The sequence below is a fragment of the Gracilinanus agilis genome, chromosome 1 (assembly GCF_016433145.1).
Source record: "Gracilinanus agilis isolate LMUSP501 chromosome 1, AgileGrace, whole genome shotgun sequence".
In the NCBI taxonomy this organism is placed as follows: domain Eukaryota; kingdom Metazoa; phylum Chordata; class Mammalia; order Didelphimorphia; family Didelphidae; genus Gracilinanus; species Gracilinanus agilis.
Window position 1 is genome coordinate 252,985,213 of NC_058130.1, and position 72,089 is coordinate 253,057,301.

General features: G+C 38.2%; 2 protein-coding genes across 2 annotated transcripts; one reads left to right on the plus strand and one right to left on the minus strand.

Annotated features, from left to right (window-relative positions):
* The first annotated feature begins 4,066 nt into the window (after positions 1–4,066).
* On the plus strand, positions 4,067–6,504 carry ZBTB5 (zinc finger and BTB domain containing 5). The gene has a single exon (XM_044657528.1). It carries the CDS (start codon positions 4,067–4,069, stop codon positions 6,095–6,097), a length of 2,031 nt encoding a protein of 676 aa, XP_044513463.1. The 3' UTR covers positions 6,098–6,504.
* A 9,896-nt stretch (positions 6,505–16,400) lies between these two features.
* Positions 16,401–43,890, minus strand: GRHPR (glyoxylate and hydroxypyruvate reductase). Its single transcript, XM_044660967.1, has 9 exons — positions 43,734–43,890; positions 37,788–37,918; positions 36,480–36,552; positions 36,167–36,283; positions 33,931–34,019; positions 30,160–30,264; positions 22,892–23,027; positions 19,004–19,134; positions 16,401–16,827 (listed from the first exon to the last, which is right to left on the minus strand). The coding sequence occupies exons 1-9, from the start codon at positions 43,817–43,819 to the stop codon at positions 16,706–16,708; spliced, it is 990 nt and encodes a 329-aa protein (XP_044516902.1). The 5' UTR covers positions 43,820–43,890; the 3' UTR covers positions 16,401–16,705.
* Positions 43,891–72,089: the final 28,199 nt, after the last annotated feature.

A 72,089-nucleotide genomic window follows, 5' to 3' on the forward strand; every position in this document is an offset into this window, starting at 1 on the left:
ATATAAAATATTTCATTGTAGAAGTTATAAAATGGTTAAAGTTATATTTCTAAGTATTGGTTATCTTAGCTGGGTATTTAGAGAGCTCTCAATTATTAAGAAACTTTATGGGGACTATGTAAATAGAACAAAACCAGAAACTGTATTTTAATTATAAGTGATGTTGTAGTATTGTACTTTAGTTGAAATATAAATGTAGGGCCTGCTAATCTTTTGCATTGTTATAAATTCAGCTCTTAGTAATGACTTCCTTTTGTTTCTGTAAATGATATTGAACTTTTTGATGACACAATCATGTATGTCTGAGTCTTAAAAGTAATCTTACAAATTTTACAATAGCCTTAGAGCATTGTTGTTAGAATTCTACTTTTATACAAATAAACAAAACACAAAATGATTAAAGAGGCACACACTGCTGTGGGAGTTCCAGGGAAGACTTTATGAAGGAAGTGGCATTTGAACTGGACTTTTAAGGTTAGGATTGAGAGTCAAAGCAGTATAAGAATTGATAGAATTAGGAAACTCTGGGTTTCAATTCTGACTCAGACAGTAGTTCACTTAACCTTACAGGTCTTTAATTTCCTCATGTCTAAAATGAGGAGTTGGTCTTTAAATAAAGCCCTTTTATAGTGTTTCTATAACTTCTACAAATAAAAGATTGTCCATGAAGGGAGGAACAGATACAATGCCTAAGCAAAGATGCATTGGTATGAGATGGTGAGTAGTCCATTTTGGCTATAGTACAGAAGGCGTGATGGAAAGTAATGGATTCTGGTGGCTAAGGACCCTGGGACACTGACCGCAGCTTTTCTGCAGACATACAGCTCAGTTTACTTGTTATCTGTTTCATAGAACTTTTCTGAAAGAGTTCTGCCCATTTCACAGATGGGAAGATTCTGGAGTTACAGACATGATAGAACCCTTCTGAGAGCTTGAGCATCCCTGTATACCCACAAGAAAGAGGGCATAGATATTAGAATCTTTGTCTTCTGCTAGCAAACCAAAGCTTTATAGCCTACAGAGGAGACCAGATAGTTAAAGAAAATAATTGGAAATTGGAATGGAATGAAGAAAGGGCACCAAAAAGTGGTACCTTTGGGCCTAAGACAATTTGATTCTCACAGGTATCCCTGCAGTGATGGGAAAACTTTTTAAAGAGGGGGCCAAAGGAAAGGAAATGCTTATCTGTCAGTCTGTTTCTAAGGCAACTCTTTCGAAGTTTCATTGTATTGTATCCTACTCATTGTATTTGTCATTTGTCAGATTAGGAATTAGGAATAATGTCTCTCAGCAGGATAGAACGTTTCAGGGGGCCACATCTGGCCCGCAGGCTTTAGTTTGCCCATCACTGCCCTAGAGGACACAAAGTTGCTTTAGGTGTGTGTAATTCCTTCTCTGTTCTCCACAAATTGAAATAGGCATTTGGCCCATTGGAATGAAAGTTAATTAGCAACATTTGAGGCAAATAGGAGAGTCCCTCTCTTTGAGGAGATTATAAATAATGGTTGATAGTATGTTTATCATTTCTGCTTATGACACAAACCTTGGGCTGAATTTATTAACAAAATTTAATAGAGGTAAATGCAGATTTTTACAGTTGTGTTGTAAAAGCCCATAATTGTACAAGTATAGAATAGAGAAGGCATGATTTAGGTCTTTTTGCAGATTATTTTGCAGACTGTATGAGCCAGCAGTGCTACATGATAGTTAATGGGATGTTAGGTCGCATTTCAGATTTAATTCAGTTGACATTATTTGCTGCTATATTTAAGGCATTGTCTAGAACTAGGAAATATATACCCCATACTTGATAAGAACACATCCAGATTTTTGTATCTAGGTCAGAATACTGTTATCTTAAAAAAATGCAGTGACAAGCTAGGAAATCATGAGAAGACTGGAAAACATTTCATCAGGATTTGGTTTAAGGGACCAATTAAAGCAAAAGTTTAAGAATCTTCAGGCTTCTTTTTAGGCGTATTGAAGAGGGATGTAGCTTTCTTTCATGGATTATAATGTGGAAGGATTTGCTCTGTTTGGCCAGGAGGTATAACTAGGACCAATGAGTGGAAGTTGTAAAGAAGCCAGATTTAGCTTGACATAAGGAAAAACTATAATAAATAGAAAATGAAATGGATTACTTCAATAAAATAGTAAGTTCCCCATGATTAGTCTTCAAGCAGAGACTGATGGCCAGTTTGGGGGAATATTTTAGAGGGGATTTCTTTTCTTAGATTTTGTGGATATCAATGCATGTAGCTCTGGGCCGTTTATCTCTTATTGTTTGCTTTGACCACATGAGTATCTCACCTTTTTTGAACATGTATTTCCTTTGCAATTTTCCATATGCCTACTTTCTCATTTTTATTTCTCATACATATAGCAAGGACATTCCTTGTTGAATATATGAAAAAGGAACAAATAGGCAGTCTTTCACACATGATTTTCTACATTAGGCCATACACCTTTACTATTTCATAATTGAAAGGTGCCAAGAATCCCACTGTTTGTTGTTTGATTAAAAAAAAAAAAACAACAAACCAAATTGACTTGATAGCACAGAATTCAGCTATAAGGCTATTTTCCAATAAGGCCTTTCTTAGATTACTCAAGTGTCCTTGATGAATGCAGCTATAAAGATAACTGTTCAACAATTCTCTGATTATTAATGTCAAATGAAGCATAAAACAGGGAGATGTATACTTGCCCTAGGTATTCACTACTGTCATGGATTTGTCCTGTGCAAGGGTCCAAATGGAAGAGGGATTCCCTCGAGTTTAATTAAAAAATAGTCTGACTACTGTCTCAGCTGTGTAGTGTCATTATTTTCCATAAGCAATGAGACAGAGTCAAGCTTGTGCCTCTATTTCTCTATTCCCTTGCCTTCACTCAGAAAAACTACAACAATGAGAAAACTATAGAGGGTTAGAAACCTGCCAGATGTGTTTTTGTTCCATGATATTTTTGTCCTTTGTAGCACCTCCCTGCTCTGGGGAGTCCCCACAGCTCCAAGAGCATTAGGGCAGAGAGTGTTGATGAAAAAGTCCCTCTTCGGGGCTAGTGGCCCCCTTTCCTAACTGTTTACCTCAGGAAGGTTCTGTCACTGAGCTGTATCCAAGGACACAAAGACTTTGAATCAGCCAATCACAAAGTTCCCAAGAAAGGGAGAGGTTTCTGAGAAGAGTATGCTTCAGTAGTTTTCTGCTGAATTAAAGAGGTGAGAATCTACAGTTCTCTGGGCCTAAACGTGGCATCATGAAATAATGTTTTATTAAACAGCCATATATGATTTAGTGCCACAGTTTTTAGGAGCTTGTTCAAAACTTTAATGGTGAAAAGAATTGGAGAATTTGAACATAAGGGAATTTTAATCTAGCTCTTGGTCTTTATTTTCAAATTCTGATTTCTCTTATTTTTATCTTTTATTCAATTCCAGGTTAATAGAGGGAATATTTTGAATTTCTTAATCACTAACTCAGAGACTAGTTCTTGACTTCAAAATATGCATTCCTTTAAGAAAGTCCTTTGGGCTTATTTATGTACTAAGCATCATCCTTTTTTTTATTTGTTGGTTACATTAAAATATCCACCACCACCCCAGCACTAAAGAATGTATCACTTTCTAAAAAAAATGTTCTTAATATAAACTGTCTTTTGTATTTATGTTTATCTTTTTCTGGAGGTAGACATTCATAAGTTATTCTTCAAGCATCAATTGTGTACTAAGCATTATCCTAATAGAAAATTTCCAACCTATAACTTATTTTAAAAACATAACATGGAAAGTGGGTAGCAGTATTTGGATAGCCTGTGGGTTTATTCACTGACATTTGCACACTTGACTAGACTGACAGCTACATTTGTGTTTGTTCCTGATTCGGTAGACTTTTGTTTATGTGCTTTTTCATATTGTTGACATCTTCAGCTGCACCCAACAGACTAAAATAGGACATTGACCAATAAGTTTGCTTTTCTTTCAACTCTCATTTGCAACTTTTATGCTTTGTTCTCTCAATCATTCAAAATCTTAATGTCATTTTTTTTCTTTTAAATTATATATAGGATCATGGATTTTCCTGGACACTTTGAACAAATCTTTCAGCAACTAAACTACCAACGACTTCATGGTCAACTTTGTGATTGTGTCATTGTGGTGGGGAATAGACATTTTAAAGCACATCGTTCTGTGTTGGCAGCATGCAGCACCCATTTCCGAGCCCTTTTTACTGTAGCTGAGGGAGATCAAACCATGAACATGATCCAGTTGGATAGTGAAGTGGTGACAGCAGAGGCCTTTGCTGCTTTGATTGATATGATGTATACCTCTACACTTATGCTTGGGGAAAGTAATGTCATGGATGTTTTATTGGCAGCTTCCCATCTTCATTTGAACTCTGTTGTTAAGGCCTGTAAACATTATTTAACTACAAGGACGCTGCCTATGTCTCCCCCAAGTGACAGAGTTCAGGAACAAAATGCACGAATGCAGCGGTCTTTTATGCTTCAGCAATTGGGACTGAGTATAGTGAGCTCTGCATTAAATTCTAGCCAGAGTACAGAAGAGCAACAAACTACCATGAACTTATCAATGAGGAGTAACATAGAACAGCGTACTACTTTTCCAATAAGGCGCTTCCACAAGAGGAAACAGTCTTCAGAGGATCGGGCCAGACAGCGCATGAGACCCACTTTAGATGAGTCCATGATTTCAGATGTGACACCAGAGAATGGACAGGCAGTGGTTCATTCTCGTGAGGAGTTTTTTTCACCAGATTCTTTGAAAATTGTGGATAATTCTAAGTCAGATTCAGTAACTGATAACCAAGAAGACAATGCTATCATGTTTGATCAGTCATTCAGTGGACAAGAAGATGCCCAAATGCCTAGTCAATCTGACAACAGTGCTGGGAACATTTCTCAGATGTCTATGGCATCTCAGACAACTCAAGTGGAAACCAGTTTTGGCCAGGAAGCTACTTCTGAAAAAAATGGTTTTCAGTGTGAAAATACAGAAGTTGGCCTCAGTGAGAAAGACCACATGAGAGTGGTGGTTAAATCTGAACCTTTGAGCTCTCCTGAGCCTCAGGATGAAGTGAGTGATGTGACCTCTCAAGCAGAAGGCAGTGAATCTGTGGAAGTGGAAGGTGGAGTGGTCAGTGCTGAAAAAATAGAGCTGAGTCCAGAAAGCAGTGATCGTAGTTTTTCAGATCCACAATCCAGCACTGACAGAGTAGGGGACATTCATATTTTGGAGGTTTCCAATAATCTGGAACACAAATCTACTTTTAGTATTTCAAGTTTTCTAAGCAAGAGCAGAAGTAGCACCTTTAGTGCCAATCAGAACAATGATGACAACATTCCAAACACTACCAGTGACTGCAGAATGGATAATGACACATCTTATTTAATGAGTCCAGAGTCGGGTCCTACAAGTGGTCATTCCTCTGCTGCCGTCTCTCATGTGGAGAATCCTTTCAGTGAACCTGCAGACTCACATTTTGTTAGACCTATGCAGGAAATAATGGGCCTTCCCTGTGTGCAGACTTCTGGTTATCGAGCAGCAGAACAATTTGGGATGGATTTTCCTAGATCTGGTTTGGGAATACATTCTCTCTCCAGGGCAATGATGGGTTCCTCTCGAGGGGGAGCCAGTAATTTTCCTGGCTACCGTCGTATAGCTCCAAAAATGCCAGTTGTGACCTCTGTTAGGAGCTCTCAAATACAAGATAACTCAGCTAATTCCCAGTTGTTAATGAATGGGCCTACTTCCTCCTTTGAAAATGGGCATCCTTCCCAGCCTGGTCCCCCTCAGTTGACCAGAGCATCTGCTGATGTTCTGTCAAAGTGTAAGAAGGCCTTATCAGAGCACAATGTCTTAGTTGTAGAGGGGGCTCGAAAATATGCCTGCAAAATCTGCTGTAAGACATTTTTGACCTTAACAGACTGTAAGAAGCACATTCGTGTACACACAGGTGAGAAGCCCTATGCCTGCTTAAAGTGTGGTAAGAGGTTCAGCCAGTCAAGCCACCTGTATAAACATTCCAAAACTACTTGCCTCAGGTGGCAGAGCAGCAATCTACCTAGCACTTTGCTCTAATCCTGTTTTTCCCTCTGATCAAAATGAAGTCAATACCAATTTCAAAATAATTTTTAACAATTATTGGCAGATACTTAACACTATTTTGTTTTAGGTTTCTGGCTGAACAGTGGCTCTTATACGTTGTGTAATTAGACACAGGCACTTGTGCTAATAGGTCTTTGAGAAAAATGCAGAACTTGGGAGGAAAAGGGATGTAATCCCTAAAACCAAGTTATTCCTTTAGGATTGAGTTAACAAGGAGAGAATATTTTGTTCCTAAAAGTGGCACGTTTTAAGAATAAAAAACTAAAGTGCAAATTTTTTTAAAAGCAATTTTTGTAAAAGTGTGTGAAGCATTTAAATAAAATACCTGTACATTTAAGTTTGGTATATTATGTGTCTGAACAATGATGCAAAGAGCTCTTAACTGTTACTAATGGCAACTGTGTACCTGTATAGGGGAAAACCCTTGGGGATACCTCTGTCTGCCACAAAATGCTTTAAAGTATATTATGAAAATAGTTCTAGGGGTTCAGAATGTACTGTATTTTTTATTTTAGGTTGTCGCAGTCATGGACACTGCGCTATGATGGTGCTGAAATTGAGTCCATAGCAAGCATTCTTTTGGACTATTTAGATGTATATACTTATACAGCAAGATTATTTGGATGTTTGAGCAATTTTTCTTGTTTTACAACAAAATTGTATATATAGTATGTACTTGTATTGAGTGATAAGTGAAGTACTGTTTCTGTATGTGCTGTTAGCAGTATTTTAACCAACTTGTATTTCAGATGTTAAAATTCCATACACACACATGCATACACATATGCACGTGTGCGCATGTATGTGTGAATTTAAAAAGAATTCGTCTTTGTCTTTTATTCTAATAACTTGTAATTATGTTTTGTGGAACTTTCTTTTTTATCAGAAGATGACTTTTTCCAGATGTTAACAGTCACTCAATCCCAACTATTGTGTAAGAAAACTCTCCCTTTCTGTTTTTTTTTCTTCCAGGCTTTGAGTTTCCATCTGTGAATCTTTACAAATTTGATATTATTTCTTAGTTATGCTCAAAAGTCAGTTTATTTTTTGTGGGAAGGGATATATTAATTTGAGAAAAGAGCCAAAACTTTTGTTTCATTTTCTTTCAAAACCTCCCCACCTCCAAAGGGCCAAGAAAATGTTTAAGAAACATGTTTCAAATGTAGGTACAACCTTGTTTTATAATTCATTATTTCTTAAAACTTTGTTTTATGATTGATATTCTCCAAACTCTAAAGAAAGGTTAGGCATCTTATGGCATAGCAACCATTGAGTGGTATACTTGACAGTTGCATTCTGTCATTCTCACCACATGCACTGATTACTTTTCTCCTTTGTCCTCACTTGCCTGCCTTCCTTTCTCTCATTTTCCTTTGCTGTGTGCCTGTGCCTCAAGGCTATCAATGGTAGTCATGGATATTGCTCAGCCCTAGATAACATTCAGAGCCAAAAAACACCACCTCTAGAGGATCATCTCTATGATCTTACCTTAGGGTTTCTATATTTTGCTCCCTAGAGGTATGTATTGCTTTAGTACTTTATCAGGCAATGCATAGACAGGCAAGGTTCAGCACACCAGGTGTTTTGGATATGTTAAATTGTGTGTAATTTGGGCAAACACTCCAGAATCGTGTTTAGAATAGAGTAAATTGACTTAGGGGAACCCTGAAACTAAAATAAGTTTAAATATGATGTATATAGAAAACTTCTGGGCAGTTTAATACACCTGAACATATTGACCCCTCCTAAATAAGAGTTTTGATTTTCCTGAAGGCAAAAATAATACCAGTGTCATTGCATTAAGCTTCCAACAGTTGTTAGGCTTTGAGGGATAAGCTATACCATACTAGAAGAATGCACATTGCTATTAAGAAATGCAGCTGATTAGGTCCTCACTTACTTTTTGACTTGAATTTCCACTGTAAGTAGGATTAAAAACATTTCCAAAGATGGTAGACACACTATGCCATATCATCAGGATAATTATTCTCAGTTTTATCTTTCGAGGATGTGAATTGTATTAGAGATGCGCTTTTTTTTTTTTAAAACAAATCCCAAACAGTTAAGGTTTCATATAAGTATCTCTTCTTTAACACACATGCTATAATAAGGAATAAAAGTCTGTTATTTATCTTAATGAGAATTTTTAGAAATATTAGAGGGTTTTCCATTTGAATTTTTAAGTGGCATAAAGGAATTATTCTGATTGGTTGGCCTTAATTTATAGCATGGTACAATGAATAGAGTGCTGATGTCAAGAAGTCTTGGGTTTAAATCCCATCTCTGATTTAGTTGTGTGATTTATGGGCATCACTTTTCTTGACAACTCTCTTAAGATTTATCTGAGAGAGAAATGTGATCTGGTTTGGTGGAAGGGGTTCCTAATTCAAAAAAATATAACTAGATAAATTGTAGCATTTTTGTTTGCTAAAGAGTTTTGAATTTTGTAAAACCCAAACACTAGAGGGTAAATTAACTTAGTAATTATTAACTAAGTTAGCCTCAAATGATTACAAACCATTTTTTAGTCGTTTTGCTCAGTAATTTCCCTGTTTTAGGTTCTGACTCCTTGGAGATATGCCCAGATTTTTTAACTTTATTTTTAGAGGCCCTGCCTGCTGAGACACATGCTTTATTCTATTGTTTTTTTATTGATCAGTATACCTGGTTTTAGGTTTGAAAAATCCATTTGCCACTTTGACTTTGTGATGGGAGAGTTAAGTGTGGGCCCAGGTGCTTTCATAAGATTCTTAAAAACCTATGGTTTTCTGCTGATTGGCCAATTCAGATATACATAAATTAGAAGTATAGAGTTCTCTAATTATTGAACAGTGTTTATGCCACTGGAAAGGCTATAAAATGGAATTGGATTCTTGGGAAGAGAAAAAACCCCAGTGGGAAATTTGAATAATGGGAGAAGAGATTGGACAGAAAGAACCAAGACACTGTGTTTAAGCTTTGGTGCTGGTACTAATTTTAAAATAAAATTTTCAAACAATTTATGTCTCTTTGGTTTCCTCTTTTTTTTTTCTGAAAAAATATTTTGAATGAGTATAAAGTTTTTTTTCTCTTTGTTGTTTTCTATTCCTCCATACTTCCAAGAATTAAATGAGGTTCTTCTCTCTCTTTCCTTCCTATGTTATAGTTTCCTTGTTGATTTCATGTCCACTATATTGAATCTATCTTCAGTTAAGTATCAAGAAAAAAAACATTTAAAAAATTTTGCAAGATGAGATTTAGAATTGACTTAAGTAGGTTTTTAGATTTTTCTACTTTGAGCTAGGATGTGAAGGAATGGGTGGAAATGGGAAGGTGTGAAGAAATCACTTTGAGTATCTCTTCAATCTTAATTTTCTCTTTTTTAAAAAAGTTTGGTTCTGGATAGACATTGTTTCATTTAGAGAATAATTCAATTTAGTAAACATTAGGCACTTGTACTTCCATAAAGCACTATGTTAGCCAGTGACAAGATTCAAAAGTCTCTGTCCTCAAGTTTACATTCTAGAAGGGGTAGTGGAGATAAAACACTTAAGAAGAAAAAACACATGCTATATATATATATATATATATATATATATATATACATATATATATTTATGTATAGTTTCAGGGAGTACTAACAACTAGGGACATACAGAAGGGCTTTCTGTTGAGGTAGTACCTGAGCTGAACTTTAAAAACCTAAGGATTCTAAGAGACAAAGGTAAGTAGACAACACATTCTGAGAGCAATTTCCACATATAGGCGGGGAAAAAAACTTTTGTGTCTTGGAATCAATTAGTAGATCAGTTTGGCTGGTGTGTGAAATGTGTGAAGGGGGAGTAATATGGAATCATTCTAGAAACAAAAGCTTTAATCAAACTGTAGGTCCTTAAATGCTAAACTTAGGAGTTTGTATTTTACCTTGGAGGCAATAGTGAGTTCCTGAAGATTTTAGAACTGGGCAGGATCTCATAACTGTTTTAGTAAGACTATTTCAGCAGTTACATATGGAGTGTAGATTATAGAGGAGAGAGAGAGGAATAAGGGAGACTAAGGTAATTATGTGAACTCAAACTATTTGTTGAATTTGTATATATGTTTGAAGAAATGGACTTGCACAAGATAGATACATTTAGGGATCTCTTAGAACTATTCCTAACATGAGAGTCATGTACCAATGGGGACATGGTCAGTATGCTCCAAAGTGCCCTAATTTAACTTGATGGGACAAAAATAGAGTGAGTTGGCAGCTGCAGAGTAGTCCAACTAAGAGGTGGTGTGGGCCTGAACTATGGTGAGGAGAAATGAGATGATTAGGAGAGGTAGAGGTAAAATTGATAAAATTGGATTGGATAATGGGATGGGGTAAGATAAGGATGACCTTGAGGTTGCAAATATGGGTGACAAGGCTCTTAATAGAAATGGGTAAGCTTATTAAGTTATATGGGGCAATTGCATTTTAGTTATGTTGAGTTTGGAATACTGATAATTATATGATTTAATATACTACTTTTAGGTGGAGATGTCCATTGGGTAGTTAACTATCTGGAATAGGAGTTTAAAAAAGATTACGGATCTTGGCATACCCACATTAATGGATCAGGTATATAATGTATGATCCAGTTATGTAGACTGAGGAGTTAGTGTGATAGAAGAACCAATAAAGCAGTGTCTCAAAAGTCAAGGGAAGATAGTGTATTCAAGAGAAGAGAAAAGCAGGATCTTTAAGCAAAAATTGGATAATTTGTTGAGGATGTTGAGATTCTTATTCAAGTATAGATTGGACTAGGTGGCTTCTGACTGCCTTTAGTTTTAGGTTTCTGTTGACAATCTCAACTGAAGATGAGTTAAGTAGAACAAGGATTGAGGTAGCACAGTGGACAGAGTGCAGGCATAGAATCTGGAGGACCTGGGTTCAAATTTGGCCTCAAACACAGCCTTTCTGGCTGTGACCATGGGCAAGTCTCTTAACCCCAGTTGCCTAGCCCTTGCTGCTCTTCAGTTTTAAAATTGGTACAAGACAAGGTAAGGGTTTAAAACAATGATGACTGAGAGAAACCCATTGAATTTAAACTGAGGGATTGCCAATAATAGAGCAGGCAATTTTAGTAGAGGGGTGGGGTCAAAAACAAAATTGCAAAGGGTTGGTTGAGAAGTGGGAGTGGGGGTGGGGTGAGGAAATAGAGGCAAAAAATGAGAGCTTGCTTCTGAAGGGAGTATGGAAGAAAACTGGAAGGAATGGCAAAGTCATGTGTTAGTTTTTTTTTTTTGAGAATGGAAAGAAGAAAACAGAGAAAAGTGAGCACAAATCAAAGTTGGTGGACTAAAGGGGCTAGAGGTCACAGTGAGGATAAAGAGTAATTTGAAGAGGTACATGGCAGAGGGAAAGGAAGTAAGCAGAAGATTGTGAAGGCAGCATAGTTATGAGCAATGTGGAATTCACATATATTTATTTTTAAACTATATATTGCCTGAGCTACTCCTATAGTAATCCTGCCAAAGAAATAAATGAGGTTAGTCTGCCATGATTTGTTCTTAGTGGAACTTAGGATAATTTATATTGACCAAAGCTTCTCTTTCAAAGTTCTCATAAATCATCTAATTCCTTCTAGAATTTTGCCAGCAATCAGTGTCAGCTAGGCTCAAGAATCTACTTTCTGACACTGAAAATCAAGAAATATGCCCATTTCTAACCTTGATGTAGCTTTTCTCCTGTTATTTATGATCCTCAGAGATGACTGTTAGCAGTAACAAGAATTTTTAGTTCTCAGATGATTTGAATTCATTCAAATAAGATAACGTATGTAAAATACTTTGTAAATCTTAAGGTTTATGTATAAATGTCAGCTTTTCTTGTTCTTAGCATTTTTCACAAATTTCAGAGCATTATTAGCTTTAGTCATCCTGACATCTTTACTGGTCCATGCCATGCTTTATATTCATCCCCACTCCAATCCATTTTGACATGTTGCTACTTGTTTCTTTTATTTCTAGTCAATCAGCCGGTATTTAAGTACCTATTTCATGTGAAGCACTCTTCTAGGTGCTGGTGTTAACACTGATAAAATGAAATAGTTCCTGCCCTCAAACAGCTTACACGTACAGTTTTAAGTACAGTACTTACAAGGTAATTTTGGGGAGGGAGTGGCATCTGAGCCAAGATAAAGAAAAGATGTCTAGAACAGCATTGGCAGACCTTTAACGAGTTTGAGTATCTATAGGTCAAGTTAGAGCTGTGAGCCCACACTTTACTGGAGAGTGCTTGCTTTGGGTGTTTGGACAGAGATGTAGGGCATGCAAAAAATGTCCTTGAGCACTGGGAAATGGAATGAAGTAGCTCTGGGAGTGCTAGCTCTGCACATGTGCCAATGCAGGTCTAGAAGGTGGCATTTGAACTAACTTTGGAAGGAAATGAAGGATTGATTTTAAGATAGTGTGCATTTCACAGATAGTACATTTAGTAGCAGCTAGATGGCTCATTGAATAGAGAGCTAGGTTGGGAAATGGCAAGTTCTGGGTTCAAATGTGACCTTGGACACTTCCTAGCTGTATGACCCTGGGCAAATCACTTAACCTCCATTGCCTACCCCTTAATGCTCTTCTGCCTTGGAAACCATACTTAGTATCTATTCTAAAACAGAAAGTAAGGGTTTGTTTTTTTTTGGTTTGGTTTTTAAGTTGGGAGTTGGATTCCTGCTTCTGGTACATATTATCTATATCACTTCATAAATAATTTAGCCTTCTTGAGCCTCAGTTTTCCTATATATGAAGTGTTGGAATAGAGAGCCTCTGAGGACCTTTCCAGATCTAATGATGAATTTATTTTATTTTATTTATTTTTATTTTATTAATTATCAAAAATTTTCCATGGTTACATGATTCATGTTTTTTCCCTCCCCTCCTCCCACCTTCTCCCATAGCTGACATGCAATTCCACTGGGTTTTTCAAGACCTATTTCCACATTATTTATATTTGCACCAGGATGACTAATGATGAATTTATTAAGCAGGGAAGTGACACACATCTGTTTTATATCATGTTAGTAGCTGTGGATGGATTGGAGTGGAGAAACTTGAGACATGGAACTTATATTCATCCAGGTGAGAGATGATGAGGACCTGAACTATGATAATTAAACATGAAAATAGAGAGAAGCAAATAGACCCAAGAGATGTAGAAGTTGAAATGACAAGATTCAGCAATTAATTGTATAGGTGGGATGAAGGAGAGTGAGGAGTCAAGGTTATCCCTGAAGTTGCAAAACTGGAAGGATAGTGTTACCTTGATGGAAGCAGGGAAGTTCAGAAAAGGGCTTTAGTTCATTGGAGAGCTCCTTGGGCAGCCCTATTCTCTTCAAATCCTTCCTTTTCTTTCCTTTTGGAATTATTTGTGTATATTTCTTTATCTAAGTCTTTTCCACTCACCTTGAGCTGACTTCCTTTTTAATTTATCATAATGGCTTCACACCTTTCAAAAGACCAAACCACCAAGCCCCCGCCCCCCCAAAAAAGTGATAAAAGGATGCCTTCCCTTCCAGTGTCACCAGGATAAGGAACAGAATTTTAAGTTTTATGTCAGCATACATTTTTGTAATTAAAAGTGCCCTCAAAAAAGTAAAGTCGTTTTAAATTTGGGGGTACTATATATAGAATTGATATGTACCAAGTAGCCCTTGTGCTGTTCCTGTGAAAGATAAAAGTGATGATGATTCATGTTTCTTGCCTTCAGGGATATTACAATCAATAATAATTTTAAAAACCATTTATTAAGCATCACACTTCAAGAGTTAACAGAAGATAGCATTACTAGAGGAGACATGGTTATCTGGGATTAAGTACCAAATGAGTACAAGGCTCTTGCTTCACAATGGGTCCTAAGTTTATTTTCATTGTCACCGCCAGTTAAGACCTCACACCTGAAGCATAGTAATACTTCTAACCAATCTATCATATACACTCCCACTTGTCTAGTTTTCCTATAACACGTCTCTAATGCTACTTTTCAAAACCTTACATTGGCTCTCAGTTGCATACAGGATAAAATCCCATACGCATTTTAACTCAGAGGTATGGCATGCATTGCCTTAGGGTTAGTTTTCAAAAAACACAGCTTAAAACAAATTGCTTTCTCATTCCAAACTTTTTAAGTGTTCTCAGTTGATACTTTTTAGCTTGATATTCAAGATCATCCACAATCCAACTTTCATTTCTATACTTCTTTTCCAATATTTCCTCAACCATCTGCTCTAGAATTTTCTGAAATATCCTAGTTTCATTTATACCATTTCCTTGCCCAGAATATCTTCACTTCTGTTTCTGTTCAAATCCTACCATTTCTTAAGTGCAAATCCAAGTTTTATATTCTCCATGCAGTCTCTGGCCACCCCGGTTTGGAGTGATATTTTTGCATTAAATTGATTACATGTCATCTATCATTTGTCCATGATATTATATACCCCTTCATCTATTGATATTCTTGTCTTCACCTAGAATGGAAGATCCTGGATGCTTCGCAAATAATAAACACACAAGTTGTATTAAATCAGTGAATGAATTGAAAAGTAGTAGAGAATTTTAAAACAGAAAATTGGCTAGGCTGAAGAGATAAAGGTCAATGTAGGAGGTGGAATAGAATAATTCCTGAGAGAGCTATGGTCATCTAATAGTTTCTTCATTTTGCAGTTAATGAACCTTGGGTATAATGAGATTAAATGAACATTGTGTCCCCATAGTTTTTTGTCTAGGATCCCTAATCTAGCCCAAATACAGTTTTCACTATACCATATTATCAGATATCTGATATCTGAATAGTTGGAGAATATTGTCAACAGATATAAAAAAGAGAATTAGAGAAGCAGGAAACCCAAGATGGCACACTTTCATGACTGCCAAGTCTAAAGAATGTCAAATGGGGAGTACCTTGAACTGCCAAATACTATATTGAGGTTAATGTGAATGTTGAGGAAAGACTGAATAAATGCAGATATTGGTAACTACAAATTGATGACTGATAATAGTTGGAAGGGACCGAAGAGATGAGTCCAATCTCCCATTTTATAGATCTGGGAATCTGAGAACCAAAGGAGTTTGGTGACTTGTCCAAGATGATACAGATCCAGCAGTTAGGAGCCAAATCCAGACTTCTGACTCAAAAATCTAATGCTCCTCATTTTTGGTATACCACAATTTTGGTAAAATAGTTTGGTGTGGGAAACCAGATTGCAAATGGGATGGGAGGTAGAAATAGAAACCACACATGGATCACTAGTTCATGCAATACAAGTAAAAGTTTATTTTTATGTTAGGATACTGTTGCTACTATAAACCACAGAGTTGGTTTCCTTTTTTGGTCAGACTTTTCCAGAAATCTGTGGATCATGAAGGTGGTCTATACTGCTTTGTCCTTAGAAGTGAGGATTTGGGATTGGCTAGAGAAATCAATGACTACAAAAGCTTAGTGACTGACATAAATTTATATCTAAAATTCAGTGATGTGTGATTATTGTGTTTTCTACTTTTTGTGTCCAGAAAAAAAATATAACCCAGATTGTGAAAGCTCTCAGCTTCATTGGATGTTAAGACTAGTTGAAGAAAGTAGGGTTGTTTAGCCTGGAAAAGAGATTGGAGTTATGGCACATGGAAGCTCTCCTCAGTTATGTGAAAGGCTGGCCAGCTCTCAGAGGGATTAAATTTGTTTTGCTTGGCTTCAGAGTAGATTTAGCTAAGGGCAATAGGTGGAAGTTTTTAAAAAGCAAATTTGGCCTTAGTGTGAAGAAAAACACTGCTATCTGAAAGTTGAATTGGTTGTCTTGGGCAATCATGGCAAGAGACACTATAGGGAACAGAGGATCCTAACTGTGATAACAGGCACACACATAAAAGTGGAGATTTTCTTTCTTTCTTTCTTCTTTTTAAAGAAACCTTTACCTTCCATCTTAGAGTCAATACTGTGTATTGGTTCCAAGACAGAAGAACAGTAATGGCCAGACAATGGGAATTAAGTGACTTGTCCAGGGCCACACAGCTAGAAAGTGTCTGAGGCCAGATTTGAACCCAGTTGCTCCCCACTTCCACCCCTAGGTCTCTGGGCCTGGCCTTCAATTCACGAGGCCACCTAGCTGTCCTTAAGTAGAGATTTTCAAAGTAAAATTGGATATGTTGAAGTGAGATTTCTTTTACAGGTATAAATTTAACAAGCTGGATTCTGAAGGTCTCCTTTAACCTCAAGATTTTGTTATAAGAGGTAAGCAAGTATTCATATTTTAGTTACCCTTTCATGGATAAGACACATAGATTAAGCAATTCAAAAGCCATTTAATTTTGAAATTCAATTTAGACTAGATAAATTCATCAAGAAAAGTGCCATATACATTGACATCTTTGTTTCCTAAATTAGTGGATAATCACAAAGTAAATGTTATTCCTAGGTACCTTTCATGTAGTTTTGAGTCAGCTGTATGTGTGTATGGGGGTTTGTTCTCTTTAATTACAACAGAAACATTTAGGTGAAAGTAACATACTTCTGTTTAACAGAAGTGAAAAATATTAATTATTTTATTAATGCTTCCTCAATTGTGAATTTCTGCTTGTTTAAAATCTTCATAGTTTGAATTCACTTGGCATCGGCTCATCCTTTAGGCCAGCCAATAAGTTATTAGCTGCTATCACTGACATAGTGTTTCGGGTTCCATGGGTAGCACTTCCCACATGTGGTAGAATCACTGTATGGGAAAGAGAAAATGATCAGAAAACGGTTGAAGGAAGAGCATCACATCTTAATATTTACATAGAATTCAACTGAAAAGATTTTCTGGCTAGCAGAATGAAGACTATGATAACTATATGTTGCCTGTTGATAATTTTTTTTTTGCCTCACATCATTTCATCAACTATCATGGTAACAGAAATTTAGTTTGAAGACATGGACTAAATAATTTTTGCACTATTACACTGTCTAGGTTACATGCTCAGCACAAGTTGATGGTTCTTACCACAAAGATGCCAAAAAATTCAATGTGATTAGAATGGTTATTGAAAATCAAACTCTTAGAATACACTATTTTTCATTTTAAGGATTGATTCTAAGGTATTGGTAATGATGCTTTTAGCAAAAAGCATGTATGTGAAAATGGTACTTAGTAATAAATAGTTACTATTTAAGGCAGTGACCCTAAATGATAAATAATGTTAGGTTTGCACAGAACTTTAAATTTTCAAGTTGCTTTTCTATATACTTATTGAAACCTCAAAATGAAATATTCATTTCCATACTTAACCCTATAATCACTTCTTTACAATGTGGGCACTGGTCCATTGGACATCTGTCAAGGAGGGGGCAAGATCTTTTGTGTTTTATGGGGAGGAGGATGATATTCTCACCAGTAGTTTAACTGGGAGCTTCAGGAGCTTAAATACAACATGACTTAGTAATCACAGTAAAAAAAAAACCCAAAAAGGTAAAACATGACCTCTATGCTTTATTTTAAATTGTCTTTAATGTCTTACCTTCAGAGGTAATGGTAGGTAAGGTGCATTGTCAAATATGAGCATTTAGCAGTTATTTTGTATGTTAAAGTGAACATTATCAGGATTGGTTAAGCTGGAACCAGGGCCACTGTCAACCCTTGACAAGGTCCATAGATAATTTCCATGATTATTCATGGATGAATGGACCAGAATACCATTTTCATAACCACTGAAAAATTTATCTCAACCTGATAATGTCTATTATTGATCATTCTCAGAAAGTTACTTTAAAGTATTAAAACTTCAAAGCCCAAGGCACCATATTTTGTTTGTTTCTTTTTTTTTTTTTTTTAAACCCTTGTACTTCGGTGTATCGTTTCATAGGTGGAAGATTGGTAAGGGTGGGCAATGGGGGTCAAGTGACTTGCCCAGGGTCACACAGCTGGGAAGTGGCTGAGGCCGGGTTTGAACCTAGGACCTCCTGTCTCTAGGCCTGGCTCTCACTCCACTGAGCTACCCAGCTGCCCCCCCATATTTTGTAAATGAAGCACCAGCAGCTAAATTACCCTTCTAAAAATAGAAGCTGAAAAAAATCTCCTCCCAACAATAGATATGTAGTTATTCAAAAGGCTTTAAAGTTTTAAAGAAAAGGCTTTTAAGTCATCTCTCCTCTTGGAGGTCCTATTCTAGGCAGTTTTCATATAATGCATAAAACTAGTTTTTTCTGGCTTTATGGCTTTAGCTCCACTAATTTAAAGAAAACTACTAGCTGAGATAGATGTTTCTCTAGAGCAGGGGTCGACAACCTTTTTGACCATGAGAGCCATAAACGCCACATTTTTTAAAATGTAATTTCGTGAGAGCCATACAGTGCTCACAGTGCGCGCTCCTGTAACAGTGCCTGAAAAAAAATGGACTTTATGGCTCCTGCAGAAAGAGCCATATCTGGCCCTCAAAAGAGCCAGATATGGCTCAAGAGCCATACGTTGCCGACCCCTGACCTAGACTCTTTAGAGAATCCAGCATGTTACTTGTTTCTGCCAGATATAAAGGTTTATTCCTGCCCCTCACCAGTGTAAGTAACCCACTCAGTGATTCCACAGTAGCTTTTAGGTTTCCAGAAAATAAAATTATGCCTACTTTTAGGTATTGTTCTGAGGAATAAGTTTTGGTTTAAAGAAATAGCTGCTGTCAGAGCTAAGAATAGAGCCTAGAAATCTGAACTTCTCTAGTTCTTTTAAAGGTTAAAAAATAACTTTACTTTTAAAAAATTAGTGATACCTTTTCTTTTCTCTTTGAGAAATTACCAATTACATCTCAATATCCCTTTAAGCAAAACTGGCCAACAAAATGACTTTATTTGATATGATATACATCATTCTGTCCCTATAGTCCATTTCCCACCTCCACTTTAAGGAGTAAAAGTCTTACCACAATTCTTCAGTGAAAGGAGAGGATGGTTTGTGGGCAGTGGTTCAGGGGTTGTGACATCTAGCCCAGCAGCTCCAATCTGGTTATTAAGCAAAGCCTGGTAAAGGTCCTCCTGGTTCACCACATCTCCCCTGGGAACCGAAAGAATCAGAAGAGTACTTTAGGTAAAAGAACTCAACAGTCTCTCTTGGGTTTTATTAAAAAACAAACCTCCCTTATGTCAGGAGTCCATGCTAAGTGTAACACTGACTTGTCTAGTCTTATGAAAAAATTTTTACATCAATAATAGAGAGTTATTTACAAAGGACCTTTTGTTCTCAGTTAAAATTTTAATAAATGGGTCAAGTCCATTGGTTCCCTTAAACTACATCAAAGCCATTTAAAGTGAAGATATCCTTAAAAAACTAGCTAAACCCACTTCCATATTATTACTATTTGCAATAGTGATCGTTTAAAGTCAACATCCCCAATCACTTCCTCATCAAACCATATGATCAATCCTATGTTTTTCTTCTGCATTTCTGTTCCCACAGTTCTTTCTCTAGATGAGGATAGCATTCTTTCTCATAAGTCCCTCAGAATTTGTCCTAGATCACTGCATTGCTGCTAGTACAGAAGTCCATTACATTTGATTTTACCACAGTGTATCAGTCTCTGTGTACAATGTTCTCCTGGTTCTGTTCCTTTCACTCTGCATCAATTCCTGGAGGTCATCCCAGTTCACATGGAATTCCTCCAGTTCATTATTCCTTTCAGCACAATAGTATTCCATCACCAACAGATACCACAATTTGTTTAGCCATTCCCCAATTGATGGACACCCCCTCATTTTCCAATTTTTTTGCCACTACAAGAAGCACAGCTATGAATATTTTTGTACAAGTCTTTTTCCTTATTATCTCTCTGGGGTACAAACCCAGCAGTGGTATGGCTGGATCAAAGGGCAGGCAGTCTTTTAAAGCTTTTTGCGCACAGTTCCAAATTGCCCTCCAGAATGGTTGGACCAATTCACAACTCCACCAGCAGTGTATTTAGTGTCCTAATTTTGCCACATCCCCCCCAATATTTATCATTTTCCTTTGCTGCAATATTGGCTAGTCTGATAGGTATGAAGTGGTACCTCAGAGTTGTTTTGATTTGCATTTCTCTAATTATAAGAGATTTAGAACACTTTTTCATGTGCTTATTGATAGTTTTGATTTCTTTATCTGAAAACTGCCTATTCATGTTATAAAGATTTTTTCCCAATTTGTTGCTTCCCTTCTAATTTTGGTTGCATTAGTTTTGTTTGTACAAACCCTTTTTAATTTAATGTAATCAAAATTATTCATTTTACATTTTGTAATAGTCTCTATCTTTTGCTTGGTCTTAAATTCTTTGAATAGTGTATGTTCTTGAAGAAAGTTAGTGGCAGAGTGGGCATTAGACCCCAACTGTCTATATTTACCTTGAGTACCTCTCATGTTTATTCTAAAATTTTTTTAATGTTTCTCTGCCATAGAACATAAGCTCCTTAAGGGCACATACAGTTTTAATTTTTTTGGTCTTTATATCTTTACTGCCTTGTGGGCCTGGCAATGAGTAAGGTAGGTACTTGTTGATGGACTGGGGGATATCTTGCTGAAGGAGGGCATTTAAGGTTACATTTTATTTTATTTTAAATCCTTACTTTCAGTCTTAGAGTTAATACTGTGTATTGGTTCCAAGGCAGAAGAGCAGTAAGGGCTAGGCAATGAGAGATTAAATGACTTGCCCAGGGTCATGCAGCTAGAAATGTCTGAGGCCACATTAGAACCCAGGACCCCGTGCTTCTAGGCTTGGCTCTCTGTCCACTGAGTCACCACACTGCCCCTTAAGAATATTCTAAATTAGCTGGGTGACTGTGGGCAAGTCACTTAAACCCCATGGCCTAGCCTTACCATTCTTTTGTCTAAGACAGAAGGTAAGGATTTTGAAAAAAAGAATATTCTAAATTACTGTATCAAACAATTATGACAGTTAGGTGGTGTAGTAGATAGAGTGCTGGCCAGACCTGGAGTTAGGAAGTCTCATCTTCCCAAGTTCAAATCTGGCCTCAAATACTTCCTAGCTATAGGACCTTGAGGAAGTCACTTAAACCCATTTGCCTCAGTTTTCTCATCAGTCAGATGAGCTGAAAAAGGAAATGGCAAACTACTCCAGTATCTTTGCCAAGAAAACCCCAGAGGGGGTCATAAAGATTTTGAAACGACTGAAGAATGACAACACAAATGTTTCAGAGTCAGGAACTCTGCTGTTAGAGATTGGGAGCATCTCTTCTTTACTTAATTTGGGAGAGTTCTTATTCTCTCCAGGATTTTTGGAAGCATGAGAGGAGGAACAGATTAGTTGTTCAATAATTGCCCATTTAATGAAAAGTAACTCAAACTCTTTTCTAGCACTTGGCTGCACTCCCCCTGGTGGAGAGAGCATGTTAGTCTTTCCTAAGCAATGCCAGATACCTTCCTGTCTCTTCCAGAAACGAGAATAATCACGACTGCTGGCTTAATATGCTAACATCTGAAGAAGCATGTATATTACCTCTATTGATGCTTGGAGCAACCCTGTGAATTAAGGGCCTGTTTTCCTACCTCTTTTACAGATAATAAAAGGTGACTTGCTGAGATCACACAGCTAGTGTTTCAGGGGGGATTCAAATCCAGATCTTCTTACTAAGATTCCACTATGCTCTGTGCTACAAAATAATTGGCAATGCTTTCTGTAGAGCTATGTCCCCATCCCTTCTGTAGCAACCAGTTTAAAGTGCTTAAAACCTATAATTAAGCTTCCCCCTCCCAGGGAATATGGTATATTACAGTTTATATTTATTTATATATGATATATAATTCTATTCTATATATTCTACATAATACATAAACATATTCTATATAATGTTCTATATATTTTCTATGGAATATATATTCTCTATCATATATAAATATTTATTCTATATAAGATATAGAATATTTTCTATATGTTCTATATAATATTTTCTATAGAATATATTCTATATTATGTACAAATATATTTATATTCTATATATCATCTAGTATCTATATTTTATATTCTATATAATATTTTCTATATAATATATATCACACATATATCTCAATATTATATATATATATTTAAAAACCTTTACCTTCTGTCTTAGAATTAATAATAAGTATCAGTTCCAAGACAGAAAAGCAGTAAAGACTAGGCGGTTTGGGTTAAGTGACTTGTCCAGAGTCACACAGCTAGGAAATATCTGAGATCATATTTGAACCCAGGGCCTCCTGTCGCTAGTTCTGGCCCTTTATCCACCTGAGCCACCTAGCTACCCTGAAGTTGAGATTTAATTTTTTTTTTTTTCAGAATCAAATAGAGATCATGGTCTTCATTTTATTTCTGATTTTCTGATTTTCTCTTTGGCCTGGTTCAAGGAAAGAAATACACATTCAAACAGCTATCTGTATACAGCACTGAAAATGTGAAATCAAAATTAAAAAAGAATAAAAGTATCTATCTTTTTTTTATTTTTAGTTTATTTTTATTTTATTTTTAAACCCTTAACTTCTGTTTATTGATTTATAGGTGGAAGAGTGGTAAGGGTAGGCAATGGGGGTCAAGTGACTTGCCCAGGGTCACACAGCTGGGAAGTGTCTGAGGCTGGATTTGAACCTAGGACCTCCCGTCTCTAGGAGTATCTATCTTTTTAAAAATAAACCTTACACCAGAGTATGAGCCTTACCTGCTTATGTTTTTTTTAGAAAAATTAAGTTACATGGTTACATGATTCATGTTTTTACTTTCCCCTTCACCCCCCTTAACTCTCCCCATATCCAACACTCATTTCCACTGGTTTGAACACATGTCATCAATCTTTACCTGCTTATGTTGATGAACACAGCAGTGTTTTTCATTTTCTGGAAGAAGTCCTTGTTGCAGAGTCCCTTGGTTTCAGAGGTTAAAGCACAAGTCACCACAACAAAGTCTGATTCAGCTGCCAGCTGATGAATTGGCACTTAAGGGAAGAATGGGAGAAGGGATGGATCAATAAGTATAGAAACAGGAAAGAGTCGAATCACTCCCCAAAGAATGGGAACTATGGTTTTGATACACTTTGCTCTCCTATCAGTAGGCTTCTTTGAAAGGGTCTCATTTTCCCTTTTTAGAAGTAAAATGATGACACCTGCCTTGGCCAGTTAAAATTAACCTAGTTTCAAGGATCTGAGAGATCCACTAAAACAGGGGTCGGCAACCTTTTTGGCTGTGAGAGCCATCAACGCCACATTTTTTAAAATGTAATTTCGTGAGAGCCATACAGTGCTCACAGTGCACACTCCTGTAACCGCCTGAAAAAAAATGACTTTATGGCTCCTGCAGAAAGAGCCATATCTGGCCCTCAAAAGAGCCAGATATGGCTCGAGAGCCATATGTTGCTGGCCCCTGCACTAAAAGAATCAGACTAAAAACAGGGCAACAGGCAAGTCAGAATTTTGACATTTGGTGACAATGGACAACCTATCCTGTTGCAGCCCAGATAAGACATTTTTTCCCATAATTTTTTTTTTTTGCAAGCGCCCCATGTTTTATTGTCCAACACAGGCTTTTGAGCCTTCACCATTAACACACTTGACTTACCACAAAAGAAATACATGTCATGGTGAGTTAATTTTTTCATATTTATTGCTCATTTACAATTTGTAATATTAAAATATGGAATCTTAATTGTAATATTAAAATGTAGAAGGCAGGGTGGAAGCTTTGTGAGAGAGCTGACCTTAGAGTCAAGAAACCTTGAGTTTCAGAATCACTTCTGACTGATTCACTTGGACGATCCTGTCACCTTTTAAAGGCCCCAGGAGGCTGAAACTTTAAATTGGAGAATGGCTGCTCACCTGTATAGGCAGGAGGACTTTCCTCCTTAGGAATACTCTATGCCAGCAGTAGGGTAGCTAGGTGGCACAGTGGATAGAGCATCAGGCCTGGATTGATCTTCCCTGAGTTCAAATCTAGTTTCAGACACTTCTTAGCTCTGAGACTCTGGGCAAGTCACTTAACTGTTTGCCTCAGTTTCCTCACCTGTAAAATGAGCTGGAGAAGAATATGGCAAACCATTCCAGTATTTTTGCCAAGAAAAACCCAAATGGGGTCCCAAAGAGTCAGCCACAACTGAAAGAATTGAACAACCATCATCCCCAAGCTTGGAACATCTTCCTTCCTCATTTCAGCCTCTTAGCTTCCTTTCAGTGCCAACTAAGATCTCAACTTCTACAGGAAACCATTCCCAATACCTCTTGAGTGTGGCTCCCCTCCCAGACTTTGTTAATTATTTCCTGTTTATCCTATATAAAAGCCTGGAAGCTCCTTGAGGACAGGGACACTGCCTTTTACCTCTTTTATATCCCCAGTGCACAGAGGGCACTTACTTAATAAATGTAAACTGAATAATAAAGATAATGCAAGAGAAAACTTCCCATTCTTCCTTGTATGTCACTAACTAGTTTTCTTCTAAGCAGGTTCCCTGGGCAAGTGCTATTCTTGGTGGATGAGAGAGTAGGTCATCTGAAAAGCAATTTCCTGATGACACAGTCTAATGAGATAGTGATAGTTAAGACTACTTTCCAGTGCTAATGCTTTGAAATGTGATTCATGTCACTAAATTAAGAAACCAGGCTTGGGGGTAAATTTGAAAAAATCTGCCAGCCCTACTCTGGCTGATAAGGATATACATGTACACACATTCAGAGTCCCACAGCTAATAAATGTCTGAGGTTGGATTTGAACTCATCAAGATGACTCTTCCTGATTCTAAGGCCACTACTCTTTCCACTAAGCCACCTTGCTACCCCAAAGGGCCTCTGAATTTGTCTCACAAAAAGAAGATCCTGATTCACTGTACTTATAACACACTTAAGAGTGTACGGGCTGACTCAGGGGAGCCAAGAGTACAAACAGTAATTTTTTCTGGGTCATGAATAAACTGTCACTTTTATTCTTTGAGGCATCTACATGGTATAGGGCCTGGCCTTGGAACCAAGATTTGGGCTTGAATCTGGCCTCAGACACTTCCAACCTGGGTGACTTTCACCTGGATGCTTCAATTTTCTCATTTGTAAAATGGGGATAGTAGTAACGTCTACCTCAAAGATAAAGTGAGAAAATCTAGGTGTACTCTGCAAAAAAGACTTTAAAGTGCTATAAAAATATAAGCTATTATATTGTAGGAGCTCACGACCTCTTGTTTAGGGGAAAATTTCCCCAAATTCAGAAGAGATACAAAGGACTGGGATACTGAGAAGCATGAGATCCTCCCTAAGTGGGCCATCTCCCTCCTTCATCATTTTCAATCCATCTCAAACCTCGGATATCACACGGCTGAGCCCACCAATCCATGCCCCAGACGCCTGGGAAGTGATGGACACGGGCTGATGTTAAGGAATAGAACTCTGCAGGTACAACAGGAGAAGGCCAGAGACTCGGACACAAACTGAGAAAGGGAGAGTGAGGCTGCAGCCTTTGAGACGGTATACACTGGCCCTCTGGTTCATGCTCCACCTTCTCAGGAAATGTCTCTTTGTAAAACCCAACAGATGTTCATTGCGTCCTGGTGCTATCAGGAGACCCTGATTGATTCATTGGCACTGGGATGCTGGTCACTGGTGACTAGGAGGCCTAAGCTAATGGCATCCAAAATCACCGCTGCCACCCTTGGAGCACCGGGGGCACCCTAGAACCGGGGAGGGAGAGAAGGGGTGGGAATAGAGTCAGCAATGTTCTCAGAAGCCAACTGAATAGTATGCCTATAGGTAGGGGGAATAAGTCCCAAATCTACAGACAACATTAGAATGACAGATATTTATTATCAGAAGAGCACTCAGAAGTCTGATGAGTGTGAAAATGTGGATGACTCTCTGAGAAATTGTACTTTATCATCCATTTATATCTTTGTATCATCTATAACTTATTGTTATAAAATATTACTTTTTTGAGTGTATACAACTTAAAAAACCGATGTATACTAGGCAACTGAAATTTATTTTACCAAAATATAGATAGAAGATATTTGTGGCTGTTTGTCCTTCATTTTCAGGGGGCCAGTAACATCACAGGGCACTCTCTTGACTTGTGAGTGGATTGCATTTCAGGGAGGTAGAGCTGCACAGAGTCGCCAGTTTTGCTCTCTCTTCCAGAGTCACCAAAGTCCAGCAGCAGGACAAAAGCCAGGACTGGCTTTGACTCTGGCACCGTGGCTATATGACCATACTCTGTGCACTCCCAGTGCCTCTTTCGGTCGCTCATTCCTGCAGGGGGACCCTTGGGGTTGGGGAAGGCCCCGGGTCACCAATGGGGATGGGGTAGGCTGCTGTCCACCCAGCCTAGCGGCTCTGCAGCGGTCTGGCCGCAGCATGCACTCCGGCTCCTTGGAGTCTCAGGGGACAGCAGGCTGACCAGGAGACATCGGAGATGGATGAGCAGCCTCGGAAGGCACCCAGAGGGACATTCCATATACATTTAAGGTTTAGGGAATCATATCAGCAAAGGCACGCAGACCAAAAGGGATGGAGACTTTATGAAACAACGTGAACCTTGAGATGCTTATGCGTGGAAAGGGCCAAGACAGCCAAAGTATGCAATAAGACCCGCTTCTTAAACATGGGACAGAGTAGAAAAAACACTGAAGAATTTGGAACCAAAAGATTTGGCTTAAAATTCTGGCTCTGCTGGGTGACCTGAGACAAATCATTCAAGCTCTCTGGCCTCAGTCTCTATCTCTGTAAAACTAGATAGCAAGGGGTTGGGCTAAAACTCTAAGGTCCCTTCGGCTCTGAAGTCTACTTAATGATACTATTATTTAACACAATAATAATTCCATTTAATTGAAGAGCTTGGGAATGAGCAGGCATAGAATGATCTAAAATTGAAACATTTCTAGGAAAATTCAGCCCAAGATAACTGTTTGAATGAAATTATCCAAAGATCTTAGATATTAGCATCAGCTTGGATGCAGGAAGCCCCAAGTTCAAATCTGACCTGAAACACTTATTTACTCTGTGGCCCTGGACAAGTCACCTAACTTGTTTGTCTCAGTTTTCTCATCTGTAAAATGAGGATAAGAAGAGCACCTACTTCCTATGGTTGTTATAAAGATGTGAGATATGAGGTAATACTTGTAAAGTGCTTAGTATTATATCTGGCACATAGTAAGTGCTATATAAATCTTGGCTAGAATAATATTATAATAGAATAATAATATTATAACATAATATAATAATATTCAGTAAATATTTATAAATAACAAAATATAATTAATTGTGCTATAAAGCATAATTAATTATAATATAAGCAATATATAATCTTAATATATTGTTACACTATATTATTGCTATTATTACTGGAACCCTGGATTTCTAGCTTCCTTCAAGGCGCATTTCAGGTGCTACCTTCTACCTGAGGTCTTTCTCAATCTTATCAGTTATTGAATTAACACTCTTTCCCACTTGAAATTAATTGGTATAATTCTGTACACATTTTAAATTTACTTTATTAAAAAAAAACACCTTACCTTCCATCTTAGAATCAATACTGTGTATTGGTTCCAAGGCAGAAGAGTGAAGGATTTGGCAATGGAGGTGAAGTGACTTGCCCAAGGTCCCACAGCTAGGAAGTATCTGAGGTCACATCTGAACCCAGGACCTCCCATCTTTAGTTTTGGCTCTCAGTTCCCTGAGCCACCCAGCTCCTCTCTCTTTGTACTTAGTTTCCCGGGGACAAGCTGTATCCCCTCAATAGAATGTAAGCTCCTCAAGGGCAGGGTCTGTTTATTTTTTTTTATCTTTGTATCCCCAGTGCCTAGCACAGAGTTTTCTACCTGGCAGGCTGTCAAACTGAATTCATCAGTATTTCTACCTGGGACAGTGATGGCAAACCTTTTAGAGATGGAGTGCCTGGTCCCATCCCCAACCCCATCCACCAGACTGAGTGCCATGCTGCCTGCCTCACCCCTCAGAGACCACATGCTCTGCCTCTCCCTTACCACACCTAGGGGAGAGAGAAAGCACTCCCATTGGGCTGCTGGGTGGAGGGGTCATGTGAGAAATGTTCTCAGCACACACAGAGATGGGGAAGGGAGTGGCCCAAGCACTCTGCTCCCCTCCATCTCTGCCACCTATGAGCCACCCACTTTATCCCGCGCCCTCTCATTGGCTAATGGGTAGAGGGATGGTAGATGGGTAGATATGAAAAAAAATGTCATCAGGCTTGGTGGAGAGGGGGAGGGGAGCAGCTCTGCCTGAGTCCCTCTGCCTTTATAGTAATGACCTTGGGTCAGAGTCAGGGAGGCAGGGGGCGGAGACTGTGTGCCCTCAGAGAACCTTCTACATGCCCTCTTTGGCATATGTACCATAGGTTTGCCATCACTAACCTAGGAAGAAGGGAGTTCTTCCCAGAATATTTCTTGGAGTTATGATATGCCTGGCAGCAATTTTCTCCATTTGTCTCAGGGGCTGAGACACAGGCAGAAATATTCCTAATAACTGAGGCAAGGGGAGAGTGCTTGAGAAGACAACAAAATTCAAAGCCATCTAACCTAAAATCTCTTTTGAAGGACAAAAATCAGTAAGTTAAGGAGGAAAAAAAAGATAAGCCATCCAATAAGTAGAATTGAAAAAAATATTTAGTCATAGAGAAGAAGGGTACCTTGAGCTTTCAGAGTTGGGGGCAGGGAAGCAGAGTTCTACTTTTCTTCTCAAATTTTACTTCAAAAATAGTTCTAGAGTAAGGAGTGACATACAATGGGCAAACCTGCTTTCCTTTATTACTTCCATCAGGATCATCTAGGCCAGTAATGGTGAACCTGTCAGACGTGAGGGGGATGGGAGATGGCACCATAGGAGCTTAACAAATGTTTCTTGACTGACTGGCTTTGTTGCTAATGGATTCTGTAACCTTGGCCAAGATCACCTCACCTGTGTGGGTTTTTACATTTGTGTTTGTAAATATTATAAACTTTTAAAATAAATATTTTTAAACCATGACTAAATTTAATTTAAACCATTAGTTCATTGAATCTTGGAGGGAGAAGACTGGCTAGTACAGACCCTACATTTTGCAGATGAAATGGAAATGGTTAATCCAATTTTTGCAAATGTAAAATGAAGGCATTAGACTAGATGATTCTGTCACTTCTAGCCTGAAAATTTCAGGGTTGTGAGATAGCATGACTAAAGGGGTCAAGGACAAAGAAACCAGGACTAAAGGTTAATTATGCTTCTGATGCCATTAAGGTCAAACATAGGTCATAGTCAAATGATTTATAAATATAACAATCCTGCAAAGTAGGTGGTTACAGATATTGTTATATTTATAAACATTGTATTAATAATAAATGGATAAACAATTACTGTTAGGTTTATAAATATAACAACCCTACAAAGATGATGATACAAATAGTATAAATATAATTTCTTAATAATAAATGAACAAATATTTATAGTTACATTTATAAATAAAACAACTCTGCAAAGTGCATGATATAGTGTTATATTTATCGATGTAAATATTTATTAATGATAAATTAATAACAAATTAATAATACATATTTAGTGTTGTATTTACAAATACAACAACCCTGTGCTAAAAATAATGCTATATTTATAAACAAAAATATTCATAAATATTTATTAATATTAAAATATTTATTGTTATATTTGCAAATATAACAACCCTGGAAAGTAGTTGGTACAAATATTATCCCCATTTTATAGGTCAAGAAAGAAAAGTTCAGCCAAGACTCAAACCTAAGTCTTTCTGATTATCAAGTGGTGATTTTTTTCCAAGTCTTCTCTTTGAAAAAAGGGCACAGCAACCATTTTTCTTGAGAATTAGCTAGAACGCTGAGAGTTTCAGTAATTTGTCCAGGGACGCTCAGTCTGGGTGTGTCAGGATGAGGATATGTGTCTGGATCCTCCTGGCTCCAAGGCCAGCTTTCTATACACTTGAGCCATATTCCTCCCTATTACATCATGCTTTAATAAAAACATTCCTGGAGCAAATGGTAAACAAAGCTGACCTGAGTAATTCCCATTTGCAGGATTTGCTAGAAACAACCCGAGTATATGCCTGGTTGCCTTCTGATAAAATTCCAAACTTACCAAACTCTGCTTGGAATTCAGCAGCCTCCTTGGGCTTGGGTTGACGTCCAGTATATAAAAATCTCTGGACTCCAAATGGTTTTAGACGACGGGCGATAGCTTGGCCTGAAAATAAGAAAATACCATCCGTGTCATTCTGCCCCAGCAGTTATTTCCCCTAAATTTGGAGTCAGTGTGTTTGCTCCCTTTCACCTTTGGAGGACAGGGTACAGCAGGCAGGTTCCTCTTTGATTAGAGAAAGAACATGGGTTCAGGAACAGTGAGGCTGTTCAATGATCAGCTGTGAACAACTTAACCGATAACAACAATCCAGTGATCCGAGACAACTGCATATCCCCCTCATAGAAGGATCTAATGGGGTCTGAGTGCAGACTGAAGTCATTTTTCACTTTATTTCCTTCATGAGTTTTTTCTTGTACGTGTGATGTCTTCTTTCGTGACATGATGAATATGGAAATACGTATGGCATGATAGTACATGTACAACCTATATCAACTGCTTGCTTTTTAGAGGGAAGGAATTTGGATCACAAAATGTCATTAGAAAACAAATGTTAGAAATTCTTTCTACATGTAATTGGGGAAAAAATACAATAAAATGTTACTGGGAAAAAAAAGAAAGGCTGTGGGTGGACGGTTTGGGGAAAAGTGTATGTGTATATGGTCATTTTTTTCCCCCACCAAAGCAATCTCTAAATTCCTAGGGATGATAGAGATCAGTTGTACTCAGGAGCACGACCACTTGGAAAGGAGTATGTCCAAAGAGGTGCAATGAGAGAATTTCAGTGAAAAGCACATGTTGATCGAAATCTGGGCTTAAGGAAACATGTCTGGATTGTGTACAACTATCTGATCACTGGAATGATACCTTGCACTTGTAGAGCACCATCTGTTTTTACAGAGTATTTTCCCCACTGCAGGCCTGGGAGTGATGGAGAAGCAGATCATAGATTTAGAGCTGAAAAAGGGAGCTCAGAAATCATCTCATTCAGCTCCTCATTTTAGAGAAGAGCCAATTAAGATCCCGGGGGAGGGCAGGGAGACTGATTTTCCTGAAGTCAGAGAAGTAGTAAGCCACAGATCTGGGATTCAAATGAAGGTCATCACAGTGCCATGCTATTTATTTTCTTCATTTTACAAACGAAAAAAGCCAATCACATACAGTTTGTAAATATGGGAGCCATAGTTTGGACCCAAGATTTATGAATTCAAGTCTTCTGATTTTTTTTCAATATATCAAAAGGAAGGGGTGAATTTAAGCTCTAGGCATGTACAGAATTCTTAGCTTTTTCCCCACTGGGTTAAATATTTCTCTTTTGGCTGCTTTTTGTCTTCTTTTTTTTTTTTAAGCCTTTAGGTTTTTGTACGTTTTCTTTGTTTTTAAAATCAGAAATAAGATAATATAAAGGACTATTTTAGAAGCTTGGGCTAAATGGGCTGCCACTGTTCTAAGTTCTAAATTTTCACCATAAGATAAAGGTTTACATTACTGATTTCTATCTATTTACTTGTTCTTTGGACATCTAATGGAACATTTACTGAGTTCTTCCATTTTCTGAAAGAATGTTTTCTATATAATATAATAAGGATCTCCCTAAAGTATGCAAGATGACATTTTTTGCAAAGAGCTTTCCTTGCAACTCTGTAAAGTAGGTGGTGCAAATATCACCCCTATAAGGATGATACTAGAAAATAAGTATTATTTTATTAGTTTAGAGATAAGAAGTAGAGAAGCTGGCTTGAGAAAGAAACACGATATGCAAAAAGGTGCAACTTCATTATGAAGGTGTGCCAAGGACTGTGCAGTTAAAAATATAGTATATGGAGAAAATGGAGTAAGAACTCTGGGCAATGAAATAATAACTAATGAAAATGAAAAAGATATTTTAAAAACATGGGAAATCAGTACAGGAGAAATCAATGGAGAATTAGAGAATGAGGAACAGGAACAAACATTGAGTTTGTTGAGTTCATCTTGGTAAAATTGTAATTGTACACAATAAATTAATAAGATCTTATCTCACAGGAACACTTTATATGTTCCTAAGAAATAACATCGAGAAAACATAATCTTTTAAAAGAAAATCTTTAAGGTTTTCTTAAACTATCTTGAGGGGGGAAGTTTATTTTCCTCCTGCAACATGTAAATAGTTTGTATATAACATATACACAGGTGTAGGATTTGTATATATCTGTATATTTCCATAGATGTGTATATAGTTAAATTATTACAAAGTTTTAATTGTATTAGTATAGTAAGTTGATTTTGAGTTTTAATGTAGTTAATTTTAGTTTTCTGTATTAGCAATAGGATAAGGTTTTAGCACATTAAAGAGTTCCATTTGAATTGTTCAAATAGGATTTGTAAAATGCAGTTTGCATGAGTTTTGCATAGTTATTATTTAGTTTTTTTGTAAAACATAACTTAAATTGGTTTTGTAATGTATTTTGTTTCAAATGTTTTTCAAAAGTTTGCATTTTGCATTTTGAATTTCTGTAATTATATATTTTGCACTTGCATTTGTGCAACTATGTTTTCAATGATTATTTGTTTTCTTTGAAATTTTCTTTTCTTTAATTTATATCCCTTTAATACAGGTTAGCAAAGATAAGTGTAGCAATAAGAATAGGATAAGATAAGCATACAATTAAGGCTATTTTTTAAAGAAAGTATAATAATAAGATTAGATATAGCTTTAGAATTACATAGAATAGCAAGCATATGGGAGAGATCTTTTATTTCTCCCATATGCTATAAGGATGATATTAGAAAATAAGTATTATTTTATTAGTTTAGAGATAAGGAGAGAAGCTGGTTTGAGAAAGAATTGGAGTTTCAAATAGAGTTAAGAGAGAGTGTTAATTTCAACTGATGGCAGTTGTAACTGTTATTTCTATGACAGTTACACTCTGTGGGTGTGGTATTCCGGGAGTAGGCTTCTGGCAGTTGATAGAGCTACACACAGCTTCTTTCTCTCTCAGGACTGGAGAAGGTAACATCTTTGCCTCTCTCTCCGTCTGAGTGAAAGACCTGAAGGAGCATAGTGTTTACTTTTCCAGTTTGGGAAACACTATTCATTTATCTGTTACTTTTTATAGATTGGTTAAATTCTGAAAAGACCAAAGAAAACCTGGTCTTTGGTTTGGACTCTGAGTCTGTTAAGGCTCAAAGTCCTAACTTGATTCTTGTGAAGACTCAACTAGCTAGCCTTGGTTATCTTTATAACTTAAAGGCAAAGTTAAGAGTTAGAGTGATTAGGTTTATTTAGAATAGTATAAATTTGGTTAGTTAGATCAAGGAGGATTAGTGTAGCCTGTGAATCACAGGAGAAGCGGTTCCTTGCAGGACTTAGGAGTTTATTTGGGTGGAGTTAGAATCCCTTAGAATTAGAAATCCTTTTTCCCTTATATATATTTAAATAAATAGTTTATTTTCATTAACAAGAGTCTGTTTAGTGTATCTTGCACCTTGCATTGCTCCCCTAATTATTATTTTTACAACCCCCATTTTATGGATCTAGAAACAAAGGTTCAGACTGTGGTAGCCCATGTACCAATGTCTTTTTGACTCTATAGTAAGTGGGCTTTTTAAAACTTCAGATCTGTGATTTCATTAGTACAAGGAACTCTTTGGTGAGAAGGAAAAAAACAAATTTAAAAACATTTAAACTTTTTTTTCCCTAAGGATTACTCAGCAATGTTTCAGACAGAAGATTATTATGTATGTCCTTAATTCTAATCAATGGTATAAAAAGCAGAAATGAGACATTACCTATCCTTCCCAGACCAATAATTCCAACTGTGCTGTTTGTAAGCCCATAGCCACACAACCAGAGTGGCTTCCATGAAGTCCAACCACCACTGGAATAAAAAGAAAAGAAAAAAAAACTAAAATTCTTTGGCAAGAATTTAATATTATACCTCAAGTATGTTGTTCAGTCATTTTTTAGTCATATCCAACTCTTTGTAGCAGACAGGGCAGCTACATAACTCAGGTCAAGATAATGTTTTGTAGGAGACAAAAGTGGGACATAGGTATGACTCTATGGCCGAAAAGACTAATCAAATCAATTAAAAAAAACCCCAACTCTAGGCACATCTTACTTAATTGAACACCCACAGGGGTCAAAGCAACAGTTCAACTGTTAGGTTTATGAAGCTTTGGTTCTAGGAGAGTCAGAAACCCTACAAGTTAGCTGGGGCACTGATACCCATAAATATAAATGTAACAATCACTCATTTTTGAACAAGGCTTTGCACACAGCAAGCATTAATAAATGTTTATCAAGATGAAATGGAATGACGTGAACTGGAATGACCTCCAGGAATTGATGCAGAGTGAAAGGAGCAGATCCAGGAAAACATTGTACACAGAGACTGATGGTACAATCGAACGAAATGGTCTTCTCTATTAGCAGCAATGCAATGATCCAGAGAAAGGCTGAGGGACTTATGAGAAAGAAAACTAGCCACATTCAGAGGAAAAACTGTGGGAGGAGAAACACAGAGGAAAAACAACTGCTTGAACACATGGACTGATGGAGATGTAGACACTAAACAATAACTCTAGTCCAACTATCAATAATATGGAATTAGGTCTTAATCAATGATACATGTAAAACCCAGTGGAATTGTGCATCAGCTAAGGGAGGTTAGGGGGGTTTGGGGAAGAGAGAAAGAACATGAAACATGTAACTATGGGAAAATATTCAAAATAAAAATGTAAAAAAAAAAAAAGATGAAATGGAATGCAGAGGCAGTTCTCACTCCTGGCAAATTGTGCTGATGCTCTTCTAAGTGGCAGTGTGGGGAGGAATAAGGAAGGTATGGCCACAAACGAAGGGGAAAGAAATACAGGAGCTTTTGTTTGAATAGTACTTTATGGTTTACAATGCTTTCCAACCTGTGATGTGGGTACTGTGTATTATATCCCTAGTTTTGGGATCAGGAAACTGAGGTTTGGAATAGTGTATTGACTTGCCTGAGGTTTCAAAGGTGGTAAGTATTAAACCTAGGACTCAAAACCAAGTCCTCTGACTCAAGATCAGTACTTCTTCTGCTTTACAAAATTTGTTCTCAAAAAACAAAACACTTTGAGACAGTATGGATGCCTCTGGTAACAAGATAGAAGAGATTCATTTTGAAAAACTGGATATGTAGAAAATGTAGGCCTTAATTATGCTAAATCACCAGGTATTGTTTGTATTTTCAAGTTCCAAAACACATTTTTTTTTTACTTAATGCACTCAGCAGCATGGTGAGTTAGAAGTTTCTATATGATGAAGGGCAAATGAGGGTCCTGCTCCTTTTAACCTTTGGAGGAAAATCCATGCAAGTCTCAATTTATCTGCTTTGAAAAAGATAAATAAAAAAAAGAAAAAGTTTAAAATTTGTCTACACAGTAGTTCCCTCATACATGTTAACAATCAGCTAAAACAAAATCTCCTCAGGAAGTTTTACTCTCTTTGACCTGACACTGTCAAGGGAATGGAGTACTATGATTAATGAACATATGCCAAGTTAATAAAAAGTTACCATACATTCATTAGCTAAATAAAAAAAGACTATAATAAAATATGCACCATAGTTAAAAAGAGAGATAGACACAGGAAGAGAACAAGAAAAAAAGAAAGAGAAAAAGAGAAGAGATAGGAAGAGAACAGAAGAGAGAGAAGAGAAAGATTAAAAAAGAGGAAAGGGAGAGAGATGGGCAGAGAATAACACACAGAAAGGGAGAGACAGACAGAGAAAGAGAGGTAAAGAGGAGAGAGAGAGGGAGAGGGAAGAGAGAGACAGAGAGAGAGACAGAAGGTGAGACAGAGGAGAGAAAAAGAGAGACAGAAAGGAGGGAGAGAGACAAAGAAGAGAGATGGAGACAGAAAGAAGGAGAGAGTCAGAGAGATAGAGAAAGACAGAGAGAGAGGGAGAGCAAGGGAAGAGAGAGAGAGAGGGAGACGGAGAGAGAGATAGAGAGCCACTCTCAATCTTTCTGACTTACACATACTTACTTTTTCACCTCCCCTATGGCCTCAGGCAGCCGCCGACAGGTGGTGAGGAGTAAGGCAACTGCAAGCTCTGCTGTGGCATCGGTCAGAACGTCTGGCGTGTAGCCCACACGGATCCCTCTAGAAATGCAAGAAACAAAGTTTCCATAAGTGCCACAGAGAATATCCCTTTACTTCCCTTTTCCAGAGTTCTACTTAATCCTTCCACTTTCCGAGTCAATCCTTTTGTCTGACTTATTAAGAATTCTCTTCTTTCCCCTCCAGTAACTCCTAAGATCCCTAATGCGCTTTAGAAAAGAACAAAAGCTGCATTTACCGCTTTTTAATTTCAACCAGGTCAAGATGGTCAACTCCCACAGACAGTGTGCTGATTACTTTAAGGTTGGATCCTGATAAGTAGAAAGAAACCAAAAATTATTTTTCTTCCATGATAGAATTTGAGATGTTTTAAACATTAATCCTGACAATACCCATGGAAGAGAGAAATATATTATCTAACATGGCTTGCTTTCTTTTTAGGAAATGTGACCTTTGTTCTTGCTCTTTTGGGCCCAATTCAGTTTTTTCTGCCAACAGGCCTTCTATTGGCATTTGGCTACACAAAACCAACACTTATTAAAGGGCTACATTGTGTAAGGCACTGTGGGTACAAAGATCAGGCATAGGATTGTAGAATTTGGGCTGGAAAGGACATTAGAGGTCATTTCAACCCAGGATATCTTAACCTGAGGTGGGTCTCTGTCTTTCTCTGTCTCTTTCTCTCTCTCTTTCATATGTACATATTTTAGAGGGTCTGTGAACTTGGATGGGAAAAAATTTTATCTTGATTTCAATGTAATTCTATAGACTACAATTTAGAGGCAGCTAGATGGCTCAGTGGATTGAGAGTCAGGTCTAGAGATGGGAGGTCCTGGGTTCAAATTTGACCTCAGACATGTTCTAGTATGTGACCCTAGACAAGTCACTTAACCCTCATTGTCTAGCCCTCACTACTCTCCTACCTTAGAACCAATACACAGTATTGAGTCTAGGATGGAAGGTCAGGGTTTTTTTTTAAAGTACCCTAAAAAAAGGCTATAGATGTCAATTAAACTGAGGTCAAATTAAACAGTTTTATATCTTGCAACAAAAGCCATCTCTGTGCTCTTGATCATGCATTCCCTACACTTGGAAGGGACTCTTCCTCTTCCCCTTCCTCCCCCTCTTCTCTATTGCTGGTTACCCCCTGCTTCCTCTCCCCCAACCCTTCCTTCTTGCAGGTTTAACTCGGGTGCCATTTCCTTGATGTCCTATCCCACTGTATGGTTTGGAAGCATGCTGCCTGACCTTCTACCGTCCAGCTCTCAGGCCCTATCTTATAGTAAAGGGTTATTTATGAACAGGTCTTGAGGGCAGGAACAGAGGGCTGGAATGGTTTCATTTTTATCTTTATTTCTAGTGCTTTGCACAGCCAAGTCTGGCAGAAAAATAGGCATTTAGTAAGTTGGATCAAACAAATTTAAAAACAAAAAATGGATTAGGAGCAGGTACCAATTCCAAAACACAAGGGAGGTTCAACCAGGAACTGTCCAGGGTCCTTAGAGTACATAGTTCAAAATTTCAGTCTGGGATCCCAAATACACACCTGCAGCATCCAGGACTTTTTTGTCTACTTTATCACTCAAAAGGCAAAGCAGACCATGTGCTCCGGCAATGCCTTTCAACAAATCCTCTCTTGGTATAGGTTCATCTGTGTTCCAATGCTGTACTTTACAACTGAAAGATTAAAGAAGAGTTACCCAGCTAGCTGTATAAACTTCAAGATGAGGACAACTATAGTTGTCCTTAATAACAACGGCTCACATTTATATGGTGCTTGGACATTTGTGAAGTGTCTGAGATGCAGTGTTATTACCATCCCTGATTCTCATGACTCTGCGATGGAGGTGTTATATTATTCCCATTTTACAGATGAGAAAACTGACCCTCAGAGAGGCTAAGTGACTTGGGTTTAGAAAGGCCTTCCATGTAGTCTGGGTTGGCGAGGTGGCACAGTGGATAAAGTGCCAAGCTAGAGTGAAGGAGACTTCTTTTTGAGCTGAAATCTGACATGAGACATATGCCAGCTGGGTGATCTGAGGCAAATCACTTAACCCAGTTTGCCTCAGTTTCCTCATTTTGTTAATAGGGTAGAGGAGGAAATGGCAAACCACTCCAGTGTCTTTGCCCAAACCTCTCCCCCCAAACCCAAATGGGAGTCACAAAGATTCAGATGAGGCTGAGATGACTGAACAAGAAAAGTGGGTTTAACTGAATCCATTTTAATTAAAACTCTGCATTTATGTGCATTTTTTTATAATTTCTTAATGAGACATTTATCCTGTCAGCCTTACTTAAGACTTAAAAAGGGGCCTTTCTATCTTTCTCACTTGCCAAAGGAATGATACTAAGGCTTAAATGACTACATTCAACCCCTACGGCTAACTAGCACTAGAATCAGACCCAGAGCTCAGGTATCCAGATGCTCTGGTTAACATTTGTTGGGTACTCTTCCCAGTTAATCAAGCATTTATTAAGCCTGTCTTGGGTGCCTGGCTTTGTGTGGAATTCTTGGAATACAAAGACAAAGGTGTAAGAGCATCTATCCTTTGGAAGCCACATCTATACCAAGTCACCTCCCCACGGGAACTTGGAATCCCACTTTTGGAACCACATAAGGCTCTTTCAGGCTAGCTTTGGCCTTCTCCTATAGGAATCCAGGTCTTCACCAGCACATTTCCATACTATCTTCTCCCCCATTCCCTGACCCAACTCTTTATATACTGTTCCCTGTTGAGGTTCAATCGTTTCATTCCTGTCCAACTCTTCATGACTCCACTTGAGGTTTTCTTGGCCAAGATACTGGAGTGGTTAGCCATTTCCTTCTTCAGCTCATATGACAGATGAGGAAACTGAGGCAAACAGAGTTAAGTGACTTGCCCATGACTTGCCCCGGGTCACACAGCTAGGAAGTATCTGAAGTTACATCTGAACCCAAGACCTCCTATATCCAGACCTGGCTCTTTATCTACTGAGTTGCCTAGCTGCCCCACCATTGTTCTTGAATCTCTTGCAGTAGGATGTTTTGGGTATTAAGAATTGTAGCAAGGGCAGTTCATCAGCATTTTGTGCTTTGGAGTTATTCAAATTTACCTTCATTATAAGGATTTTCACTGTATTAAACATGGAACCTCAAATAACTTTTATTTTGTCCTTTACTTAAATGAAGCAATTTTTATTGTTGTTATCTTGTACTTCCAAAGTGTTTCCTATTTACAAAAATCACCCAAACTTTTTATTAGTGATTTTTTTGTTAAGCAATCCTGAAGCCTTAGACTATTGGTTTGCAAATATCATGTGACATCCTACCCATCCAAAGCAAATCTTAACCTTTCTATATAATTAACAGACTGGGCTTAAAGTTTTCTGAAACTCGGGAAAGTTTTGCCTTTTTTGGTGTCAAAAGTCGAACCTTTGAAACCAGAATTTTAATGACTCCAAATCTAGCACTTTAACCACCAATTTGGGTGGGGAAGGGCCTGTGTGGGGGGAAGGGAGTAAGTATTTTTGTTGTTCCTCGTGTCTGACTCTTCATGACCTCACAGACCATAGCTGTCCATGGGGTTTTCTTGGCAAGGATACTGGAGAGGTTTCTCATTTTCTTCTTGAGAAATACAGAGGTTAAGTGACTTGCCTGGGTCACCCAGCTAGGAAATTTCTGAAGTTGGATTTAAATTCAGGTCTTCCTGACTCCAGGCTCAGTGTTCTATCCACTGAGGCACAAACTGCCTTGATACATTTATTAGAGACTCACTATATGCCATATCCTGTGCTACATAAGCACTTTACAAACATTACCGCTTTTGAAGTATATAAAATTATATTAAAACATGTGGTTGCCACAAATATTTAAATTTTATTTAGTTCAAGCCAACATTTTATTCCTTTTCATCATCACCCATCTCTTTGTCTTCATCACTTTCACTGGTAACATCCTTTTTTTTTTTTTTTTTTTTTAAACCCTTGTACTTTGGTGTATTGTCTCCTAAGTGGAAGGTTGGTAAGGGTGGGCAATGGGGGTCAAGTGACTTGCCCAGGGTCACACAGCTGGGAAGTGGCTGAGGCCGGGTTTGAACCTAGGACCTCCTGTCTCTAGGCCTGACTCTCACTCCACTGAGCTACCCAGCTACCCCCGTAACATCCTTTTTTTAAAGAGGTAAAGGGAAATAAGAGAAGCACTCAGGTTTTGCTCTTTTCTTTTTAATTAAACTCTTATCTTCTGTCTTAGAACTGCTACTAAGTATCTTTTCCAAGGTGAAGAACAGTAAGGGTTAGGTGATTAGGGTTAAGTGACTTGCCCTGGGTCATAAAGCTAAGAAGAGCCTGAGGCTGGATCTGAACACAGGACCTTCCATCTCTAGAACTGGCTCTCTATCCACTGAGCCACCCAGCTGCCCCTAAAGGTTTTGTTCTAGTTGGACTGGGGGATTTGGGTATAGCCTATATTGGGGGCTAACATTTCACCATGTTTCAGGAGTGAAAAACAAAAAAACAGAATGTCTATATACATAGATTACATAGTAACTTATGTTTAAGCCCATGAAAGTTTACAAAGAAAGAGCTTTCTTCATAACATTATGAGACTGGGCCTGGAGTAAGCCATATTCATTTTCCTGCGTTCAAATCTGGCCTCAGCCACTTCCTACTGTGTGACCCTGGGCAAGTCATCCTGTTTGCCTCAGTTTCCTCATCTGTAAAATGAGCTGGAGAAGGAAATGGCCAACCGTTCCAGTATCTTTGCTGAGAAAACCCCAAAAGGGGGTCATAAAGAATGGGACACAACTGAAAAAATGGCTGAAAGATGATTATCTCCACCTAAGAATTATTATTACAACATCACAAGGTATGATGAACAGATTTGTACAAACTAGGGCTTAACTTTTCTGAAGGAAGATCACAAAAAATCGGGCTGAGTTTACTGATTACTTATTGCCTTATTTCCATTTCTGTCTTCCTTTGACCTCCACAAGTCAAGCATTAACAGATTTTATCTTGAATCATCCATTGCAGAGTAGGACATGGGGAGGGAGGGTAATCCCAAAAGAATAAAATTGATTTTATTTTTTGACCTTTGGTGAAGGTGATATTAGGTCATAGAATATTACCCAACAATGTTAATATGGCACCTTGGCTGTAAGAAAACCCACCAAAAAAAAAAAAAGATCATTGAGGGCATGCAACACCCAAAAAGGTCACTTTGCTATCCTGGGCCCCCACTCCACAGAGATGTTTAATTAGTGCCCCTGGGAATATCTCCCTCCCTCCCATGCATACTTTCTGCCCACTCTGGACTATCACACACGTGTGGTTAGCCTGTGAATCCAGCAATGGGAAGGGGAGGGGGAGATAATGATCATGGCTCCAAGGAAGGTGCTATATTGACACCAATAGCATTTATATAGCATTTTAAGGTTGCAAAGGCCCTTTCTGTAGCTCATTTGATCCTCACAACAACCCTGAGAGCTAGGCACTATTATATAGCTTGTACCAAAACACTCTGACTGGGGGACCCTACCAAGGAGTGGGTCTCAATGAGTTTTTGTAAAAAACCTCAATAAAATTATGATTGAAGAGCAACATATGCACATTTCTACTTCCCCAGTCCTTTTCAAGAGGAAGAAAAATGTATAACTAAATTTAATTTCAAACGATTTTCAAGAAGAAAAATGTACAAGTTTTTAAAAAACATTTTCAGAAACAAAAATGTACAACTAGATTTTATTTTTAAAAGATTTTCAGGAAGAAAAATGTACAACTAAACTTTGTTTTTAAAGATTTTTAGAATGCACCCATAGAACAAGAAATAATTAAAGCCAGACTTGGTAAACATGCTAAAAGGGTACTTGGTAGAAATCCTGAGAATCTCAAAGCTACCCTGTCTTGCAATTCTATTTCAGTCTGAACAGATCTTTTAGAAACACAAGATAGCAAAATAACCTAATTGACCCTAAGGTGTGTAGGTCTTATAAAGACCTTTAGAAATCATAGGATCTTCGGATCCATGGATCTAGAAATGGGAGAGCTCCCAGTGGCCGTGGAGTTTAACCCCTCCATTTTAAAGATGGGGAAACTGAGGTACAAGGTCACACAGACAAACCCAAGAACTTACCAGCCCTGTGACAGTCAGCAAGTTATCTGACCTCTTAAATGCTCCCCTTTTCCTCATTAGTAAGAGGGAAGGAGTTGGCCTGAATGAGCTCCAAGGTCTTTTCGGGCCCTGGCATTCCATTGCCTTTTGAACTTTGGACCGCAATGTCTGTACGCACTATTTCCTAATCTGTCCCTTACTACGGTGGCCTGCTAAGGAGCCACTGCAGCCAGCGGCTGGCTGGCTTGTGATCTCCGTTTCAGACTTGAATGAAACCTTGCTGAAAACATCACAAGCTGCAAGGTGTAACCGACATAACTGGTATTGGCAACTCAAAAGTATGTCCAGGCAAAGCCGCAAATGGGCACCGACGGTAAAAAAAAGAGGCAAAGGTTGCAAATGCAGGCAGCAGGAGCGCTCTCTCTCGCTCTCTCTCTCTCTCTCTCTCTCTCTCTCTCTCTCTCTCTCTCTCTCTCTCTCTCCTTCTTTCCCTCTCTCTCTCTCTCCTTCTTTCCCTCTCCCTCTCCTTCCCTCCCCCCACCACGGCATGCTTTTTCTGGACTCTCTTCCTCTTCTACTCCCCCAAGCGCCGGACAATTCTTAGGACGCCAACCTAAGACCTGGAGAAGTTTGGGCCATTGCACCTTCCCTCCTTTCCCTCTTGGGGAGCCCAATTGTTTTAAAACAGAGAAACTAGGGGGCAGCTGGGTAGCTCAGTGGATTGAGAGTCAGGCCTAGAGACGGGAAGTCCTAGGTTCAAATGTGACCTCAGACACTTCCCGGCTGTGTGACCCTGGGCAGGTCACTTGACTCCCACTGCCTACCCTTACCGCTCTTCTGCCTAGGAGCCAATACACAGAAGTTAAGGGTTTAAAAAAACAAAAACAAAAAACAGAGAAACCAACTCTAAGGCTGACACTTGGGTCCCGGGACTTGGATCCAGGGTGCGGCAACTTAACTAGATGAGGGAGGAGAGGCGCAAACCCAGGTTGGGGTTGGGGGAGAGGCCCGAGGCGGCGGCGGGGGCCGTGCAGGCTGAGGACACGAGTGGACAGACAAGCCCTCTGGGTGTATGAATTAAGCATGTGCGTGGAGTGTGGGCACAGGACTGAGGCAGGGGGCGGGAGTCCCGGCTTTACAAACTAAGCACAGGTGCTGGAGTGGGCAAGAAGATAAGCAAGAGAGGGAAGGGGGTATCTGCAGGCGTACAAGTTAAGCTCGCCCTTGAGGCCTGGGTTTCTCCGGGCTCAAGCGGGGTTCCCCGGGTGCTCGGCCGGCGCGCGCTAACAGCGGGCGGGCATGCTCCCGGGCGTATGCGGACTCCGGAAGTCGGGGAGAGCCGGTCGAGAAACGACTGGAGCCGAGGCTCGCGAGTGGGATGGGAGTCGGGGGTGCCCCTCTTACATTTTGGCCTGGTCCAGCAGGGCCTGCCCCTCAGGGGGGATCCTCCGGGTAATAAACACCTTCATCAGTCGCGCAGTCAGTCTCATTGCCCTGCTCCCTAGAGGAAGACTTAAGAAGTGCAGGTTCGGGGCGGGGTGGATAGCGGGGCGGGGCGGGACCGAAGCCCTTTCCGAGACTTGCTCACGCCCCCGGCCCCGGCCTTTATTCTCAGGCCGGGCTGGTCTCCACGCCTCCCGCTCCTCCCCGGATCTAGAGCCCACCCCTTTCCGGGAGAGCTGCGCCGTGCCGAGGGCTAGAGCACTAGGCCTGCATTGTCGTGCCCCGCTGGGCCTAGGTCCTCCCAGTCCAACGTGTGAGGCTCCGTCTTCTCTCCCCAGCCTCTTGGAATCCCGAGCTCCTTTAAAGGCTTAACCTCTCTGCTGCAGGCCTTCCCCTGATCTCTCCCAGCCCCCGGTGCCCTTCCCCCACGCCTGAAATGTCTCAGTATTTATTTTGTTTTCTGTCCCTCAAGCTGCTTGATTTTTTTTTTAACATTTATTAATATTCATTTTTAACATGGTTACATGATCCATGCTCCACCTTTCCCCTTCACCCCACCCCCACCCTGCACTCCCCCCACCCATGGCCGATGCGCATTTCCACTAGTTTTGTCATGTGTCAAGACCAATTTCCAAATTGTTGGTAGTTGCATTGGTGTGGTAGTTTCGAGTCCACACCCTCAATCATGTCCACCCCGACCCATGCGTTCAAGCAGTTGTTTTTCTTATGTTTCCTCTCCTGCAATCCTTCCTCTGAATGTGGGTAGGGTCTTTACCATAAATCCCTCAGAATTGTCCTGGGTCATTGTATTGCAAGCTGCTTGATTTTTCTGAGCCTCAGGTAATCCTCTTTGTCAATCAACAAACATTTATTAAGTGCCTACTACGTGCCAGGCACTGCTAGACGCTGGGATTACAAATGCGATAGGTGAAATCTCCTAATCGCAAAGATTTAATCTTATAAAGGGGGAAAAGACATCTGTACCTATAAATGAAATACAAGAATATAAGTTAGTCTGATCACAAGTCGACTAGACATAGCCCTCTCATGACCTGCTGCCCTGTCTGCACTATACGGGAACTAGGAGATGGTTCATAGTCTCCAGAATTATAATTCTGCATTTCGAAATCTGAACTTTTAAAAATAAAATTTTCTTTCAGCTGACAAGCATTTCTTTTCTCTCCCTTTTGCCTTGGCTCCACCAGAAAAAAGAAAAACAATACCCTTGTAACAGATAGGCATGATAAAATGAAGATTAAAAAAAAACCAACAGATATGCATGGTCAAGCAAAACAAATTCCTATATTTGTCCTGCACCATTCTACATATTTAACCCACTACTTCTCTCTCAGGAGATGGGCAGCATTCTTTATCATTTGTCCTCTGGAATTTCGATTGGTCATTGTGTTGATCAAAGTTTTTAAGTCTTTCAAAATTGCTTATTTTTATAATGTTAAAGCATAAATGGCCTCTTTGTTCTGCTTATTTCACCTTTGATCTCTAACTCAGGGTCTTCCCATGCTAAATTTGATCCTGTGGCTTGCAATCCAAGTTACCTCTGTGGGCATATCTATGCCCTAGGAGACTCTGTGGCTGAAGTTCTAAGCAGCAAAATGTTGCCTCCAGGGTCAGTCCTCTCTCCTTGTGTGCACTAGTTGTGGAGTTAGAGCATGCAGAACCTTCTTAAATACCTTGAAATACCTGTTTCTGAGCCATTGTCTGGTTTATGTACTCTTTGTACATCTAGTAAGGAATATATTTTCTCTTTGATCTAGAAACACCAGAATCGCATAACCATATCAGACTATAGTGGACTCTAAATAAAGATAGGAAAAAAAAAACCCCAAACTGTCTAATTTACTTAGGGTCTACTGAGCTAAGTGTCCATCAGCATTCATATGCTCAACAGGGTATCAGCTAATTTCCCTACGGGCAATAAGTAGTTGCCTTGAATTGGTTTTGATGTGTCCCTGCCAATCTTTGGCACTGTTCTATAAACAGTAAAGGTTGCTGTTCTTTTCACAGACAATATAAGTAACTTTTGATTAATCTACCAACTTTTGTGTCTCATGAAGATCAAGGTTTTTCTGTCCAAATTTGAGGGTCTTGACAACAAAGTTGCTCTTTGTACCATCACTTCTTTTCTGTTAGAACTTATCTGAACCAAAGTTATATCTAGGAAGTAAGTTTCTTTCAGTTTTTCCTCACCCAAGGTTATAAATATCTGCTGTCTCTCCATCTTTTGAGATTTGAAAGCCTAAGTCAATAGTTAGGTGTGATTCTTTCCTAAAGGTATGTAGGTGTGATTCTTGCCTAAGCACCAGCAAATCTGGTGTCCTTCCTTTTGGAATTTCATGCACGTGTAAGAAATGACACATGTTGATACCACGGAGATTTTTGTTCTGTTCCCTGCATTCCTGAAATACCCAGCAGAAGATGATTGAAATGCTCAGATTTCTGACTTCATGATGCCAGCCAAAGCTAACATCTCCTTGAGAAGTATGTTTCTAAAACATCTATCACCCTTGGTTAGAATGGCTCTTGGCAGGAAATCCATGCCCCTAAAGGGAGGGAAGGAAGGAAACATGCATTTATTATGGGTCAGATGTGCTAAACTCTGGGGATGCAAATGCAAATAAAAAGAAAGATAGTTCCTGACCTTTGAGGAACTTACATTCTAATAAGGAGAGACAACACACAAAAAGGGACTAAAATTGGGGGGTGGGGGGAGGGAAAAGGGAGGAAAGGATGAAGGTTCCTGGTGTGAAGACATAGTTTTGAAGTCTAGAACCAGACTATCAAGGTAGAGCTACTAATGTGAGAAGGTAAAGAAGGTCAGAGGAATACTTTTGTGGGTGAAAAATCCCCGACCTCCTTATATAAGGATTAGATTTTAATGTTAGCAGTAGTATTAAGTTAATTATGTGATTTTTTGTGATCATTCTAGTATAAGTTTTAAAGTAAGATAACTGCTTAAATGATTATGGTTAATAATAATTTTTGTTAATAATAATTGTTCATACTACTAATAATAAATAAAAATAACTGCTTGTTAATCATCGTTAGCCTCAGTTTTAGCCTTAGCCTTTAAAATTGCTATGTCACGCACCCTCAGCAATCATGATCTTGAATTTGTGACTGGGCCTTCATTAGCGCAGAGTCTTTTGCCTTGATTAGAAGACTGGTGACACTTCTTTACCTTTGTATACACCCCTTATACATCATCAGGCTTTTGCCCCACTTTAAAGCCTGGCACCTCCTCCTTACCCTGGTCATCTTAGAATACATCATTAGGCTTAGAAAGTAGGGTTCAGGCTCCCCTGCTCTCCTCTTGTCTATCAAGTGACTTTCAAGTCATCATTTTCTGATTATTTCAACCAATCCACATCTCTCTATTTTTATCACTGTCTTCAATTATTTCATAAGTCGTGATATACTTTGGGGTATAAAAGAAGTCCTCTCACAAGGTTGGGTATCTTTTGGTCTTGGCCAGAAGTCCGGCTTTATTGTAAGACTAACCATCTCCCAAAAAACCTATTTCTTTATGGCTTGGAGACTTTGTTTATCATTTGCATTCCTGTGGTTAGAAGTTACACAATACTTTTCCTCCAATTTGGGAACCTTTTTCAGTTCTTGGATGAAAATGCCTGTGCATACCTTGTAAAATGGTCATTCACTACCAATATGTGACAATCTCCTTCCAGAGATAAAAAGTTAATTCAAAGGGGACAGCTAAGTGACTCAACGAATCTAGAGATGGGTGGTCCTGGGTTCAAATTTGACCCCAGACACTTCCTATTTGGGTAACCCTGGGCAAGCCACTTAACCCCCATTACTTAGCTCTCCCTTTTGCCTGGAACCAATATACAGTATTGATTCTTAGATGGAAGGCAAGGGCTTTAAAAAAAGTAAATGCAGACAATTTCTAAAGATTTGCTTGTGTTTGTTATGTTCCAGAGATGCAGCACAAATTGGTAACACTTTTCTTTGCATATAATGAACATCTGTCATATGTCTTAGGGACCTCTATAGCCATCTTGGGTCAGTTAAATCTAATTCTTACTAGTTCTAAGGTCCTCCCTTGATTCGTGTGTCTAAAATTATCATGTAAAACTTCCGTTGTCCTTAGGCTTTATGTGTTAGATAGCAACAGCTGCTTCCTTCTACCATGTGTGCGATCAGTGACAGTTCCATACAACACAATACTGCACTGTACACCCTTCGTGTCTGCTACTGCCTCAACAATAGGATCACTTCTGGGGACTGTTCCATACCTTCTTTAGCATCATTGCTTTGCTTCTTGGTTTATGTTACTTCTCACAGACCTTCACTGGCCACCTGCACTCTTCAAGGAGAACTGGCACCTCTGGTGTGAGGGTTTTTCAAGCCCTTTTCAGAGTTAGTTATCTTCCTTTGATGTCCACCTGGCATTCAACTCTCACCTATGATTCCAAGAAGCTGTAGCGTGTGCAACGGCCACACTTTAGTAAACCATCTTGGCAGATGGGCCAACCAGGTTGTGGGTGACTGATGGGCTACAAACCCATTGGTGAGTTAAAGGAGTCTTTACTCAAGCATGTGAAGTCCTTCCCCAGTGGAATAGGCAGGTGAGAAAAATTTAACCTAACAGCCATGAAAACCACTGAAATGGGCACTATAGAGTGCTCAGAGTTTGGTTAGCCATTGAAGACACCAAGGTCATTCATTACATCCCAGGCCATCTACAGTTGTCCTGCCTTTTGTCTTGTCACTAAACTTTGATGACTCTGGAAGAGAGAATGAGACCAACAACTTTGTGCTTCCAATTCACTCACAAGTCAAGACATCATTTTGTGATGTCATTGGACCTCTTCAAGAATGAAGTAGGACAACAACAACAACAGGCAAGCCAAATCAACAAGCATTCATTAAATACTATGTGCCATGCACTGCGCCAAGTACTAGAGATTCAAATATAAGCAAAAAAGAAAGATACTCTTTGTCCTCAAGGAGCTTACATTCTAAAGGAGAAAGACCACAGAAAATGGGGTTAAAGCAGGGTTATGGAGATGAAGCATAGTAATGAAGTCCACAGAGTCAGAAGAAGAACCAGGAGAGGCTTAATGGATGATTTTACTAAGACTCTTCCTCAAAATGAGACTCCAGTTAAATCTACCAATGGGAGAAAGGGAACATAGTGGTAGAACTACCAATGTGAGAAAGGCACTGGTGATAAAGAAATCCCATTATGAAAAGGCAGCTGGGGTATGTTGGCAAAGTCCAGAGAGTCAGAAGCAATATTTTTTTTTCTGTTTGCACATTTATGTCCCAAATTTCAAGTGTCTTTTGTGAGATTATAATTCCCTTTGATTTTGGCAACTCAGACTGGGATTCATGCTCAGAAAGTGTGCCCCAGAGCATTCAGATCTGTATTGTTTGAGGTCCCCACAAAGTCCTGATGTTTTAGCCAGACAGGCAATAATACCATTCTTGGTGGAAAAGTTGGAAAAAGGATGCAACAGACAGGCAACACTGGCTCTGGAACACAGTAACTCTACAATTCCAGAAGTAGCTGCCAAACAGTCCTTCTCTCAGGATAACTATTCAATGACCTATGATCTGGGAAAGAAATAAAGAAAAAATGAGGCAAAAAGGGACTTAAGGTCATCTGAGGCAAAAAGAATTGTTAGTTCAGCGAACAAAGGTTCACCTTCTACAATTGGCATGCTCTCTAGTGGAAGTCTCAAACTCTGAGCTCTTCTTACTAGTTTACTTATACTTCACTTTCCTGGGTGTCAGATACAGTCTTTACTCCTTCTTTAGGTATCACTATAATAATTTTAGTGTTAAGTGAATTTCTGGACAGCACATCTGTGTATATACATTAGTCTTCCCTGGGAGATGAGGGTATATATTGCTGACTTCATAATTGGTTTCTACCTCTGGCAAGTAGCATTGACTTGGTTCTGGTCAAAACAGTAATCAGTAAATGATTGTCAATCCAGTCTGGTTGCACTGTAAGCACCTCAAAAGCAGGGACTGTTGTACCTTCATCATTGAATTCCCAGTAATAAGTGCATGTTGTTGTTTAGTTGTTTTTCTACTTATGTCCAACTCTTTGTGATGATATATGCATATCTATATATTTATTTATTCATTCATTTATTTATTTATTTGCAGAGATACTGGAGTGGTTTTCCATTTCCTTTTCTAGTTCATTCGACAGATAAGGAAACTGAAACAACTAGAATTAAGTGACTTGTCCAGGGTCGCACAGCTAATACATGTCTGAGGCCAGATCTGAACTTAAGAAGATGAATCTTCCTGATTCCAGGTCTGGTACATCTATTGTACTATTTAGCTACCCCCAGATTAGTATATAGTATGAGTTTAATAGATGCTGGTTAATTGATTAATTGACTAGATACCTGGGAAGGAAGAGTTACCATTATATCTAGGACTGGCTCTTCTCCCAGGACATTCTGCCTTTTGGATAGGTATACCTATATATACACCATCTTTTTTTTTTTTTTTTTTAACCCTTCCCCCTCATGTTTTCATGTTTGCTGCCTTTCACAATCACAAGACAGATTAAATGTACCCTCAGGGGCTCGCATGAGTTTAGGACCATTTGTTTTCCTGTTAAGGACTTCAGGACTCATAACCATTCAGGACAATCAGGCTTATGTTTCTAAGAAGTCTGCTTACAGGACTCAGAAACCAGAATGTTTGCTCCAAATGGAGAACATCTTCTGATGGAAGGGGTCAGAGATTTTTAAGTTCCTTAAGAACAGGGACTTTTTTCTGTTTGTCTTTGCATCTTCAGCACCTAACACATTGCTTTGGGACATAGTAGCTCCTTGAAAAGTGGTTGTTGAATGAAAAAATGCTTCCAAATTTATTGATTCTGTGTCTTCTTTCTTTAGGACCCTTCTTTGTTGGGAAACAATGGATACTACTGGGTTGAATGAGGTGAACTGGCTGTAGCTAAAGCACACAGCCAACTGTCACTTTTTCCAGGCTAATTTTCTAAGTGAAGAAGAGTGTAAGAGACAGGACAGAGGGACTGGACCTGATATCAAGAAAACCTGAGTTCAAGGGGGCAGCTAGTGGCTTGAGAGCCAGGCCTAGAGATGGGAGGTCCTGGGTTCAAATCTAGACTCAGACACATCCTAGTTAACCCCCATTGCCACACAGTATTGATTCTAAGACAGAAGGTAAGGTTGTTTTCTTTTAATTTTTTTTAAACCCTTACCTTCCATCTTAGAATCAATACTGTGTATTGGCTCTAAGGCAGAAGAGTGGTAAGGGCTAGGTAATGGGGGTTAAGTGACTTGCCCAGGATCACACAGCTAAGTGTCTGAGGCCAGATTTGAACCTAGGACCTCCCATCTCTAGGCCTAACTCTCAATCCACTGAGCCACCCAGCTTTCCCTTTAATTTTTTTTTTTTAAAGAAGACCCGAGTTAAAATCTTATCTCAGACACTTGCTAATTGTGTGACCTTAGGCAAGTCACTGTCTCAGTTTCCCTAACTGTAAAATGGGAATAATAATAGTACCTACCTTTCCGGATTACTATGAGGATAATAAGATATTTGTAAAGTACTTTGCAAACCTTAAAGCCCTTTATAAAAACTAGCTAGTCTGAAAACTTAACATGTCCTTAAATGACAGATGCTGTTGGAGGCATGCTTTACATTTAGTTATTTATGCATATGGCATATGCTCCTCAAACCCTGATTTATTTTTGAGTTTGTTTTGTCTGACTCTCCAGCAGTTGGTACACTGAAGGCTCATCTTCCTGAGTTCAAATCTAGCTTCAGATACTAGCTGTGTGACCCTAGGAAAGTTTTTAATCATGTTTGCCTCACTTTTATTGTATATAAGATGAACTAGAGTAGGATAGGGCAAATTACTCCAGTATCTCTGCCAAGAAAGCTCCAAATAATGTCATGAAGAGACAGACAAGAATGAAAATGATTAAACATATTAGGAACATGATGTGTGTGTATATATATAATCCAGTAATTATAATTATTGTTTTTTTAGGTTAAAAAAGATCCTTTGAGTTCATCTAGTTCAGGAGTTCTTAACCTGAGATCCATGAATCCCTTTGGGGTCCATGGATAGATTTTAGGGGGTCTTTGAACGTGGATGAGAAAAAATTACATCTTGTTTTTCTCTAACCTTTAAATAAAATTTAGCATTTTTATAGTTATGAATTAAAATGAAAATATTATTCTGAGAAAGGGTCCATACTGCCAGACTGCCAACAGGGTCCATGACAACACAAAAATCAAGAATTCCTGATTTCAAATTGCTGACCATCTTCTAGTGGGGGAGGGAAGAGAAGGAGGGAGATGGTTTGGATCTTATAATATTGGAAAATGCATGTTGAAAATTATTATTACATGTAATTGGGAAAATAAAATATCTTTGAGTTAAAAAAAAGAATTCCTGACCTCATCTGACACCTTCATTTTACAGAGAACTAAAATGAAGTCCAATGAGGAGAAATATATTATCTAAAGTCAGCCAGGTAGTTGAGATCAGAGCTCAGATTTAAACCAGGTCCTCTGATTCCAAGGCAGTAGGTTCTTTCTACTAAATCACCTGTCTTCCCTGTCTTTTCCTCCTGAAAATGTTTTTGTTTTATTGTTAAAGTATTTTAGGGTTCTCTTCTCTTTTCATTGTGTGTATCATTTGGTATTTTGCCATCTCTTCCTCAGATTTCCCTTTTTTTTTGGACAGAGGTGGGGTAGGTGGAGGTGAGTTTCTGACTCCTTTTCCTTTTTTTTTTTTTAAATTTTATTTTAAAAAATATTTTTCCATGTTTAGTTTACATGATACATTTTTTCCCTCTCCTTTTCCCTCCCCTCTCCCAGGGCCAAACAAGCAATTCCACTGGGTTATATAAATGTTATAATTTGATATCTATTACCATATTATTCATTTTTGCAATAGAACAATCTTTTGAAACCAAAACCCCAAATCATGTACCCATATAAACAAGTAACAAGTCATTTGCTTTTCTTCTGCATTTCTACTCCCACAGTTCTTTCTCTCAATATGGATAGCATTCTTTCTCATAAGTCCGTTGAGATTGGCATTGCTACTAGTAGCCAAGTCCATTCTTTCAATCGTTCCACTTTCTGTGTACAATGTTCTCCTGGTTCTGCTCATTTCACTCTGCTTCAGTTCTTGGAGGTTCTTCCAGTTCATATAGAAATCCTCCAGTTCATCATTCCAATAGTACTCCATCACCATCATATACCACAATTTGTTTGGCCATTCCCCAATCGATGGATACCCGCACATTTTCCAATTTTTTGCCACCACAAAAAAGCATAGATATGACTATTTTTGTACAACCCTTTCTTATTATTTCTTTGGGGTACAAATCTAGTAGTGGTATTGCTGGATCAAGGGCATGCATTCTTTTAGAGTCCTTTGGGCATAATTCCAAATTGTCCTCCAAAAGGGTTGGATCAATTCACAACTCCACCAGCAGTGTATTAGTGTCCCAATTTTGTCACATCCCCTCCAACATTTATTATTATCCTTTCCTGTCATATTGCCAATCTGCTATGGTGCCTCAAAGTTGTTTTGATTTGCATTTCTCTAGTCAGGAGGGATTTAGAACACTTTTTCATGTGATTATTGATAGTTTTGATTTCTTCATCTTAAAACTGCCTATTCATATTCCTTGACCACTTGTCAATTGGGGAATGAATTGATTTCTTGTACATTTGACTTAGTTCTTTACATATCTGGGAAATTAGACCTTTGTCAGAGAATTTTGTTACACATTTTTTCCCTAGTTTGTTGCTTCCCTTCTAGTTTTGGTTGCATTGGTTTTGTTTATACAAAACTTTTAAAATTTAATATAATAAAAATTATTCACTTTACATTTTGTAATGTTCTCTATCTCTCTTGGTCTTAAATTCCTTCCTTTCCCACAGATCTGACATGTATACTATTCTATGTTCACCTAATTTATTTATGATTTTGCTCTTTATATCTAAGTCATTTACCCATTTTTGAATTTATCTTGGCATAGGGTATAAGATGTTGATCTAAACCTAAATTTTCCCATATTGTTTTCCAATTTTCCCAACAGTTTTTGTCAAATAGTGAGTTTTTGTTCCAAAAGCTGGGGTCTTTGGGTTTATCGAACACTAGCTTGCTGAGGTCATTTACTCCAAGTCTATTCCACTGATTCTCCCTTCTGTCTCTTAGCCAGTACCACATTGTTTTGATGATGACTGCTTTGTAGTGCAGTTTAAGATCTGGTACTGGCCAAATTGGGACATTAATGCATTGCTGGTGGAGTTGTGAACTGATCCAACCATTCTGGATGGCAATTTGGAACTATGCTCAAAGGGCTATAAAAGATTGCCTGCCCTTTGATACAGCCATAGCATTGCTGGGTTTGTACCCCAAAGAGATCATAGATAAACAAACTTGTACAAAAATATTTATAGCCTCACTTTTTTGTGGTGGCAAAAAAACTGGAAAACGAGGGTATGCCCTTCTATTGGGGAATGGCTGAACAAATTATGGTATATGCTGGTGATGGAATACTATTGTCCTCAAAGGAATAATAAACTGGAGGAGTTCCATGTGAACTGGAAAGACCTCCAGAAATTGATGCAGAGTGAAAGGAGCAGAGCTAGAAGAACATTGTACACAGAGACCAATACACTGTGGTAAAATAGAATGTAATGGACTTCTGTACTAGCAGCAATACAATGTTCCATAACAATTCTGAGGGACTTATGGAAAAGAACACTATCCACATTCAGAGGAAGAACTACAGGAGAGGAAACGTAGAAGAAAAGCAACTGCTTGAACACATGGGTTGAGGTGGACACGAGTGGGGATGTAGACTTGAAACTACCACACCAATGCAACTACCAACAATTTGGAAATAGGTCTTGATCGATGACACATGTTAAAACCAGTGGAAATGCACATCAGCTATGGGGGGGAGGGGTTAAAAAGGGGGGGGGTGAAGGAGAAAGTAAGAACATGAATCATGTAACCATGATAACTTTTCTAAAAAATAAAAATAAAAAAAAAAGATCTGGTACTCTTAGGCCCCTATCCTTCCCATTTTTTTTTCATTAATTCCCTTGATATTCTTGGTCTTTTGTTCTTCCAAATGAACTTTATTATAATTTTTTCTAATTCTATAAAAAGTTTTTTGTTAGTTTGATATGTATGGCACTGAATAAGTAAATTAGTTTAGGTAGGATTATCATTTTTATTATATTAGCTTGTCCTACCCATGAACAATTAATGTTTTTCCAATCATTTAGATCTGGTTTTATTTGTGTGAAAAGTGTTTTGTAGTTGCGTTCATATAATTCCTGAGTTTGTCTGACTACTTTTCCTTTCCTTCTCCCCAGCAGTAGCTATGGTGGTGGCTACATGCACATGGCAGCAAGAAAATGTATTTGTGAGTCTAGGTTTCTTCTGCTTTATGGTTTGTTTCACGAGCACTGGTGACAGCAATATCCTGAGATAACTTTCCCTAAGGGATTTGTAAACTTGAGAAGTCTGTGTTCTGGATGTCCAGAGAGAGAGGCTTCTTGAAGCAATAGCTTTCTTGGAGAAGGAGATTACTTCTCTCTGGAAGATAAGTCATTCAGAAGATACAGAATCTGAGAAACTAAGAGATGATCTCACTAACCCATCCTAAATGGCATTATAGAAAGAGAACTTGGTATCTGACTTTAAGGAGAGAATAGGGGCATAGGTAGATGGGATGACTTTAATCACTTTTACCCTTGAATTGATAGATTCTATTTAGTAGAAGGGCTAAGCTATAAGGACTATATTACTTTAGTTTCATATTTTTGTACAGTCAAAAATATTCATGTCTACAATAATCAGTTGCAAACAACTATAGAATTCTGTATTCTAGAATTGTGTTATATTCTTGAATTATATAATAAAACAAATAAAAATTAACTAAGGGGGCAGCTAGGTGGCTTAGTGGATTGAGAGCCAGGCCTTGAAAATAGGAGATCCTGGGTTCAAATTTGGTCTTAGATACTTACTAGCTGTGTGATCCTGGTTAAGTCATTTACCCAGTTGTCTAGCCCTTACTGCTCTTTTGCCTTGCAACTGATATTTAGGATCTATTCTAAAATAGAAGGTAAGGGTTTAAAAAATAATTCAAGAGGAGTTTCATGAAGCCTCCAGTGTGAGAGTTTATCAGGATCCAGGAGAGAGCCTAGTATATAGTACACACTTAATAAATGCTTGATTGATTGACGAAGGACCAATTAATTGTTCCACATGTAATGTATGAGTGTCACTATCTACTCAATTGCCCTTCCAACGTCGATCTTTTCCATTTTCTTTCTTTTTTTTTTTTTAAACTTTCTACCTTCCTGTCTTAGGAAGGGCATTCTAGGACAGAAGGGCAAGCAAAGAGGAGTTGAGGGGTGTGAGTAAGGGGGATATAGCTGGAGGGAGTTAAGCCCAGAGTCACACAACTAGGAAGTATCTGAATTCAGATTTGAAGCCAGTTCTTCTTGACTCCTGGCCCAATGCTCTTAACCTCTCCCAGAAGTTATCAGCTACAAAAAAATTCTGAACAAAGTTTCTCATTCAGGATGAAGAAAATAGTGAAGAGTAAGATGACTTGACACCTGAAGAGTTAAAAAAAAAAAAAGGGCACCAACTCATTTTTTAATTAATTGATTAATTTGTTTCTTAAACCCTTAACTTCCATCTTAGAATTAATACTGTGCATTGGTTCCAAGGTAGAAGAACAGTGAAGGATAGGCAATGGGGTTTAAGTGACTTGCCCAGGGTTACACGGTTAGGAAGTGTCTGAGGCCAGATTGTCTCCGGGCCTGGCTCTTAATCCACTGAGCCACCTAGCTGCTTCTCCCTCAATTTGAAATGAAGAGAAATCTTCACAATAACAAAGGACTTGACATTAAGTTGGCTAGGCAGCTCATTTCCGAAGAACTTGGGGGAGACTGGGAGGATGAAGATGATGAAAGAAGTAGGTCTGGCGATTTAGAATGTGTGACCTCTGAGACACTGCACCAAAGTTCCATCACATCATTGAACCATGGTTCTAGGCACCATGGGCCTGGAAGGAGCATCAAGTACCAAAACTAAGACATTCCCTAGAAGAAATTGGGGTATCAGCCCTGGACCTCTGCTCCTCCCCAGATTCACATTCTCCACATGTCACCGCTTAGGTGTTGAAATGAATATCAAGTAGTACTTTTCTGGGAAGATTTACATTGTCATATCATTCCATTCCTAAGAACAGAATTAGAATGAACTTTGTAACAGTCTATTTTAAAAGTTAAACAATAGCTTTTTGTTGTTAATTTATTTGCTACAGATGGGCAGGTAGGTGGCACAGTGTACATTATGCCAGTCCTAGAGTCATAAAGACTCCTGTTCCCAAGTTCTAATCCAGGACTAGCTGGACAAGCCACTTAACCCTGGTTGCCTCAGTTTCCTCATCTGTCAAATGAGCCAGAGAAGGAAATGGCAAACTACTCTAGTATCTTTGTCAAGAAAACACTCAAAAAGATCATGAGTGGGACACAATTAAAAAACCAATTGAACAAATAATTCAAGAGGCAGTATGTATTACTCATAAAATTTTTAAAATCTAAATGGTATAGCAAGTAACAGGTTGATAAAATCTCAGCTTGATTAGGGACATCAACCTTGATATTTTTCTTGATATTTTTCCTTTAGTGTTTTTGGAGAAAAGTTTGGCATTTTGGGGGGGTGGAGGTGGGAGGGCAGTCTGTTCCCAAGTAGATATTTTCCCAGAAGTTGAGATTCAAATTGCACTAAACCCTGACCTCCTACATTCAATGCACTGATTTGAAATCTAATTTTTTTAGTGAATACATCTTAGCAATCTCCTCCTTTCTTCCATGCCAGCCCCATAACGATCCACCACGTACATATATTTGGCAGGTCCTTGAGATTAGAATTTCAATACAGCAGGTAGTAGCCTAACATAAACTACTCAAACACTCACCATTCGTGTAATTCATGGTGTAACCACAATGGCTCATGAGGTTTCTTGGTCTATCCAGGCAACAGGAAGAGTTTTCTTCAATAATGACAGTCTCCATGAGAAAATAACCCAGGAGTTTACCTGAAGAACTTAATTGTATCCTTTCTCATTTTGGGGAATTTTCAGCCCAACTGGTGCTATTTAAATTCTTTTTCTTTTTTAACTAATTAGCTCCTAGAAAATCCAAACCATATTTAACCACCATGACTTAAGAGAGGATTGTGTAATGTGATTTGATATAATTCCTAGACTGTTCAGTCTTAACATGAAACTAGTGTTAGTACGCCTGACTGCAAGAGTCACTGCTTAGGCCAAATGTCTTCTAATCTTCTGATGTTAAAATATCTGGGTTTCTCTAATCTGGATGATAATCCTTGTATATTTTTTGGGTTGGTGACAGCTTAATTTGTAGTCCAATATCTATAAATTAAATGTCATACTTTCACAATCAGATTTTCCATTACATATATGTCCTTTTAAAATCTTTCTGTATCTTGTATATATGAAACAACTCGTTATTGAGCAACTTGACGTTTGCCACCTATGACTATTGAAATATCAGTATGTGAGCAAATAAAACAGTGAAGATTGAAAAAAAAAAGAAATTACAGGTTTCCCTTCCTCATCACAGGGGTTAGAGACTAGATACCCCCAAGATCTGAAAAACCTAGGTAAAATTTTTGGCCATCCCTTCGTATCAGAGAAGTCTGAGGTTTTTTTTTTTTATGTTTTTTTCTTTTATGGTGTGTTTACAGTACCTTATTGTAAAATTTGGGATAAGATTTAGTCATAAACCATATGTAGGTCAATGTTAAGATATCTACATATCTAGCCTTTGTGTGTCATTTTCTGGTTTTCACATTCTTTTTGGAAAATTTTAATTTTTTACTTCTTTTAACTTTAAAAAAGAAATTGTGTGTAATTGTGGTGTTAAAAGATATTGATATTACACTATATATATATTTTATACATTTCTGAGTTTCTAAACTTTTTCTGTGTTGTTTGCTAGTGAAGGCCTGTCTTCATCTTCCACAAAACACCTAAAAAATTCACATTTAATTTCTTATGCCAATCAATAATATATTGAAACCGCAATGGGGAAAATCGTGATATGTAAGGGATACTTGTAATTACTTGGTGTTTTAAAGGCTTTGCAGTTAAGAGTTCTTCAGGAAAATTCAGATAACTTTAGAAGTAATATCTTAATCTAGATCCAGGACTAATAACAAGGAAGATTGGCAGCTACATTAGGTACAGCATGTGAGGAATGAATGGAGGAGGCATGTTAGACGATACCTTCTAATATTTGCCTATTTTCATGGAACTTAGAGCTTAATAGGAAAGATTCTGAGTACAACATACACAAAATACTGGTAGCTCCTCTCATAGATCACAATGTTTCCTTTCATCCTTCCAATAACCTTCTGAAGTAGGCAAGGAAAATACTATTATTGCAATTTTGTACATGAGGAACCTTTGATAAAGTGACCAAACCAAGGCCACACAACTAGTGTCAGTCACTAGGGTTACTGGGGACTGGAATTCAGATCTTCTTATAGCAAATCCCATCTTTTATAGGAGGAGAGTCAAGAAAACAAGCATTTATTAAGTACTTACAATGTGCCAGGTACTGTGCTAGGAACTGGGGCTATAAATTCAAACAGAAAGATAGTCTTTGCCTTCAATGAGCTTATATTTCAGTTTAGGGGAGAGAAGAGACAAAACGCATAAGGAAACTAGAAAAGGAAGAACAATGGAGGGGAGAGAACTGGCCTGGGACACGATGACTATATAGTCAAATGGATATGAAGAATGATTGGTCTAGGACAGTGATGGGCAAACTACAGGATGCGGGCCAGATACGGCCCCCTGAAATGTTCTATCCAGCTGTGGGACATTAGTCCTAATCTGACGAATACAATGAGTAGGAAACAATACAATGAAACTTAGAAAGAGTTGCCTTAGAAACAGACTGACAGATGAGCATTTCCTTTCCTTTGGCCCCCTCTTTAAAAAATTTGCCCATCACTGGTCTAGGACATTCCCCAAAATGGAGGTGCTGGAAAGAACTTCCTTCCATGAGACCACAGCAGAAGAAGGTTCCAGAGTGAGAAGGCACCAAGGGAAGTTCCAGGGTGAAGTGGCATGCTATCTAAGGCAAGAGGTGGTCATTTCAACAGAAAAAAAAGTAACTCCAACAATTAAAAAAAATAGAGAACTATTATATCCACCTCAGGGGGATATTACATGTATATAATATTATATATATATATATGTATGTATATATATATAATGCTCTTGTAGATTTTTTTACATAGTAACTGTAAGGTGAATTTGAATCTTTAGGTTCTTATTTCTGTATGGTCAGAATCGTGTTATTCTATAACTGTAAGTATATGTAATTGCATATAATGTGAGACTTGCATGTTGCAAGATTTGTTTTGCTTTCTTTCTCTCTCTCTTTGCTTCTTCCTGTTTCTAATATAGAGTTAGATAGTTTTATTTGTAAGACTGTCAGAGCTGTTCTCAACTGTGAAACTCTTACTTAGAAATTCTGCTCTTTAAGAGACAGAGGGAGATTAAGAAACTCCCTTTAACAGAACCCAAGGAAAAAAGCATTCCTTTACCTAAAGTGAAGCTGAAATTGGTTATCCTGACAACTTATTTCTAATTCCAGATTTCAAAAATTCTTTCCTCTTGTCTATTCCTCTTAGACCATAAATTGACAAGAGCTATGGGATTCTCCCTAGAGAGGACCACCAAGATTCCTTCTAGTTCTAGATCTAGGATCTAGAATCTAGAATTTTTCTCTGTATATATTAAATAATAACAGTGGAAAATGCACTAAATTTACCACTAGATGTCCCTATTATACCCATCCCACAGAATTTAGCCAAAGGTCTTACCCTTCCAAGTGTTAGTATGGCAAGTCTGGCAATGAGTGGGCAAATGTTCACCCATCCTTGCTGATCTGAACATGGTTGAGTTGAGTAAATCTAAAGAACCTTGGAAAAAGGCACAAAAAATGTTCTTTCTTTCTTAACCCTGGAACAACTGGGAGCAATGATTTGGCAACGTAAGCCCATCTGATTGTCATTGCTTACAAGGAACCTAATACTGTAAGCTTTGTTTGATGACTTGGCACACAGTGAGCACTCCATAAATGTGGTTGACTTATTGAAGTGGTGATGGACATTTATTATTTATTTATTATACTATCGCATCTACTGTCTGCCAGGCCCTGTGATAAGAGCTTATAATCTCATTTGATCCTCACAACAATCCTGGGATGTAGATACTATATTATTCCCATTTTACAGCTGAGGAAACTGAAGCAGAGGTTAAATGATTCATCCAGGGTCACACAGCTAATAAGTGTATGAGGCTGGATTTGAACTCAAAATCTCCCTGAGTCTAGACCCAGTGTTCTGTCCATAGTACCAGCTTGTTGCCCCAAATGTTACTGAAATAGAAATCACAATTCACATGATATTTAAGAGGTAGCCCTTTCTCTTTCCACTCTGCCATACTACTTCATTTAAAGCTTTAAGGGCATCCCATTCTAGGGTGCTCAGTTACATGACAATGGAAGCCTTAAGAAGAGGCATGACTGATATCATGGGGATATTGTCCAAAAGAAATGTGGGTCTATGATTACCCCAAAACATTTTCCTGTTTTGGGATTTCTCTGGGATCACTTGTGGGGACAGATAAGTGGCTCAATGGATAGAGAGCCAAGCCTGGAGAGAGGAAGCCCTGGGTTCAAATTTGGATTTAGACACTTCCTATGTTTATGACACTGGGACAAGTTTCTTAACCCCAAATACCTAGCCATTACTGCTCTTCTGCCTTGGAATCAATAGGTAGTATCACTTCTAAGACAGAAAGTAAGGGTTTAAAAAAAGACTCGGTGTTCTAGACCATTCTGTCCCAACTGTTGTCTTATCTAACCATGATAGAACATAAATTGCCAACAGAAACTGCAGCACTTTCCAGAAAAGGGATCTCTGTCCTTCCAGATCCAATGATCTAGGATTTAGATTCTTAGATCTAAGAACTTCACATATATTAAAATTTTGTAGTTCTTCAGTCATTTCAGTTGAATCTGACTCTCTATGACTATTTTGGGTTTTCTTGACAAAGATCCTAGAGTGGTTTGCTTTTTTTTCCTCCAGCTTATTTGACAAATGAGCAACTGATTAAAGTGACCTGTCCAGAATCACACAGCTAATAAGTGTCAGAGGCTAGATTTAAACTCAGAATAGATGAGTATTCTTGACTCCAGGCCTACTATTTTATTTACTGTGATAACTAGTTGCTAACAGGAAAAAATACATTGTTTAACACTTGGGATATTTTCCATAGCTGTAAATTTTCAATACTTCCAACTTCCCTATGCCTGGACAAGAACCTGCTCTCCATAAAACCCATGACTCTAGCCAGTGTCTTATATCGTCCTAGTAGTGTCCCTTCCCTGGTACTCGTATGGAGGTGGTAGATGCTGCCCTGATGTAGAGGTGCTGGGGAGCTTCTTTTGCCTTTCCTTTGTCATCTTTTTTGTAATCCATAAGACTTGTACTCTGACTATGGTGGGACAAGATATGTCTAGAATAAAAGTTGAATGCCATGATCAAATCTTATGGGTCCTAGAGAGAAACAAAAAGCAGGAGAGCTTTTGGTGTGATCAGAGAGCTACATTTTCTTTCCTGACAACATCCCTGTCTTGTCATTATCCATGACCTTTCTGAAAGGCTTCTATAAATGTGACCAAACATACTAGAATTGGGTGCCCTCGGGATTTTAAGTTATTTTGTTCTCGTAGTGTACAACTATAATACTTTAATATTTCAAGAATACATTATTCCATCATTCTATTGTAGGAAGAATATGTAGAATATTTCAGAGTGAGAAAGTACTGAGGGAATTTCCTGGGTGAAGTAGCATGGTAGGTCTTCTATGACTCAAATGATAGTTTTTAAGAATTGTTGAAAAATTCATCAGACTGCATTAAACCTGGTGATGAAGCTCCCTGGACTTAGTTACACCTCTTCTTGGAGAACAGATAGTGAGTCTACTATTACCAGGTCCATCACTGAAGCTATTCCAGTTTGGTAGAATCTGCCAAAGCTTGCATGTTAATCATGTAGCCTTTGAGAAACAAAGCTTATTTGTTTTTAAGTATTCCTTAATCTTAGTGCCCCTCCATACATGTAAACATGTGCAATGTTTCGTATGCACAGACAAATATACATGAATGGTGTATATACATGGTTTATATATTATACATACACAAACATATATGTGTGTATTTATGCATTTGAACCAGTCTTTAGGTACACTCCATTCCTGACTGGGAACCTGTCATTCTTGAATTTTAAAGCCATGCTCCAAGAAATCCTATTCTCAACTACCATCTTTTTCACAAGGTGTTCACTTAAATTTTCTTCCTTCCTTTTGAAGTCATTGTCTTTAATGAATAGCAGTGATGAAAACACCACAAATACATCTAAATTCTTCAGGGTTTTTTTCCTCCAAAGCTTCATAATCTTTAGCAATCCTTTCTGGATTTTCTTTGTTAGTATTATTTATGACCACACAAATTACCAAAAATGCATAGTAGTCATATGGTTTGACAAGGCTTAGAAGATTCTCTGTTGTATGTATACATGTTGTTATCAGTTCAATAACTAGCCACCTCAGTAACCCTCAGAAGAGCTCAGGGGTCGGCAACGTATGACTCTCAAACCATATCTGGCTCCACCTCCCGACTGGCCAGTCCGGGCAGAGCCCCAGGATGTGCCCCAGGGGGCCCTTCAGCCCCCACTCCACATTCCAGCGCCTTCTGCCTCCATCCTCCTCCTTCCGCAGGCGTTTATGGCTCTCACGGCCAAAAAGGTTGCCAACCGTTGCTCTAGCTTCTTGATACAGGTCAGGAATCTCATTCATGTCTTTGAATCTTTTTTCTTTGTTTGCACAATGGAATTATTGTTCCATTTAAGGATGACTATTCTCTTTGATAACCTGGAGAATGGAGAGGCATTCCCCAGTCTCCTTTACATTTTGTTCTAGGAGGGAAAATAACCTTCACTTTGAACAGGGATTTGGCCATGACCTCACACGCTTGATGCAATTTATTGCAAAGTTCTCTGTGGTCTTCATTTGGGAAGAAACTGAAATCATGAGTATTTTGTCATTCTTTCTAGTTGGTCAGCCTGAGAATTGCTGCGGCCAACCTTTGCCCATCATAGACGGCCCCTGAATTTTCAACTCTGTGGTTTTATGATTATGTGAAATAATCTGTTACAGGAATTGAGAGAGCAAATGAGATTGTCTGTACCTGTGTTCAGCAGAGTCATCCTGTTATCTTTTCTGAGTCTAAAGTATTAGTAAAATTCAGGTGTTAGCTTGAATGAAGGTCCTTGTAGGCCTTTGTATAGAAAGTTCATAATGATAAGTCCAATTGAATAATTTTGCAATACTCCATAACAATGATCTAGTCTAATAACTTGATCATAATGCTTGATATATTAAAAAGAAATCTTGGATTCTTTATTAACTATTTTCTTTATTTTTTCAGTGGGAGACCCATTACTACCTTCAAGTCAGTTGCCATGACTCTTCTAAACAGTCTTCCTGGCTTCTTGTCTGCTTAAAAACAGATTTCTGTCTGGATGTTATACAGCTTCCTAGACTTCCTATACATGTAGGAAATGATCCCCAATCCTATGCTTTTACACTATCCCTGAGTGTCTTTTGGTTGACTCTTGCTCCATGGACTCAAAAAGTTTGGCAACTGGGTGGCCAGAGTCACAAAGACTTCTAAAATCAAATGTGCAGTGTTTCTTATAGCTGTTAGGGGGTACTGTTGTCACATTTAAAAAGCACTATAGACTATCTTTTAAGAGTACTGATGATGCTTATAAATTGGCTTATAAACTAATTTTGAAACTAGGTACTTGGATTGTTTGTGAAACAATTTTTTAAAAACCTTGAATAATATCAGAATAAGTTTGAAGTAGGCCCACTCAAGAATACAATCTTTTAAACTTTCATTCAGGACTGAAAACTTGTTTAAATGCTGTTCAACTGAATATTGCATGCCCAATGTAAACACTGATACAAAGATTTATGATAGAAAAAGTGGAAGCATCTTTTTTCTGTTTTAAATCACCAGCCCCCATCCAGAGAGGAGAGAGAAAATCACATGCTGTGAAAACAAAGGTAGATGTGACTCCTATTTGGTAGAGAGAATGATGAACTGTAAGGTTCTTACTTGAAATTAGTTCTAGGCATTTTGGAGGGGGCTGGGGAGGACAGAGTTAAGTGACTTGCTCAGGGACACACAGCTAGTAAGTGACTGAAACTGGATTGGAACTCAGGTCTTCCTGACTCCAAGTCCAGCACTCCATCCATTGTACCACCTAGCTGCCTAGTTCTAGGTACTCTTGAGAGATAGACTTTGGAGACACTTGAGGAGAGAAGTTCCAAAGACATGGTAGTATGGAAGATTTGTGCCTACAAATGTGTGTGTGTGTCTAAATTTATAGATGGCACCCACGGGTGATCTAAATAAATCTAATATGAGGTCTGGTTCATCTCTGGGGAGACCAATAGGAGAGACAAATGCCATGTTTTCACTTACCAGCATGCTAGCTACAGGGAGGGGAAAGCAAAATCTAAGGGACTACAGAGACATCCTTTCCAAAAGAGCAGTGCCAGGGCAGAATTACAGCTAGCTGTCTCCCTAGAAACATCTCTAGTCTAGGGATGTAATGAGTATAGACCAAAAGCTATTTCCATGATCATTCTTTTTTTTTTTTTTTAAACCCTCACCTTCCATCTTAGAACTAATACTGTGTATTGGTTCCAAAGCAGAAGAGAAGTAAAGACTAAGCAATGGGGGCTTAAGTGACTTATCCAGGGGTTGCACAGCATGGAAGTGTCTGAGGTCAAGTTTGAGCCCAGGACCTCCTTTCTCCAGTTCTGGCCCTTATTGATGATCTCTCTTAAGAAAAGAGGCGGTTATACAAAAGATCCTTACAAATGGGGAATGTTTAGAGGACCCATTTATCCAAGTGAAGAACATAAATCAGAGAAGTTGTACAGATTCAGATTCCAGTGAAGAATATACAAGAAATCTTCTTCATTGGAAGAGGAGATCAATCCTCACCCATCAAAGAGAGAGGAAATGTTTTCACTCAGAGGAGATTCATCCTTAATAGTCTCTAGGATTTCAGTCAGGTCCAAGGCTGTGATGGAGCTGGCCATTCCCAAGCCCCACCTCCCCATCTCTCTTTTCCACTACTTTCCTGGGATTTCTCTTTCATGTGTCTCTAATGTCCATTTCCTAAGAGTGCCTAGAAGTAACTCAAGTAAATTCCTTACAGCAGGTATCCAGGGTTGTGCTCAGCATTCTCTCCACCCATCAGTCCTGAAATCTCTTTGTCTATGCAGCCCCCAACCCAAAGCACAGGGTTGTCCCTTCCCCTACACCTATATGGGAGCCGAGTTATAATTACATCATTAGATATCTACAAAGAAATATGATAGGATTGCATTTACCATCTTGAAAAGTATTAATTTATATAATATTGTATTAATAAATTACTTCAAAGGGGGAGTCTTTAAACATGCTATAACTGAATTTGCAATGCGAAAGAATGCTAGAGAGTTTTAATTAATTATTTTTTATTAAAAAAAAAAACAAAAAACAACCCAAAATCAAACTGTTACCTTCCACCCTGGAATGAATACTCTGTATTGGTTCCAAAGCAGAAAAGAGGTAAGGGCTAGGCAATGGGGGTGAAGTGACTTGCCCAGGGTCACAGCTAGGAAGTGTCTGAGGCCAGATTTGAACCCAGGACCTCTTAATCCACTGAGCCACCTTGCTGTCTTCAAAAGTTTTTATTTATGGAGATAAATTGTGGCAAGTTTGCTATGCTTTCCACAACATTTTTCTTCCTCTAAAGTTCTATGACAAGTTGAATCATAGTTTAAATATTCTAGAGATCTCACTAAGAAATCTTATGAAGATGGTAGAGGATAATGAGCCAATATTGCTTCATAAAATACTGAAAATGAACATTTATTAAGCTCTTACTGTTACCAGGCTCTGTGTTAAGCATACAAAGAAAGGCCAGAATACTGTGGCTGCCCCTCAGAGTGGTCACATTCATTTTTTTTTATGATAAGAAAACACTTAATTTTTTTCACCTTATTCAAAGATACTTTATTTCCCCAATTACATGTAATAATAATTTTCCACATATGCCTTCTGAAATTATAAGATCCAAATTGTCTCCCTCTTTCCTTTTCCTCTCCCCTCTCAGAGACAGTAAACAATTTGAGAGATCATTCTCTAATGGATGACCCAACATATGCAAAAAAAGAATATATCAATAGAGCATAAATGGAAAATAATGTCAAAGGGAAGACAGTAGCAGTGTAAGGAAGGGTTTGAGGAAGAGGGATGGGGAAAGGAGCTGGAGGTGACAATTTGAGAGCAATGAGAGACTTATTCTCAAGATATCTGAAAAAAGGAGAAACTAACACTTGGGGAAATTGTATACTTTATAGTTATTTAAAAAATAAAACAAAATATTGATAGCAAACAACTCACATGCTTATTTTTCCATTTCTAAAAAAATTTATGAGAAATACATTATAAGAAAAATGATTAATATGAAAATATGTTTTGCATGATAATTCATGTATTCCCCAGATTGAATTGCTTTCCAGCTCTGAGAGGGAGGAGAGAAGAGACAATTTTGATCATATAACTTCGGAAAACTTATGTCGAAATTTGTTATTACATGTAATTGGTAGAACAAAATATCTTTATAATTAAAAAAAGAAATACATTGTGAGTACATTTAGTAGTCTCATAAAGATTTTATATATATCATCCCAAAATAAGAAACAATCATTTTGTAAATGATGGTCTCTAGCAAACGACATGTTTATTCTCATGCTGAAAAATGCAACTGTTCCACACTGTTGGTGGAGCTATAAATTGTTCAGTCCTTCTGGAAAGCCATTTAGTATTGTGTTTTTAAAAAAGTGACTAAAATGTCTATATCCTTTGTCTTAGAGATCTGACTGCTAGGCATATGTCCCAAGAAAATCAAAGTGCAGAAAAGCCCACAAAATATTAGCAGAACCTTTTGTGGTAGCAAAGAAGTGGAAATAAAATAGATGCCCATCTATTGAGGAATGGCTAAACAAACCAGTACATGAATGTAATGAAATATTTTTGTGTTCTAAGAAATGGTGAATATGAAGAATTCAGAGAAGTATGAGAATACATACAAACTGATGCAGAGTGAGAAAACGGAATCACACACAAAGTTTATAATGTAAACAGAATGAAGAACAACAACAAAAAGATACTTGAATGCTATATGTAACTATAATGGCTAATCTTGGTTTCAGAGATGAGTTAAGAAAATGTGCTTTCTTCCCTTCATTGTTGAGGTGGAGGACAATGCATACCTATGAAAATATGGGTGAGAAGTATCACATGTATCATCATATATGGTTAATATGCTGGTTAGTTTTGCTGATGTTAATTTCTCTCTTTTAAAATCTTTATTACAAAGGATTGTTCATTGGGCAGGAAGAAGTGAAAGATATATTCATAAATAAATGTGATATTAAAAAAAGACATGGGGAAGATAAGATAAAAATTTAAAAATAAAATACTCCTCTCTCTTAAGTTAAAAAAATGTTTTATTCACAAACTCTTTCTTGGCAAGTGATATATGCCATCAATCATACTTGTCTCAATGAATAAATTCTTAAACAAATAAAATGCTGACAAAATGAGGTCTTTCCCCCCCCCCCTTTACCCAATCACATATTTCAGTTTGTTTTGCATTCTGGGACTGGAAATGGTAATAACTCAATCTGAATATGATAAATGACTTCCCTTAAAAATGGAAGAGAGTTTCACTGTGACTCATAACTGGTGTGTGGAACAGAACAATTATGACACACAGTGTGTGAGAGAATAAAACCATCAGGAACCTACATCTGAGTTCAGTGGACAGAATAGGATGTACAAAATGTCAGAGGCTCTGCTTGAAAGGAGACATCATTCTACATGACTTAGATTTTTGAGTTTTGTTAACTTTCCTTATTCACTGGAGAATTCCTCTCCCCATCATGTTAATTTTTTTTTTTTTACTATTTAACAGCATCTCAGTTAGTCAAAAGTCCAAATCTTCTTTTATTTTCAAAACTAAAGGAAATGGAAAAGAGTAGTATTATCAGTTTTGTTGGCTGGTAATTATTAGAGATCTTGTTCAAAGGTTGAGAGATGTCACAATGAAAATTCAAATCATCTTTTTTTTTTCTTTAAACTCTTACCTTCTGTCTTAGAATCAATACTGTGTATTGGTTCCAAGGCAGAAGAGCAATAAAGGTTAGGTAATAGGGGTTAAGTGACTTGCCCAGGGTCACACAGCTAGGAGTGTCTGAGGCCAGATTTGAACATAGGACCTCCTGTCTCTAGGCCTGGCTCTCAATCCACTGAGCCACCCACCTACCCCCCTCATTTCATGTTAATGAACCTCTTCTACCAGAGTAAATTCCACCATGACTTGATTTCTCTCTCTCTCTCTCTCTCTCTCTCTCTCTCTCTCTCTCTCTCTCTCTNATTCTCGTTCTCTCTCTCTCTCTCTCTCTCTCTCTCTCTCTCTCTCTCTCTCTCTCTCTCTCTCTGTCCATCTGTCTCTGTGTCTGTGTCTGTGTCTGTCTGTCTGCCTCACAGAACTATATTCTATTATAACCCTATTCTCTCTTACTATGGTCTCTGTAATCTTCAGATTAAACACAAGGTTTGAACTACTCCTTGGGTCAGTATCTATTAAAATAAATATATGAGATCATTAGTAAAATGTTATTGATTATTCTACAACTGCTAGTGCCTCCTCATAAATTAAATTGTATTTATTTAGTATATTTTTATCCTTTTAGTATATATATGTATACACATAGATATGCATCCATCTATCTCTCTCTGTATTACATATAAATATAAATAGAATGTAAGCTCCTTGAGAGCAGAGAATATTTCAATTTTTTGGCTTTGCACCCTCTAGTACAAATTGCATCTGGTATATAATAGGTGCTTAATAACTGATTGTTGACTGATTGATAAGACTTATTAGAAGTAACCAGAAAAAATTCCTTCCCTTTTTCACATACTCTTTCATCAGTGAGAGAAGAACATTCATAGCCCCGACAACCTATAGTCCTAGTCTGACCTACAGCAACTCTCTTACACTGAAATTGCCGCTTGCTGCTTCACCACAGAGCTCTTGCTATCTTCTACTAGGCTACTTCTCTGCTGAGCTGCTGATACCATCTGCTGCTTCCCTACTGAATTGTGGGTGCTAGATGGCTTCTTTCCCACAGGGTGTATACATATCTCTTTTGTGATCCAGTTCATAGTCTCAGAGACATTTTAGTTCCTTTGTGGGTCGTACCTACAATTGCATCTAGCCAGCAAGAACCCTAAGGTCAAGTCTGTCTTTTTGACTACCCTGCTTCCTTTACTGTAGGAACTTCCTCAGACCTACTTGACATTTTCCTTTGAATAAGTAAACTTCTTTTAACCCCACATAATCAATGAAATATTGCAGGGCCAAGCAGATTGCTTAGGAGCTTTATTTCATAATATCAGAGGGTTGGGGTAGAGATGGCAATTTTTGCATTGCATTCCTACAGTCATGCCTAAATTGTTTTTATCCTATAAGCCCCCTCCCCATTATATTTTTATGACTTTAAAATTCCCCAGTATTTAGAATTGTGAAAACACCATTGCCTTTGATGTCCTTTTGTTTCTGGAAACATAGTAAGGACTCAGTACTTATTATTAATGTAACTAGATTATGTTGGCCACTAAAGACTGTTAGGAGCTAGCGCACTTCCTCAATATCTAATTCTTTGCCACCACAAAAAGATCCACAATAAATATTTTTGCATATATGGGTCCTTTTCCTCTTTGATGATATAAACCTACAGGCTATTGATCGTTTAGTAACTTTATGAGCACAGTTCCAAATTGCTTTTCAGAATATCGGGACCAGTTCATAGTTCTACCAATAGTGCAATGATGTGCCTATTTTCTCAAAGTCCCTCCAGCATTTGTGATTTTCCTTTTTTTGCCAACTTTGCCGATTTTTGCCAATTTGATTGGTATGAGGTGGTATCTTAAAGTTTACTTTGTCACTTCTCTATTTATTAGAGACGTCTTTACTATGACTTTTAATAGCTTGGATCTAAAAACTGCCTTGAATTTACACAATGATACACAAACTGGTGCTCCATTCAATAATACTTTGCTGCCTTCCAGCATAGTACTCCTCTGAGAGGTAAGAATAGCAAGATAAGAAGAGGAATTTATCTTGACTGTTTATGAGCCCCCCTTTTTTCTGTTGGGTTAAATAAAGCCAAGTCTATATTTGCTATTTTGCTAGGCATGAGTTCTTTCATGGAAGCTGAACATGTATTAGTAAATGTTTAACAACTGGCTTTTTGGGGAAAAAAACCACTCACAAGGCCCTTTTAAGTTTAATCTTTATTATTAACATTTCCTTCGTCACTTTCTTAAGACTACCCGACAATGGTACAACAATAAATTGAGCCCCAATTTGTAGCATTTGATGATTTCTAAGGCATAAATACTCACACTGAAAATTTAATAATTGACTCTTAAAGTCTGGTATGATATGCTCTTGCATATCTTGAGATGATAACTCTCAATGGGAGCATGAATCCAAGAGATGTGCGTTTCAAGCCCCAGAATGGAGCTTGGTCCATAAATATAGAGAGAGTTTTGGCTCTGGAACAGGGGTCGGCCCCCTTTCTGGCCGTGAGAGCCATAAATGCCACATTTTTAAAAATGTAATTTCGTGAGAGCCGTACAGTGCTCTCAGTGCGTGCTCCTGTAACAGCACCTGAAAAAAAAAATCGACTTTATGGCTCCTGCAGAAAGAGCCATATCTGGCCCTCAAAAGAGCCAGATATAGCTCGAGAGCCATATGTTGTCGACCCCTGCTCTGGAACATATTCTCACAATGAGAATAATGCTCCTAAACATGGAGGTATCCTCAGTGAAAATATGAGAAAGGAACAGGTAGTTCCCTTGTAAATTCCTCAGGTATTAATTTACAAATGATTTGCTATAGCAAATGACATCTTCATGGTCATACAACTGATTGGAAGGTAAATATATGACCCTGCTTTGTTTTGTTTCCAGTAC

Coding starts and splice junctions, on each gene's coding strand:
- ZBTB5 (XM_044657528.1), top strand. CDS start 4,067: ATGGATTTTCCTGGACACTTTGAACAAATCTTTCAGCAACTAAACTAC.
- GRHPR (XM_044660967.1), bottom strand. CDS start 43,819: ATGAGACTGACTGCGCGACTGATGAAGGTGTTTATTACCCGGAGGATC. Junction 34,020..36,166: donor GCCATAGGGGAGGTGAAAAA/GTAAGTATGTGT, acceptor TTTTTATTCCAG/TGGTGGTTGGACTTCATGGA. Junction 30,265..33,930: donor TATTGGTCTGGGAAGGATAG/GTAATGTCTCAT, acceptor TCTTATTTTCAG/GCCAAGCTATCGCCCGTCGT.